The 72,089-nt window shown below is 44.3% G+C and overlaps 1 protein-coding gene and 1 non-coding gene across 9 annotated transcripts; one reads left to right on the top strand and one right to left on the bottom strand.

Annotated features, from left to right (window-relative positions):
* On the bottom strand, window positions 1,959–47,127 carry MORC2 (MORC family CW-type zinc finger 2). Of its 8 annotated transcripts, none has more exons than XM_005670851.3 (27): window positions 45,078–46,343; window positions 36,993–37,046; window positions 33,079–33,113; window positions 27,532–27,600; window positions 26,723–26,813; window positions 23,230–23,338; window positions 19,021–19,180; window positions 18,790–18,901; window positions 18,203–18,328; window positions 17,578–17,657; window positions 16,630–16,712; window positions 16,016–16,101; window positions 14,418–14,558; window positions 14,167–14,321; window positions 13,953–14,081; window positions 13,407–13,512; window positions 12,987–13,119; window positions 11,618–11,692; window positions 11,150–11,530; window positions 10,538–10,669; window positions 10,077–10,131; window positions 9,515–9,656; window positions 9,180–9,407; window positions 8,998–9,091; window positions 4,940–5,128; window positions 4,755–4,831; window positions 1,959–3,694 (listed from the first exon to the last, which is right to left on the bottom strand). In XM_005670851.3, exons 1-27 carry the CDS (start codon window positions 45,143–45,145, stop codon window positions 3,688–3,690), a joined length of 3,117 nt encoding a protein of 1,038 aa, XP_005670908.1. In that variant the 5' UTR covers window positions 45,146–46,343; the 3' UTR covers window positions 1,959–3,687. The 8 variants fall into 8 exon arrangements, with proteins under 8 accessions (XP_005670908.1, XP_013838521.1, XP_005670910.1 ...); XM_013983067.2 differs by having other exon boundaries at window positions 4,755–4,847; window positions 45,078–46,336; XM_005670852.3 differs by having other exon boundaries at window positions 3,444–3,694; window positions 4,949–5,128; window positions 45,078–46,320.
* Window positions 46,473–56,588, top strand: LOC100525309. The gene is made up of 2 exons (XR_002338547.1): window positions 46,473–49,017; window positions 50,591–56,588. It is a non-coding gene; the product is annotated as an uncharacterized LOC100525309 (transcript).

The following is a 72,089-nucleotide window of genomic DNA, read 5'->3' on the forward strand; positions in this document are numbered from 1 at the left end:
CTCTGTCCAGTCTATGCCTTGCCCACTATGGAGAGGGTGCCCCCAGCAGTGCTGAGGACAGATCCTCAAACATGGCAGCAGAGAATGCATGTTCTTCTGTAGCTCTGCCTTCTGTGGGCAAGCTGGTAGTCCACCTGCCCAGGGACCAAGAACAATGTGGCCATTCCAAAGGAAGCCAGAAGTTCCATTTCCAACAAGGGGCAGAATCCTCCAGTGGAATTTTGAGGATGTTTCAGGCATTTTGGCAACTGCCAGTGGATCCTTACAGCCTGGCCCAGCTACATTACAGCCTTACATCAGGAAAGAGTAGCCACTGCCCACTCAGGCCAAACTTTATGTTCTATGTAAATGGCAAAGAAGTTTGAGTTTCATCAGTCTCAACACTAACTGGTCTGTAGAGCTGTGAACTCTTGGTCAATGCTTAGTCATAGGACTGAAAGACAGTCACGTCTTTCAAGAGGAAGTGGACCCAATAAGAAGAGCCAAAGTGCAGTGTCACGGAGATGGATGCAGGAGGAATCAGAGAGGTTTCTCAGCCTGTTATTAACCTGTGCCTTCCTTTGGTAAACAAAAATATCAAACCCTTGTCCTGACCTGGTAATAGTATTGATGCTAAAGTGGGCTTTTTAACACTTAACTCCATGGACACTTAGGAGCCAAGGGGGTGGTACAAGGTGAACATTTCAAGGACTTCATCTGATTTGTTTTGCATCTGATTTACAAAGTCCTACCCCAAGACCCAGAATTACAGCCCTATCCCAGAGAAGAACACAACTGGCCCACAAAGATGCTCAATCATATTAATTCAAACCAACTCAAAAATCCATCACTCTTCACCTTTGAGATTAGTAAACATAAACTGGAAAAAACACAGGAAAATGTGTGGAGGAAATACACTGTTGGAAGGAGTTGAAATTGGAAGTCTTTTCTGGAATGTATCTTAGAATTTTTAATGGATCCACCATCTGACACAGCATTTTTTTTTTTTTTGGAATTTATCCTATATAAACACAGATCTGAGTTAATGATTAAGTACACATACACCAGCATTTTTCATAAACACTAAAAACCCCAACGTCTGGACCTCCCTTGTGGCACAGTGGGTTAAGCATCTGGCATGGTCACTTGGAGCAGCTTGGGATGCTACTGTGGCATGGGTTCAAATCCTGGCCCCAGAACTTCCATATGCAGTGGGCATACCAAAAACACACAAAAACAAAAAAAATCCAATGTCTATAAACGGGACTGTTAAATGACAGTAATCCAAGACAATGAAATGCCATGTTGTTCAGAAGAATAAAGTAGACCCATGTGAACTCTTCAGAAACAGGTCCCAAGACCTGTTCCTAAGTGGGGAACAGGCAGAAGCAGAACAAAGTGGACGTGTATTTGTGTACAGGATAGTTTCTCTTCAAGGGGGATGGGGATGGGGATGGGTTGGGGGGAGCCTTGCTTTTCATGGTCCAGTCTTTTGTACTGTTTAAATTTTTACCATGTGCCTGTGTCATTTGAAAAAACAAAAACTGAAATAAAGTGCCCATCTGCCCCCACTCCTTAAAAACAAGGGCTGGTGCACTCATTCACCTCTTCATAGCCTTGAACTCAGAAACTTCCAAGTCGTTAGTTCCAAGCAAGTCAGTCTTCCATGATGGGTAAGGGGAGGGGCCACTGCATCTTACCATCCCACCCAGCACACAGGAGCTCTGCCTGGGAAGTAAGCTGCATTCAACATAGCCATAGTTGGATTTAAACAGCAAAGTAGGTGCACCTAGGAGTTGAAGCTAAAAAGGTTTAAGAAATTCAGTATTTTACTTTCTGTGGGTGTCAAAGAGGATGAAGACATGAGACAATGAAGATGCTGCAGATAAAGAATTTGAAAACATTTTAAAGCCACAACGATGGAAAGAACAAACAGGAGGAAGGTGCTAGATTTTACTAAAAGAAGAAAACAGACTGAGTTCAGGATTCTCACCATTAAAAGTTTATAGTATTGCATTTTGATTACAGGTGTGTAAATAAAAAACTTGAATATTACCCTCTGGTAAAAATGCAGAACCAACTTCCATTTAGATTAAAAGTAGATTTGGAGACAAAAATGGACCATATGCTGCCTGTGATGGAGAGAGAGAGAGCTGTATAGGAGAGGAACCACCAGCTCAAGAAACCCCAAGACTGAGGATCTTGTAGAGGAAGCGATCAGGGTCTCTCTGGGTGGTATTTCCCACCCCCCACCCCACCCCCCGCCCTCTACCCAGGGATGTGGTTTGGGGAAGCCCCAAACCCACAAGTCACAGGCACTCAAGCCCCATGTACAAGTGGGTAAAGACTTCCAATTCCAGTGTGGCCTGCCTCCCTCCCCAGTGCTTCCCAGTCTTCTGAAGTCTTCACAGGGTGGCATGTGGCCACTGCTGATCAGAGGTAGGTAGACACTGGAAACACCGAGGTCTGAATCGAAGACCAGTGGTATAAGGCCATAGTTCTTGTGCCTTCAGCAAACCCAAAAGTCCCCAAACAAAGAGGGGGAAGAAGAGAGTTGGGGTAAATCAAACAAAATTTTTCCAATGGCCATCAAAGAGAAAACTCAGCAACTCTTGCTTTTGTCTTTGACCCTGAGAAGTTGTTTGAGGGACACAGCTGTAAGAAGCTGTGACCAGGAGGGAAGGAAGGCATGGTGTGCTTCCCGCAGAGCTGCCTCTGGAGTCCCTGCGGCCCACTTCCCACCCCGAGGGGCTCACTGACCCCCTTTTCTCCTGTTGGCCCCATAGCAGGGACCTTGACTGGCATGGTGGGCCAGACAGAGGGGAAGCACTAATGGGCAGTAGCAGGCTCTCTACATCACCGGCACCATGGTGGCAGGCGCACCAGGACCCGGCCTCATCCAGGTAAGGCCACCACCAGATTAACACAGAGGCTCCTTCACACGCCAGGTCCTTTCCTAAGGGGGATCCTTTGGAATTTAAACATTCAGTGTGCTACCCAGATCAGCAATCTGACCAGAGTAGGATCTGTCCTCTCCTCAACCCAAGTTTTTGAGGCAGGAAACCTCACTGTCCACAATTAGCTGAGGAAATCTCTAGCAAGGAGAACTTAGGTGGTGGATGGGGAAGCTGAACAGGAGGATCTTTCTTCCCCAAGCTGTTTCGACAGTGCCATAGCCAAGAAGACTGAGCACTCGGACCACCACTAACACCCTGACAGGAGCCACAAGCAGCAGAACCCCTCGGCGCTGAACCTCTTCCTGACCTGTGGCTCCTGGGGAGCACCAACCCTGGGAGGCCCAGTCCCTCCTCCCCCAGCCCTGGAGCCTCTCCCAACTTCCAAAGGGCACTGGATTGGCCATAGCCAACAGAAGCGGCTCAGCTCCAACTTGGCATTCTGGTTCTCCGTCCTTTGCCCAAAAGTCACCAAAAAAAGGTATGGTCTCATAGCAGGCACAGCATCTTGTTTCTTTTAAAAAATAAATATTTATAAACTTAGGGAGGAAGATTCAAAGAATCAGAGTCTCTTTCCCTCCAAAAGCACAAATGTCCCATGTGACTCAAACCAAGGTTAAGTCCTCAACCAATAAATGATACACCACCCCCAGGAGCTCGCCTAAGGGCAAGGGAGCTGATCTCTGGCCCCCTTAGTCCCCCTTGGTGATCAGGTCCTCGATGTAGGCATCCAGCTCGTCGTCTGTGTTAATGTCTATGTCCTGGAATAGAGCAGGGCAGGGTCAGCTGGGGGCCACGGTGGTGGGGGGCCCACCTCCCCACCCTTCTTGCAGCCCATGAGGCCTGAGCCCCAGTCCCCTCCTTTGCCCCCTCCACCCTGGCCGTCAGGCCTGGCAAATCTGGATGCTCTGCCCCCTCCCCATCTATACACAGATGACGCCCAGATTTTTTGTTCCTGCCCTGCCTTGACCCCAAGTTCCCACTTGCCTTAGCTGTGCTGCTAGCTTCTCAGACCAAATACATCCAGGAGCACAACAGCACCACCCACCCCAAGTGGCTCCCGTCTCAGTACAGATACCACCTTCCCTCCACCCAGGGGCTCGGACCAACCAAAACAATCACCCTTGTTTCTTCCCCTTCCCTCAGATACTACGAATCTGCCCACTTCTCTCCCTCCTCACTGTCACCATCCAAGGTTCAGGCCGCCAGAATCTCTCGCCCAGAGAACTGTGGGAACCTCCTCACTGGAGTCCCAGATTCTAACCTCTGCCCTCTCCAGGCCCTCCTATAATCAACCACAGTAAATGTCTTAGATTGAAATGTCTTAGTGCCACACCCCTCCAGGGACTTCCCACCTGTACAGGCCCTGCCTCTTCTACAGCCCACACCTCTCTGCCTCAGGCCCTGCTTGTCCGTCTACCCAAAGCTCTCATATCCCACTCCTGCATGATGGTTCTGCCCTCAGCTCAGATCCTCAGAGAGGCCACGCCCAAACACCCAAGTAAAGTGGACTCCCTGTTTTCTGTCTCTTGTATTTACTTCATGGCACTTCCCACCATCAAAAAGTGCCTGCTCCACTAGTCGGGCTGTGAGAGCAAGGGACCCTATCTGGCCTGTCTGGCTCACCCAGGGTGCAAAAGACCAGCACAGAGCAAACGCTCAGTGTTTACTGCCCAGATGAAGGGCTGAGATCTAGAGACCACTGCCTGCTTCTGCGCTACCCAATCCCATCTGGGCGTCATCTGGAAAAGCAAGAATGTCTTTCTATTTTATGACAAGGTTGTACATCAAAATGTCTAAACAAGGGCAAAAGTCTGATACCGTGGGTCTGGCTGGGATGAGGCCCTGGCAGCCGCACCACCTCCAGCCCTCCTGGTCAGGATGCTGTGCAGCCAGGGCTAGAACCACAGATTCCTGTGAGTAGGAGAAGGGAGCAGGAGGTGCCCAGGCCCCCCTCCCTGAGACATTAGGTGGTCCAGCTGCAATGAGAGGGCTGCCTGGCTCACCTCCTGCACCTTTTGCAGGAGCGCCACGATGTTGGTCCTCAGCTTCTGCAGCTTCTCCTCCGTCTCGCGGAGCTTTCTCTCAGAGGTGCGCAGGCTCTCCTCGGAGGCCTTGGCCCGAGAGTCAGCACGGCTCTGGTAGGAATGGCACAGATTCTGGAGCCCCACTTCATACTGCTTGAAGTACTCTTTCTGTGAGGAGGGGAGCCAGAGGGTGCATGAATGAGCACACAGGGGTCCCCAGGGCCCTCCAAGATGGGCATGTGCCCCCAACTGGCTCAGCACAAGGAAGCTTGGTCTGAAAGATGCCAGACCAACGAGCAAATGCTCTCAAGATCAGAGAAGATCTTGTTGACCACCTATATGGCTGCCACAAGGATGAAGATGGGGGTGGGGAATCATACATCTTAAGCACTTAGCAAAGTGCTCCAGCAGACAGCAAGCTGTGAGTAAATGGGAGGGATGAGTCTCACCATTCCAGATGGCGCAAAAAGAACAAGAGAGGCACTCTCCCAGTTTAGTCACACCACTGTAACTTCAGCCCTTTGAGGAATCCCCTTCCAAGTCATACCCAACAATGTCAGACCAAACATTCTCTTCCATAAGTACTGATCAAGCACCTATCCACAGCAGACACCTACAGGTTTGTGTAGCATGTTTATAAAGCGTCAGAGCTTTTCACCATCTTCCCTAAGAGCCTGAAACTTCCAGGACTGGGGTAGCAATGTTAACTAGCAGTTTCTCTAGACATGAGGCTTTTCAAACTCTTAGAAGGCAGCAAAACATTTATTTCAAATAAAAGGTAAATGAAATCTCAGTAGAAAAAACAACTTAGGTAATATCTCTTTATGTTTAATTCATAATTCATTATCAAAGTTCATTAATCACCAATAAAAATGATGAAGCCAGAGTTCCCATCATGGCACAGTGGTTAACAAATCTGACTAGGAACCATGAGGTTTCGGGTTCGATCCCTGGCCTTGCTCAGTGGGTTAGGGGTCCGGCATTGCCATGAGCTGTGGTGTAGGTCACAGATGCGGCTCAGATTCCACGTTGCTGTGGCTCTGGCGTAGGCTGGTGGCTACAGCTCTGATTAGACCCCTAGCCTGGGAACCTCCACATGCCGCGTGAGTGGCCCTAGAAAAAAAGAGGCAAAAAGGCAAAAAAAAAAAAAAAAAAGATGAAGCCATTTTGATGAACACACAATCAGCTGGTCCCGGCTAACTACTGCAGTCTCTCCAACTCTAGCATTTATTTCCTTCTGTGAAGATGTATGAGCTACTTAGTGTTGAATGGTTCCTGACTGCTGTTTTTTAAAAAAAGTTAGAACTATTTAACTATTTACAATTCAGAACACTATTCTAGTTAACCAAGACGGCAAGAGAAACTTCAAGTTCTGCACCAAAAATAATTACCATTTGGCAGCACAAAATAAATGTTCAAGCAGACTCTAAAAGTATGAAAATTAAATATACAATGTCTTGAGCCTAACTATGACTGGTATTCACTTAAAAATTTTTTTCATTGTTAGGCCATTATACATTCATGTGTATTGTGTTACTTCTTAAAATACACATATTTGAATCTAATATTTGTAGAACTCCTGAGTGCTTTATGGAACTCCTGGTCTAGCTTGATGGGGAAAAGGATGGTCATTTACAAGCTGACAAGGACACAATGAACATTAGATGCTGTTGTGTCCCTGATGTTAAGAAAATCAACGTCTGAGTTATATTTAGGCATAACACTTAGGAAGCTAAGAGGTAATGCATTAGTGGTACACCTCCTTTTACAAGCATAAGCTGACAGACTATTTTAGGCTCAGATGCTCCTGCTGACTATGCTTTTGGTCTGAGCAGTCAGGACCACTGCAGAGATTCCACGCACACAAGCTTTGCTGAATTTGGTGACAACTTTAAGCCAAAAGCAACAGACTGAACGAGAGGATGCCAGACCAACCTAGCTGGCCTATCAGCTATTTGTTCCTGGGATCTGCAGAGAACACCTGCAGCCTAAACAAGGGCAAGAGTTGAGGGGTGCAGCTTTGCTCAAAGCCATCCTAAGTTCCGCCAGCTTCTGGCTTCTTCAGGGTACAACACCCCCTTCTTGCAGGGGAGCAAGGCTCTTGTCCTGAGTTCTAAGATCTGCCATAACAGACTGTTCACCTCTCTGAGCCTGAGTTTCTACAACTCCTTGCCTCATTTCCTTTTCTTAAAAGTAGAATGGAGGTAAAACTCCATGTGCTTCTCTCTGGCAAACTTTATCAAGCACACAGCTTCCACACAAGGACCTGCTGCCTTGAACACACCTATCCTGCAGCTTCAATTCCAGCTGTCCTCCCTAGAAAACTTAAGCTATTCCCACCACAGCAACATCCTCTTGGTGTGTATGACTACTCCCAGACCCCCAGCTCCAGCCCTGGCCTTCCTGCACCTCCTAAGTGCCAGTGCCCAATCTCCAGTGTCCTGCCCACTGGACATCACCGCAAACATGGTGCCAGTACCTCCACCCCAAGTCAATTAAATCATAGACTGTCTTCCTTACCCTCACCTTCTGTTTTCTCTCCTAGTTTTGTCACCAACCTCCAACTCCCATACACCTGAGAGACAGGGAATCACGTGCTCTCCCAATCGCCTGCCTTCAGTCAACAAAGGACCTCTGACCTGGCCCCTTCCCCTGCCAGTCACCCTTCCCCTTACGCCTGGCTCCCATTCTCCCTCCCTCACCTCTGACCTATTACTGGTAGACAAGCCCCTTGTCCCAGCACCTCATCCACCCATCCTACCCAGAACCAGCATTAGCCTCTTAGGGGCAGGGGCAGCAGACAACTTACTGCTTGTGTGCCAAATCAGCCCACCACCCACTTTCGTAAACAAAGCTTTACTGAAGCACGGTCACATCCTTTCCTCTGCCTGCCGGCTATGGCAGCCTCCACAATATAACGGCAGAACTAAATGGCTAGCCACAGAGACCTTGCAGCCCATAAAGCTGAAAACATTTGCTAACTGGCCCTCTACAGGAAGTCTGCTGATGACTGCCCTGGACATGGTTCAGTAGGCAATTCCATCCGCTCACACCTTTAGCTGGCATTCACTTCATACCAAGTTTAAGCCACTACATCTCAGGCCAAGCCCTCCGGACATGTCATTATCTGACTCTGAGGCCCCTACCCCTGAGTGTTCACCACACCTGCTGCCTTAGCCCCCACATGCCCTTTCATCCCTGCACCTCTGCTCACAATAGTCCCTCTGCCTCAAACACTTCCATCACTCAAAACACTTATCCAAACCCACATTTTCTTCAGACTGGGTTGCTCTTTCCCCTCCCCTGGGGTTGCTCCAGCCCTCCTACCCACTTCCAGAGCATTTACTGCTCACAGCCTCAGGTCTAGATATCTGCTCACAATTCAGTATCTACTGACTCTTAAGCACTTAGAGGCAGGGCTCTCTTTAGCTGCTCCCACCCTGAGGCACCACATCTGTACTTAATGGGCTTATCCTCACACACTGGAGCTTCTCTATACCTCCCACTGAGAGTCAAGTTTTGGGCACTCAGCCTAAGCTCTTCACTGTTTCCTGCCTCAGCAGAGGAAAAGGGTCATATTCAACATAAAAGGTCACACCAGGAAACTCCCATCATAGCTCAGCGGTAACAAAGGTGACTAGTCCATGAAGATGTGGGTTCAATCCCTGGCCTCGATCAGGGGGTTAGGGATCTGGAGTTGCCATGAGCTGTGGTGTAGGTCACAGACACGGCTCGGATCTGGAGTTGCTGTGGCTGTGGCATAGGCTGGCTGCTACAGTTCTGACTTGACCCCTAGCCTGGGAAATTCCTTATGCCGAGGATGCGGCCCACTGGGCCTGCTGTCCCAGCACCTCACCAGCTACATACCAGTCACCCAGCTAAGCTCCACAATATCACGTCTCCCCTTTTCCTCCTCTCAGCAGATGAAAGGGAAGCTGGCTACGTGGGGCAGGGGCCACACGGCAGAGAGCTGGCAATCACAACAAGTACCAAGTGGGGCTTACAGAGTCAAAAACCAGAAGTCAGGCCAGACTCACCAGAGGAAATGATATTAGTTCCTCCGAATTCATAGCACTCAGCTCCTTTTTGGAGATGGGGAAACTTGGAGGCAGGAAGTACCGTAAACAATTCCTAAACAAGAGAGAAGGTACAACAGGGGTTAGATGGCACAGAGAGGGTGGAGAACCTCTGCTGGCCTCAGAAAAGGACAAGGACGCACCGAAGGATCTGGACGAGCAGGTCAATGGTCTCATGGCTGGTGCTAGGGGCAGTGGTGTCGGGCTCGATTCGAATGCAGTCTGAGGTGGAGGGCTCCACCATGGCCACAGCCTGCTGGGCCACTGCCGCCTCCTCTTCCTCCTCTCCACCCTCCTGCTGCGTGTCTGGGCTCTGGTACTCCGGGGAGGGGGGCTTCATCAACCGCACGTCCTCACTGCCCTTCTCCACCCTAGAGGGACAGTGTTTGTGTCACGTGTGTCCCAGGCTCCCAGGAGAGGCTGCCTGCCCCTGCCCTGGCCAACTCTTGTCAACTCAGCTTCCTGGAAGGGGTGTTACCAGCGGTCTCTCGGTGTTGTGTCCGTGGGCACATAGTCAAACTTCACCTTCCACCGCACCACGTTCTTGCCCACCTCCACGGCTGTGACACGGCCTGTGTACCACTCCCTGTTCACACGCACCTCCACATGCAGCCCTTTATCTGAGAGTGGGGATTGGGTTGGAGTCAGAAAATTAGACTAGAGCCCGCCCCCCCCCCCCCCCACCTCCCCAAGCCAAGACCATTTCAGGAAAGGTCGTCCCAGGTTCACAGGGACAAGACCCCTTGGAGCTTGACTCCACTATGCCAGGGACATTGGAGCCCAGCCACCTGGTCTCCTTTCCCATCTGTCATGAGGGTGCCAGAGAGCAGAAAGGTAACTGACTGCCAGGGGTGAACACCAAGGAACTGATGCTAAAAATAAACCTAAGTGTGTGCTAGCCTCAGAACTCTCAGAATGAGACCAGAAACCATTGTCGCATGAGAGTCCAGAGCCAGGAAAGTCTTCTTGAGCCTCCGGGATAAGGTGTTGCTGGCCAAGGGGCCACTTCCCCACAGGGGCCAGGCACTCCCTGAACTCACCTTTCTGAGCGCTCTTGACATCACCTGAGTCCTCTTCCCCAGCACTGTCTGAGAGCTGCAAGAACAGAGTCTGTCAGAGGCACTGCCAGTGTCCCTGAAGAGCAGGCAGTCTGCCCAGGGTCCTCAGCAGTCACCTCAAGTCTTCTCATGTAGCCGTTTAAATCACCAGGCCTCACTGGGAGCCGCTCTCTACACAACTACCTTAAGTGTCTACATGTCTGCCTCTATGTAAACCTCAATAAACAAGATAACGGCAAGGAGCAGAACATCACAGATCTGCATCGGTATGACCTCAGCCCTGTGATCCAGCCAGTCTCACTCACAATCCTACCTGGCACTGTTGTTTCTAGTCATCACTGTGACTGGGAGTCCTTCAGAGATGGGCTTCTGGATGGCTCATGTGGCTCACAACTGCAGGTGGTGAGCAGAGACCCAGGGGCGGGAAGAGGCTGAGAACCTACCTCATTCAAGTCCTTTTTTTCCTCCTTCACAGCAAACTTGCCCCGCTTGGACCGCTCCTTCCTCCTCTCAGCCTCTTCCTCCACTTCTTCCTCATCAGAGACCCCAAGACTGCGCTTCCGACTAGGAGTGGCCTACAGCAAGAGGAAAGGGAGCACAAGGGACCCTGTCAGCCCTGGAGGTGCTAGAAGATCCCTTCTGGCCTAACAGAGCCATTCAGGGAGGGGTCTGCATGTCTCAGTCCCCGCCAGGCTGGGCTCCTGACAGTACTGGGTATATAGCAACCCCCGACTCTGCATCTGCAAGGACTCTGCTCAAGGCTGTCTCAGGGATCCTCTGAGTTCATTCCCCACTGAGCCACACCAACCACTGCTGCAGTCCACCAAGGCTGCCACCAGGCTGCCAATCTCTGCACGGCATGAGAAGCCGGTGGTGACTCAAGGTTGCAGAGGACCAAGACTCACAGAGGGCCCCAAAGCGCTCCCTGGACAGGAAACCAACAAGCTGTGTGCCCTCAAGAGTCTGTTCTGCTATCAGACTTCTCCACAAGGGCAGCAGGGAAGCCTGATCTCTGCCCCTTGGCTGCCCATCCCAGCAAGTACTGCCCGACTCACCGGGGAGGGTTTACTGGGCGGCTCTGGCTTCTTGACCACTGGAGTCCTAATGGCTCTGGGAGCAGGGACTTCCCGAGGGCCCTTGGAGTTGGGCAGCAGAGATGGTGACGGTGGCTGCACTAGAGGGGCAGGCCGGGCCACAGTCTTGACTGCAGCATTAGCAGGCTTTCGGGGAGCCTCAGGTGGCTGGAGCAGCCTGGAAGTACTGGCCTCTTCCCGGGCTGCCAGGGCAGGAGGCTTTGAGGCGCTGCTGACAACAGGAGCCTTTCGGGGCTGGCTGGCCGGCCTGGGAGCTTGCAGGGAAGGGGGTCTGCTTGGGGCATTCTTGATCACAGCAGGTAAAGGTGGCGACCGAGGACGCTGAGGTCTACGTGCAGGTTCCTGAAAGAGGCCCAGAGAAAGTGAAGACACAGATCCCAGCATGAGACAGACACCTCAAGAAAAGCCCCTCACCTGCCCCGGCTTTACCTCAGTGGAAGGTCTCGTGGTCACTTCCAAGGGCAATTTCTTCAGGTCGGCTTGGGAGCGGATGGGTGTGGTTTTCTGCAGAGTAAACATGATGGTGAGGCTGTCTGCATATCTTGGTACATTCAAGCCAGCTTCCTGGATCCCCAGTCTGGGACAGTTGGCAAATAAGAAAAAAAATCTGGGCCACAGTCCTACTATACAAGCCTCCCATTCTCACTGGGGAAACAAAAATTCACAGACACTAAACCACTAACAAATTACAGCATTCTGTGATTAATCCAACAATTCAGAGACTGGGGAAAAATGGACCAAACTCTTACAAAACAAGCCAAAAAAGCCTGGAGATCCCTGATGCACAACGCCAGAAAAGACAGGTAGGATTCAGCAGACAGGGAAGCCTGCATACGATGGATGAGTTAGAGAACATCTGCCTGTGCAGAAGCCAAAAGGGAAAAGCTTTTGTAGTAAGTATGAAAGGGTTGATGCTATGCATATATCTAAAAAACAACCTGACAAATCAATTAAGGAAAAATTTAAAGCAACAAAAATATAAGAGAATAAGCAGTCCTAAAAAAAAGACATGTGGAAAAAAAATTAATTTTAGAAACATGAAATTCAAATTATAAGAAGCGTAACTTTGCTTATCAAATTTGCAAAAACATTTAAAAATAAATGTACTGCTGGTAAAAAACAATATAATACATTTTCTGGAAGATAATTTGGAAATAGTTTTTTAAAAAACCCCACAGAATTCTAGAATTCTCTTACTCTTTCAAATTCACTTCTGGAAAACCATCCCCCCAAAATAATCATGCACTAAAAAATAGTGTGTGTGTAAGATATGACACAAATGTCATGATCTCCGTATTTCTAATTAAAAATATATGCATTTATGTGCATGGAGCAGTCATAAAAAGTTGGAAGGATATGCAGTCAATGGTGATTACCTCTAAGGGCATTTATTTTCTAGAGTTTCAAAAACTCTAAATGAAGTGGACTTGTTTGTAATATATAAACAAAAAAATTTTTTGGAGGTTCCTAGGCTAAGGGTCCAATCAGAGCTACAGCTGCCGGCCTACACCACAGCCACAGCAACACCAGATCCTAACCCACTAAGCAAGTACAGGGATCGAACCCACAACCTCACGGTTCCTAGTTGGATCTGTTTCTGCTGCGCCACAACGGGAACTCCCCAAAAAAATTTTTTTAAAGAATGATCAAGGCATACTCAAGAACTAGTGTGCCTTCAAGCTGGGGTCTGAAAGCACTGGCAGCACTCATGGTAAGAGGAAGGTGAAACTGAGTCTGATGGAACGGGGAGCCACTGAGGGTTCCTGCCCCATCTGCCCACCGCTCATGACCTGCACACCTGCAGGGCCTCCAGCTTTTCCTGCTGCTGGCGAATTTTCTCTGTCAGTTGTTTCTGCTTCTCTTCCTGTGTTTTCAGGTCCTTTCTCAATGTCCCCAGGGGAACCTTCTGCTTCTGTTCAGAAGCCTCACACCTGTAGGGAGACAGTGCTAGGGAGGGCGTAGCAAGACAGCTCCAAGTAGGGCAGGTCCTTCCTCCTCTGCCAACCATGCTTTCTCACCACAGCAACCTCAGAGTTCTCAAATGTACAATTAATACTCACTTCAGGATGCGTTTCTTATTTCCAGGCACTTAACTATGTACAGCAAGACAGAGATATAAGGGTATGAGCACTGACCTCAAGAAGCACAGTGGAAGAGAGAAAAAAGTACAGGGAGGTGGGGAGATGCCCACAAACTCCTTATAAGAGAAAGTGCTCACCGGTCCTGCTCAGGATCAGGGTTCATGGAGCAAACCCAGGTGTCAGGGTACTCTTTTTCCACAGAACTCAGCTGGAAGGGGAGGGTCCGCCACTTCAGACACAAATCTGTGACACCAAAAACACCCCCACAAAATAATCATCAGCCATGCCCAACAATCAGGCTCCTTCCAGCCCAGCTCAAGGCAGAGAAGTAAAAATGCCTAGGCTGGCTCTAGCTCTGCCTTCCTCACAGAACAGTGACTCTTCTCAGGGACAGTGATTCAGTAAGGATAGAAACTTTCTATCTTAGACACTCAGCAGCCCCAACCCCTCTCTCCTCCAACACGATCCTGGCTCCGTCATGACTTACACTTCTATCAATGTGGTACCAAACTGAGTGAGACCTGGCAGGTTAGACCTCCTGACTCATTCAGGAGGAACAGGTGGGCACAGCTTGCAGGGCCATCACCAAACAGACTTGGATCCCCATTGGGACATAAGTCAGGAGGCCAGCATGGGGACTAGCATGGAAAAGAATCAGGAAGGGTTTCTGACCCCCAACTCACCACACTGGATGGTGGTTGGGATTTCCATAGCTCTCCGCCGTTTGTAGCGCAGCTCACTGGATGGGGGCTGGTTCCAGTTAGCAGAGAGGTAGCCAAACTCATCCCAAAACTTGATGATTCCCCGCTGGGCTGGAAGGCAAACACCCACACACACGTGAGGAAGCAGCCCTCTCAGGCAGTGAGATACTCAAGGCTCTAGGTGAAGGGCCATTACCAATGGCGATGTCCTTCCAGTACTGCGCCAGGTGCTCCCCCATCGCCCGCAGCAGGTGCCGGTACTCTTTGGCATCAGCAAAGTCCTGCTTGTTGTGTGTTGGCTCTAGGACCAGGTAGGGCACATCAACAACCCCAACGACCCCGCCACATGCCCTGCAGGAGAAGAAGACACCATGCTGTCACCCCCACTGGCCACAACCCTCCCACTGTCCACCCTGGGCTAGAAGCTCTCCTTGAGCAGGCACTCACATGCCCCCTTCCAGCTGTGGGCCCACTTTCTCATACATCTTGATCAGGCGGCTACAGTTGTAGATGAACATGCCGTCCAGGTCCCGGTGTTCTATGTTGACCCCAAAAACAAAGTTCAGTTCTTTGGGTTCTTTAAGTGCTCTGAGAAGACAAAAGATAAATTCAAGCAGATCAATCCATTAACACACAAACACCAAGGTGTCTAAGATGCTTTAAGCTTAAGCATAAACTTGAGACACTTAAGTTCTGCACTTGCATTCAAGAAGTAACCTTTTAGACTTAATAAGGATATGCACTGTAGAATCACAATGAGCTCCCTTGTTAAAAGTGTATGACTTTATTAGCTTTTGCCTTCAAAACAGAGATCGATTTAAGTATGAATAGAATCCTGTGAAGCTGCTGTGAATCTCTGCAAAGAAAATTATCCAGTGGAATAAAGGTAATTTGCATAATCATTCCACTAATGGGACAGTAATTAATTTTAAAAAGACAAAAATTCCTGGAGTTCCTGTCATGGCCTAGTGGTTAACGAATCCAACTAGGAACCATGAGGTTGTGGGTTCAATCCCTGGCCTTGCTCAGTGGGTTAAGGATCCGGTGTTGCCGTGAGCTGTGGTGTAGATCGCAGACATGGCTTGGATCCCATGTTGCAGTGGCTCTGGTGTAGGCCGGCAGCTACAGCTCCAATTGGACCCCTAGCCTGGGAACCTCCATATGCCGTGGGTGTGGCTCTAGAAAAGACCAAAAAAAAAAAAAAAAAAAAAAAAAGGCAAAAATTCCTAAGAACAATAAACATGTATGTGAGAGAAGAAACAATCATGGGATAAGTGTCAACAAAATTGTGGAAAATAAAAAGCACATAATCAGTGGATAGATTTACAGGGAAAAACCCCAAAACTTATGCCTGTGGCAAGGAGGTCAAGAAGCAACCAGGAATTCGGGCCCATAGCCTGGAGTCTCCCGACATGGAGGGAGACACAGGTCATGTAATGAGCCGGGAAAAATGCCCAGTCTAGATGCAAAGGAAGGAACTCAACCCACAGCATTACGCCACACTGTAACCAGGGATACAAAATCAAGAGTAGATATTACGGATGGGGAAACTACAATAGAGTTTACGACTATATTTCTTAAACGCTCTATATTTTACAAGTTGTATACAATGAACATTTTATATAAATATGCTTTAAATGAAAAGGGGGGAAAAAGGAAAGTTAGAGGGAAAGAATGGGGAAGGGGAGAGAGAGGGTGGGGAGAAAGAGAAGGGAAGGAAGGGGGAGAAGGAGGAAGGAGGGAGGGAGGGAGGGAGGGAGGAGGGGTGAGATGGCCACCAGTAAGGCTTGGAATTCAGCTCAAGGTGTGGGCTCTACCTGCCTTGTCCTGGCTCAAAAGGGAACTAAGTTGGAAGGAACCCCTCTTGTGGTGGGCATTTCACAAGCATTTGGGGTCACAACACTAATGTCTTTCTCAAAAGAACCTGTGTGCAACAGAATGGCAACCTCACAGGCTAGGGAGGAATTCCTCAAGCTCTTTAACTGTCAATAATCAGTACAAAAGCTCATAATTTTGTAAGACCCAAGGTCAGCCTAGGCACTCACCGCTGCTTGGCCTCCTTGATGCGCTTCTTGACGTCAGCTTCTCTACGCAGGGTAATGGCTGTGTTCTGGACCTGTCGCAACATCACCTGGAAACATAGACCAGTCCTTAGTAAGAAGGTACTCTGGGCCACAGCAAGTGGTATAACAACACAGGCAATACATTTAAAATATCTCACTTTAAGTCACATGGATGCAAAATCAGAGCTGGAAATTGACTTCCAGAGAAAAGGGCCCTCACTGGGGACAAACTCAAAAGCTGTGGTTTACTTGACCAGACTCACTGACATGAAGGAGAAAACACCCAAACTGAAACAACAGGTGCGTATCATACAGGAAGGGTTGGAAAACTGCCCTGACCCTTGCTACTTGTGTGTGTGACCTGTGGCTAGTGACACTCTTCAACTTCTTCCTATAAACTGAGGATACCAACAGTGTCCATCTCATATGGCTGCTGGGGTGCTGAAAGGGTTAGCTACAATTCTGCCACAAGGTGTGTTCAACAGTAATTATGGAAACATCATCACATCCTACTTTTCAGCTTCAAGGCCAGAGGTTCATGACTGGCTAAGACAGGCCAGCAGTGCTAGAGAAGAGCTGCAGGTCTGGGGCCTCACCCTAGAGTCCCGTGTGAGGTCTCCACCCAGGCGCACTTCCAACGTCCGAGCTTTGCTCTCCGCCTCCCTCGCCTTCTCTTCAGCTGAAACCCAGAAGAAACCATGATAAGAACTCAAAGGGGGGAGTTCCCATTGTGGTGCAGGGGAAACAAATCCAACTAGGAACCATGAGGTTATGGGTTCGATCCCTGGCCTCACTCAGTGGGTTAAGGATCCAGTGTTGCCCTGAGCTGCGGTGTAGGTCGCAGATGGGGCTCAAACCTGACATTGCTGAGGCTGTGGTGTAGGCTGGTAGCTATAGCTCCGACTGGAACCCTAGCCTAGGAAACTTCATATGCCACAGGTGTGGCCCTAAAAAGCAAAAAAAAAAAAAAAAAAACTCAAAGGAGCAAAACTCAGTCATCCCTCCTGGACCCCAGGGAACAGTCCCCAGTGAGCAAGACATGTATTCAGTAGGGGGGGGGGGGGGCACGCTGGAAGAGCAGCCACCCTGCTTGGAAAGCCCCAAGGAAAACAGACAGGCTGTTCAAACTTTACAAATGAATCAGAACAGATCAAAAACTGCCTAAGGCAACCAGAGATTCTCCTCAGGCAGCCAAGATTTGTCAGCATGAGAGACCTTGAGATTCTTGCCCTGGGGTCAAGAAAACCAATTTCACAAGTATTTGTGCCAGAGGACAGTGTGGGAGTCTTCAGAGAGACAGACTTTGCTTTAGATAAGAGCCTATAAATGGCTGGAGGAGTCTGGGGAGAAAAACTGCTGAGGGGACTGGAACTCAGAGGGAGGGGTGCAAGGGAATTGGATCAAACTTCCATATGAAGTTTCTATACCCCTGCATGCTGGATGGAGCTCTGGCCTGGATCCTGCTTTTGCCACAAGCGATGTTCCCCAGATGACCCCCCCCACCCCCACCCCCGCCAAGCCCTCCTGCCCAGGGGGATTATTACCAATCCGTGCCACGTGCTCAGCTTTCTTCACCTCCTGCTCTGCACGTGTCTTGAACCGGCTTGACGTGTACTTGTACATCCTGGGGGTTGGGGTGGGGGGAAGTAACCTGAGCAGCAGGGAGGCATGGTAGCAACTGTTCTGGCCCTTCTTGATGACTCAAAGACAAGCTTACTTTAGCAAAAAGACTCAAATCCCTAATCCACTTGCCCCTTGCCTCCTGCTCCACCTCTGAAAAGCAACTTCACTACTCACCCGGTGTGTTATTGATCCCACAGTAGAAACCAACCTCAGCAACCAGCCAGTGCCCCTGCTTTCCTGGGTGGTGTCTAAAGATCCCCTGGCCGTGCAGCTGAGAGACTCAGACAGCTCACTGTGCCAGGCTGGGACCCTCCATCTCACAGGAGGCAAACTGAACAAGCCTCAGCAGCCAACCTCCATAGCCATCAGCCACCTCCATCCCTCCCGCAGACCCACTAGTTTGTCCATAGTAAATCACAAACAACTTAAAGGTGCAAAAGCAGTCAACATTGTTGGAGACTCTTATCTGTCATCACTCCAACTCTGCCCCCGAGACAAGCAGCCAGGGCCTATCCTTGCTTGGCCCAAGGGAAACAGAAGGCCTACCTGGGCTTGTACAAGCAGCAGGAGAGCCTCTTGGTCTGGACCTTGTGCCCGTGGATGAAGATCCTCATCCGGGGATCAATGTAGAGCACGGCAGCATAGGCACGGAAGGAGCGGCGCTCTGGCTTCCTGGGGCGGCGGGGAGAGGTGCTGTGGCCCGCCCCACCACTGGCCCAACCAAGGGTCCAGTTGGACCGCCTCTCTGCAGGCCCTCCACCTTTCCATCTCCCACCTTGGCTTCCCTTGCTGCCCTGAGGGGTGCTTCCTCTGTGTGGGCACCATACCCTACCTCCTCATGTCCCCGGTAAAGACACCAGACCTGGTCCCACAGCTGCCCCACCAGACCTGAGAATCCCTCCTCTGGCTCCAGGCCTCACTCTCCTCCTCTGTTTACTTAAGGGGCTGAGGCAAGGGCTCATGAGTCTTTCCATCTGGATTAGCTGAGGACCTGCTATCCTTCCATTCATCCCTTCTGCTTTGTGGCACGAAGAGTGGGGTTCTCAGCTTCACCAACTGAGGAATTCAGGGAACCAGCTTGCCCCTCTGTCCCTCAAGTCACCTCCCTTTTCTCCGCTCCCAGCTACACTCACGTGCCCTCCGGGGAGGTCTCTGCCATCTGGATATCTCTTGGATTTGAGATTATGTCTAGCTCTGGCTCTCCGTTATCCATGAGTTTGAGGTTGAAGATGATGACCAGCGTTCCTAAAACATCAAACAAAAATCATGCTTTCGTTCTTCCAGGTACCCCCAGCCAATCCCCATACCATTCATGGCTCTGGAGTGCCCAGATTCTAGGTCTGCGGGATAAAAAGCCTCCTTACCGCTGTCCCCAGGAATCTTCATGAACTGAGCCATCACTTCCTCTTCATTGCGGAAGGGAGAGTACTTGTAGATGAGTTCTGTCTCAATGGCAAACTTCTCCACGTTGTCTGTGACAGGTTCCCGGGTCCGAGCATTCCAGGTAGGCAATGGGACTATCACCTTTGGAGGAAGCACAGGCAGATGCTTTGAAGGAGGCCCCAGAACAGCCTTCCCCAAAATGTGCATCCATCCTGTCCCTCCCCACAGTGGCTCCACACTGCCCCAGAGGCTCTATGGCTTCCACCCCTTCCCAAGAGTCAACCTCAGATGGCTAGGTCCTCTGAAGTATGCTAGGTTTTGGCCTGGAAATCTCTGCATGAGCAGTTTCCTGCTTGGGATGCCCCTGGTCATTTTCCCAATTTGGTAATAATTCTACTCTCCCACTAAGGAAAATATATTTGCAATTATCTAGTGAATCTGAAGACACACACGAACATAACTTATGACTCAGCTATTCCACTCCCAAGTATATATTCCAGGAGAAACTTGCACATACTTACCGACAAACATGTAAGAATACAAATACCCATGACAGAGTGGAAAAATTAAACTATTAGTGTAGGTATTACAATGCAACACTGTGCAGTGATGAAAATGAACAAAATAAGAGCCATTAGCATCCACACAAATGACTCTCACAATATTTCATGAAAGCAGCCAGATTTAAAAAAAAAAAATCCCTCAAGATTTCCTGTTGTGGCTCAGTGGAAATAAATGTGACTAGCATCAGTGAGGACATAGGTTTGATATCAGACTTTGCTCAGTGGGTAAGGATCTGGCATTGCCGTGAACTGTGATGTAGGTCGCTGATGGGCTCAGACCTGGTGTTGCTGTGACTGTGGCACAGGCTAGCAGCTCAGCTCTGATTCGACCCCTGGCCTGGGAACCTCCATACCTCGGGTGGGCGCCCACCCCCACCCCCGAGAAGAAAATAAATTAAAAAAAAAATTAAAAATTAAAAAATAAAATCCGGAGTTCCCGTCGTGGCGCAGTGGTTAACGAATCCAACTAGGAACCATGAGGTTGCAGGTTCGATCCCTGCCCTTGCTCAGTGGGTTAAGAATCCAGCGTTGCCGTGAGCTGTGGTGTAGGTTGCAGACGAGGCTCGGATCCCCCGTTACTGTGGCTCTGGCGTAGGCCGGTGGCTACAGTTCTGATTCAACCCCTAGCCTGGGAACCTCCATATGCCGTGGGAGCGGCTCAAGAAAAGGCAAAAAGACAAAAAAAAAAAAGCCCACACATGAGTCCATTTACATAAAATTCTTAAGTAGGCAAAACTAAACTACTCAAGAACGCATACACGAATCACACAAATATAAAGAAAAACAAGGAAACGGTCATCATCAAGGAGGTTCCCTCGGAGGTGCAGCGAGGAATACAACTAGTGGCTACATGGATGTTTGCTTTATATTCGCTCAACTGTACAGATTATAATATCCTCTCCCATATATATGAAATTTAATCTTATGTCTAAGTAAACTTTTAAAAAATCCTACCCATTCTTCAAAAACCCCACCTTAAAGGCCACTTCCTCAGAGGCCCCACTTGCACCCCTCCCCTCCCCCACTCGTGGCCTGGGAGTCCCTCTGCAGAGCAAACCAGCCCAGGCACCTCAGAGGTTTCACAACAGGCAGCCCACCCTAAGGAAAAGGAGACTCTATTTTAACAGGTGCTGGAGTGATAAACGCTCCAAGCATTCTGAGACACTTCCCTGGTTTCTAAGAAGCTTTGTGCCTATAGTATTTGGCCCTGGGGTTAGTTTGGATACATTCCTATCCAGCAGAAAATGATCTTATTTTGAAATCTTGGCTGGGTTCACACTAGAGTACAATCCAAAACAGTGACCTTCTAGCACCAAGTAAGGAAAAAATTTCAACCTAGCTTTTTCACCAGGGGAATTGAGTTCCATTTGTGTTCTATAAATGTGTGCCTCACGCTACACCTCCTGTTCTCCATAGCAGTTCCAGGTGACAATGGCACCACTTCAACCTGTGGGCATGCATTTCATCTGGCAGCACCCCGCCAGGGGGCACTTCTTTACTTTCATTGTTACTGCTCCCCTTGTTTACCTCCCACCCTTCTGGCCAGGCCACCTCCTTTGGTGCTTCCCCACCTCGCCAGCCTTTACATGTGGGCACCCAAAACCCTAGGACCCTTTCTCACCCCACATGCTCTTTTAGGAGAGTCCATTTGCTACAAAGAACCCCCAGGTCCCCAAGCCTTCCCCCAGCTCCAGACCCAGCCTTAACTTTATGTTTTCAGGGCCAAAGTTACATACTTCCCCTCCAAACTAGCCCCTTTTCCATTCTCCCCAGGTCCAGATGGGCTGCTTACCCCACCTGCCATCCCAAAACCTCAGTCATCTAAGACCCCTCCCTTCCCCTCTTCACTGACTAAACACCAAACCTGTGGTCCCAAGAGGTGAAGGCCACTCCTGTTCCTCTCACTCCCAGCTGCACATCAGGCCAGGCCACACACAGCATACATCCCCCACCCAACCTTTCCAATCCAACCACTGCACAAGAACCAAACTGATCTTTTTCAAAGAGAATCTGATAATGCCACACCCTTGTTTAATCTCTTTAGTAGCTGCTTTCAATAAAATCCCTCACCACCACCCCCCCACCCCCGCAGCCCTGAGCCCAAGCCTGACCTGACCTGCCTTTCCTGATCTACAGAGGACACCACCTCTCATCAGGTTGCCCCTGTGCCCAAGTCCTTCCCCACAGCCCCCACCAGCTCTCATGGCCATTTCTAATAATGTCCACCCCTCCTCTCACTACCCTAGGTCCATCAGGAAACATTTCTGAAAACCCAGGCAGGGACTAAATCTTCCTGCCCCCTTTCCCGGGAGACCGTCTGGCTGGAGCACTTCTCTCACTCTACCAAAAAGGCAAGCAAATCCACCTGCTTACCAAGTAAAGACGGCAGAAAGAAAGGTTTTCATTCCCAACATGAACTGATCTGCTAAGAATGCACATCTAAACAAGGCCAGCACCAGTTTACTTTTCTTTTCTTTCTTTTTTCTTTTTACAGTCACACCTGAGGCATATAGGAAGTTCCCAAGCTAGGGTGAATCAGAGCTTGCAGCTTCAGCCTACACTACAGTTATAGAAAAACTGGATCTGAGCTACATCTGCAACCTATGCCATAGCGTGCAGCAACACTGGATCCTCAACCCACTGAGCGAGGCCAGGGATTGAACCTGCAACCTCTGATACTAGTCATGTTTTTAACCTGCTGAACCACAATGAGAACTCCAGGCCAGTACCAATTTAATTGCAGCCAAACAACGCAGACGAATTAGATTGAAACTTTAACCCCACTTCACCCATTTAACAAGACAGCTGTGATTTCTTCCTGCAGATCCTCTCAACCTCTCTCGCAAGCTCTGGCCTCCATTTCACTCACATGAAAGGAGCTAAGAGTCCTCTCTGAGGCTGGGCAGACCAAGGCCTTCCCTGATCCCCCATGAGGAGGCACAGACCTCACCAGACCAGCTCTGTAGATATGAGCCACCAGGCCCAAAGAGAATCAATCAGTTGCGTATGTGTTTAGCTCACATAATTAATAAAGGTTTCAAAATCAAAATATTCTAGAGTCATTAGGCTGTCCTTCCAGAATAATAATGGTTAGTTGGGGCTGCCGCTTGGTGAAGAATTTACATGGGTTTTTCCACCTACTTTACTACCTGCCCAGGCCTTGTAGGTATCAGACTCCAACAGCAAAACATGCTCCCGGCATGTTCCACAAAATCACCATCATATGGGAAAGATAGTGCTGTTCCTATTATTATCACCAGATGCGTCTCCCCCCAAAGTCAGGGAAGCCCCCAATACTCCCCCTGATAGAATAGCCCTCCATCGACTCCCCGACTGAATTCAAGCTGCAGATCCAGGAGAGCTACAAATCCAACCTTGGCTCCTGCCACTTGATAGCCTCACTCTCACAACCAGGACAGCAATTCTCTGAAGCTGTGAGATTTTACCTCCTCTCACATTAAGATGCCTGCCTTAACCCCTCAACCAATTCCTCCAACCTACAGCTAATACTGCAACAGGTAGCATGGCTGCAGTCCTGCAACCCCATTATTGGATTTTCCAAGCATACAAATGACCTATGAAAAGGACCTGGCACAACCAGGAAGTGAGCACAAGGATAGGACCTACTTCATCAATGCCTTCCTCCTCATGAAAGGTTCGAGACAAGAAGAGGCAGGTCATAGTGTCTTCCTTCTTGGTGAAAAGGATAAAATCCTTCCCAATGCGCATTGAGCCCCTGAAAGGGAAGCAGAAATGGGTTATTCTCCCAGGGATTCAAAAACTCATCTGGAAAGGGAGCAAATCCACCCTCTGAACGTGGTAAAACTGACCTAAAGGCCTCCCAGGTCCCACAACCCTTGCTCCCTCTCCTCCCCTCCTCCTCCTGCTCTTCCATTGGCCTCAGTCTTTGCTTACCACATTCTTGACCACATGTACCCACCATTCAGGGCTCTCTCACCACCGAGCATCAGCCCCAGGTTAGTCTCACCCCAGCCTGCTGGTTCATCCCAGGACATGATGAATAACAATCTAGCAACACCTTCAACACGTCACCTTCCATCTTGAGCACACCCAGTCTCATCCTGTCCTTCCTTCACTGACACAAACTCCCCTTGCATCCACCCAGGAAACGGCAGCACCATCAAGGGTATGGCCCACTGCCTATGCTCACCAGTCCTCAAAGAAACAGGATGACCCTAAGCCTCAGCCAAACACTGGGCTAAGCAGACAAAATACCACTCCTGGTTACAGTTCCAAGAAACCTACGCCTGGTCATACACTGTAATCACAGCCATCGTGTGGCTCAGAGCTATTCTGCCATCTCAACTCAGCATGCCACAGGTCCCTGCTTTAAGATGCAACTGGTTTCTGAGAAATGTGTGTTGAAGTTGACTTCTACAAGGCAAAAGTCTGAATGGAATCACTGCTCCTTCCTCTGTTTGGCCACATTAACCCTTCCAAGAAGCAGGCAAGAACAGGCCCTTCCAGGATTGAGCAACAGCATGAAGCACCAATGGGAGGAGCAACCCTTGAACAAGGGGCTGTTAAGTTCCCATCTTCAGAGCAGCTTCTGGCTTTATGGCCATTACCTCATTAGTCCTCCTAACACCCCAGGAGGTGATGGCAGCAGGAAGCAGTATTACTGTCTTCTAGGTACAAATGCAAACCAGGCCAGCATGCGAAGCACACAAATGCATGCCATGGACCACTTCCCCAAATGCTCAGGAAAACTCCAGGACACTGTCCAGAGGTCCTGGAGGGTGCCAAGTTCCAATGCTCCTCCTCCAGTTCCTGAGGTGCTGGCCATGCCCCCCGACAACCCCAGAGTCCTCCTCCTGTCTCCCAGAAACTCTCTGATGGCAGAAGGAGGCACATTAGTTTGCCTTCTGTCAAAGTTTGCTCTTGCTCTAATTTGGCAAAACCTCTCATTTTGTGCCTCTTCTGTCTTAGATCCTGAGCTTGGGGGTAAATAACAACTCCAAAATGCCACCTCACTGGCTTCTCTGTGGCTCAGCCCTATTCTTACCACAAATCGCTTCCTCCTAAAACTTTCAATTTCTTAGTTTCCAAATGAATACACTCTGAACAATAGATGGCTCCATCTCAATGGGTCCTTCACAAAAGTGGTTCTATTAAAATACACTGATGACAACACTCTCAACTTCTATACGCTCTCCTTCCTAGACTCCTAAGCACTTTCAGAATCACATTCCACTCGCTCCTGAAACTTGCTCAGTAAGGAATTATTTCAGAGATTAGAAGCTCATTTTCTACAGTAGGAAAACAGATATTCAGAGAAGTGGAATGACTGGTCTGAGGCCACAAAGCTGATAAAACCAGGAAGGAGGAGGCTGGCCTACAATCCAGAAGGGAAGTCAGGGTTTCTTACATCACACTGACTCTAGGAGACCTCAGCTGTTGGAAACTTATATCTCCCACATCAGAATCACCTGCAGAATATAAAGGTGGAAAAAAAGATTCCTACACCCTATCCTAGACCCACCAAATCAGGCCTGGAATTTGCCATGGAAGGATCAAAGGAGAAATAAAATAAGAAGTCAGAAACCAGGCCAGGACTCACACCAATGATAGAATTCTTTTTTTTTTTTTTTTTTTTGGCCTTTTCTAGGACCACTCCTGTAGCATATGGAGGTTCCCAGGCTAGGGGTCTAATCGGAGCTGTAGCCACTGGCCTACACCAGAGTCACAGCAATGCGGGATCCAAGCCACGTCTGCGATCTACACCACAGCCCACGGCAACGCCAGATCCTTAACCCACTAAGCAAGGCCAGGGATCGAACCTGCAACCTCATGGTTCCTAGTCAGATTTGTTAACCACTGCGCCACTACGGGAACTCCAGCATTTAATTCTTAACCTACTCGCTATTTGTTATAATCCCAATTTACAAAGGAGGAAGTTGAGGCCCAGAAAAGTACTTAAAGTGGCTGATGTGAGATTTGAACTTTAGTTTGTCTGACAGAAATGAGACAGACAGCACTTCCGGCCTTGCAGTCAGAAAGACCAGGTTCATATCTCAGATCCACACTTGGGCACTTTCACACCTGTGGACAAGTCACTTCACCCCTGTAAACTTCAATTTGAAGATAAGAACCACAGCACCCACACCTCACACAACTACAGTGAGGCTTAAACTAAATCATCCAAGTAAGGTTTTTAGCACAGTACCTGTAACATGAGTAAGTGCCTGTTACAGAGAGAGAAGTTAGAGGTCCCGGACCAGGTCCCTGATGTCTTGGGACACGCTGGCGTTCCTCCCCACTTGCCCAAAGCCTGCTGCATGGAAGAAACAGCTGATGCTGCTGACAGACCAAATGCCATCCCTCTCAAACAAAACAACACATTTCCAGAGCAAGACTGGAAATGTGACTCAGAATTCCACTTGTACAACTCCAACCCCACTAAATCTTATTCCATCCAAAGGTATGTACAGCTGGAAGTGACCATGTCAGAAATAGAAACCTTTCTCTTGGGGCTTCACTCAAAACCAGAACAACACATTCCAAACACCAAACAAGTAGGAACCAAGGGCTGAGAAAGATGTCCCAAGGGATTTAAAGACTTTAGGTAGGTTCCTGCTATGGGACCTAGCAGGATATGTAAGTAGAGACCACCTCCTCCGATGGGGGGAGGTGGGCAGGGGGTGTCCAGGTCTCTCACTCAACCTGGATCCCCAGTGCCTGGCACAAAGCATGACATACATGCAGGCACTCAGGAACACTGCTGCTCCATGGAGCAACCCCCTCACCATCTCAGATGCATCCCAAGCCCACAAAACAACCACTTGCATCCTCAACCACAGGGTAAAAATAAGAATTTTCAACAGGAGTAGAGGTGCCGTTCCAGAGCACTGTGCCAAGAGAAACCTACAGCTTCTCCAACCTCAAAGAAGTTGTACATTCATACTCTTCAATCTGTGATGTAAACTAGGCTAGACATCGGTTGGTAAGTCCCCAGACCACCACTCCTGGCTGCCTTTCCTTCTGTGCCAGAATTACAATGACAGAGGAATGAGGAGGAGGAAAGTTGTCACTGGACAGAAGCAGGAGAGCACAGCATCACTTGATTTTGAGTCCTGCGGCAGGCTTCTAGTGCACTCACGATTTTAACCCATTCCCGTATTGCCCAATCTGGGTGGACTCAGGTGTTCGCTTGGCTGACTTCCCAAACTGGATCACGCTGGCAGCATCACCTGAAGTGACAGGCACAAGAGAAAGTGAAAAGTTTGCTTTTCTTTCCAGGTTCTCAAAACCAAAGGTCTGAGCCCCATTAAATCCACGCAGGGCTGTGTCTACTAAAAATCTGCGTCCAAGAAAATTCACAGCCATGAGAATCCTCTGACTGGCCTTCAGAACCGCCACCACTACGTTCTTATTCTGTTACCAGAACATGGTAATAAGGATGTGGAGGCCACTGCAGTTCCAGCTCCAGGACCTTATGCAAGCCGATAAATACAGTATCAAGAGACAGGTAAGGAGTTCCCGTGGTGGCTCATATCCGATGCAGGTTCAATCCCTGGCCTCGCTCAGCAGGTTGAGGATCTGGCATTGCCACAAGCTGTGGTGCAGCTCGCAGTTATGGCTTGGATCCTACGTTGCTGTGGCTGTGGTGTAGGCTGGCAGCTGTAGCTCCTTCAAGCCCTAGCCTGGGAACTTCCATATGCCGCAGGTGCGACCCTAAAAAGACCAAAAAAAAAAAAGAGAGAGAGAGAGACAGGTAATCTGACGGACTTTCAGATCCTATCTCCCATGTTAGGAGAAGACCTGGCAAATCCATTAGTGCAAGAGACTTCTCTCTCCCTTCTAGTCACAAGCGTGAGGCAACACAAAGAAAAACAAGTTAACACAACAAGCATTTTGTAAAAAACGGTTTACATCCTCCCCAAAAGAAGCAATCAGCCCATCACTTACTTGGATCCATTCCTGCTCCATCATCCAAAAAACAAAGCATAAATCCTCCTCGAAGGTCCTCTCGCCTTTCTGTAAAAGAGGAACTATCATTACTGGGCAGTTACCCACCAGAGGGCAGCAACTTGGGTATGATCGGAAGGTGAATCAATGTGAAGCTTGGTCCAGAAAGGCCTTCTCCGTCTATCAGTCCCAGCTAGTGTGAGTAAAACATCAGGGCCCTTGAGGGTGGTCATTTCCATCAAAGGTGTTCCAATGCATTCTAGTTCATGACAAAGCCTGAGACAATCTATAAGGAGGGCAGAGAAGCCTAGTCCAGCATCTAGCCATAGCCAGGACCACTGAATATGTGCATATTTCACAGACACCTCAAGCATCCTTCTGCCTCTTTGCACCTGGGTTACTTCCACCTCCCTTCTGCTGGGGACACTCAAGTACTTCAACTATTAGGTGCTGAACCTTATCAACACTGCTCAAATTCAACAGGGCACCTCGTTTGTGGGTTAAGTGTGAAGTGGCCTTCAGACAAAAGTAATCAAGCCAGACAAGCTTATGGACATGGGGTTGGGGGGCAGCTGCTACCTAGAAGGTGAATTACTAAGTCTGTATGTGACTATCCCCAGGCCCACTATAGCTTCCAGGCCATCAGCAGTCCTCTTCACACCCCCTCCTTACTATGGGTCCTTAGTACAGCTCCTTGTCCCAAGAGTGAGACGGCACAGAGTGCAGCACACAGTATAGCAAGAGCTGCCTGCTTTCCAACTGGACCTGCTTGAGTGGAAGGAGAAACAGTCCTTGGACACTAAGATCCAGAGCAGCTGTGGCAGGGGTTCCTGATCGACAAGAAGGAAACAACAGAGTAAGGCTGCCATTCCAGAGACTAAAGGAACCTCTTCTTCTTCAGCAGCTGTCTTCTATAGTAGCAAGTGGTTGCTCAGAGTAGTCTGGGTCCAAGCTTATCACAAACACCGGAGGAGAGATTTCCAAATAGGGAAGGGGGCCATATGAGCTTCCAAGGTGACTTTTGACCCCGATGACAAGGACTAAGTGGACAGAGGAGGAACAGCACAGGCCCTGGAATCAGGAGAGCAATTCTACAAGAGGCAGAAGGTCAGTTTAAGGTGCCAAAGGGACAAGTCCAAGGCTGCTGTGGAGTCTAGTTTCTAATTGAGGACTTTTTTGTTTCCCCCAAGCTACAGTTCACCACCTTTATATAACTACCTAAACTGAGGAATTTCAGTTTAAAATGCTCTCTGTCCTCCCCTCAGGCTACAGATTCAAGTAAGTTACAATGGCCTTCTGTTAAATGGACTAGTTAATGTAATTTAAAATGCTATTTCAGAAGTACTACAAGCCATAAAATTTTCAAGTATCACTTGTTCAAGAAGCTGAATTTTGCTGAAACATTAATAACAAGTGCTTCTTGAAAGTTTGAGGACAAGGACCTTCCTTTAAGTACTATTGGTAGATAAGAAAACTTTCCCTTGTGGCAGTGCCTTTTATCAGAATCTGGAAAATTCAAGTGAGATCTAGTAAGCAGAGGCAAGTGCAAAAAAGGTGCAAAAAGTTTTCGAAATTTCCTTCTGGAGGAAGCAACGTCATATGGAGTTTCAAATTGATTCAAGAACAGAGTTTGGTAAAGGAAGTCTTCTAAAATCTAGCAAAGAGCCATTTGCTGTACACTTTAGTCATAAAAATGTACATGAAGACTGTTTGGGGATCAAAAATTGCTTCAAGCCAAATGCATCAGAAAGGCCTCCTAAGGATTACTGGCATTTCTTAAACACTACCTTAGGAAGTTACTTTCAGGCCCTGGTGTTTGTTAGAACCAGATTCACAGGCTTTTTAACACACAATCATCACTTAATGGTGGGTCTGAGATCCCTTTCTTGCTCAAAGACTCCATTTCAAAGCTTTTTCACACAGTTTACACAGGTAAGAGATGCACCTATGGATCCTCCTGGCTACAGACATTACTGCCTATAAGCAGCTAGTAGTGTCTAGGTTCACGATCAATGTGCAGCACCACACCAAGGCCAAGACAGACTAGCAGACACAGCAGAAATTTTGTTAACTTTCTTCAGCTTTGTAAACAGGCAGAATGGCATCTTCACTGGGCTACAATGTTTATCCCAAGCACTCATTTATTCAATATGCCTGGATCTGTGATGAAGATAGGAGCCATGAACAATGCAGATGTGACCACTGCCTTCATGGAGCTTACAGTCTAGTTGATGCCACTCTCTGTAGCAGATCTGGTAAGCAGGAGGGTGTAAGCAGGAAGCTGAGAAGCGTGTCAGCTAGAGCAAAAGCAGTGTGCAGAAGAATCATCTTAGGAGCTTGTTAAAATACAGATTCTGGGCTCTACCCTGGAGAGCCTAACAGTCTGGGTCTGAGGTGGTACTTGAGAATTTGCATTCCTAGCAAGCTCCCAGGTGATGCCAACACGGTCCACCAGTGGACCACTCTTTGAGGAGAGCTAGAGCCAGTAAGAACCAGAAAGCTTCCCTGCTCAAAACTATCTCCGCAGACATTCCACCAGTTAGAGACAAATTCTAACACCTTCCATTCACTTTAATCAGTCAATTGAGTGATATGTGAAACATCCAATAAAGAATTTTTATGAAGATGGGGGTAGTTCTGGACAGAGGGGAATCTAAACAGCTGGAGTTTGTCTGCTACCCACCCTCCTCCAACATACATTAGAAGCAAGACAGGGAGGGCAAAGCCAAACTGCATTCTTTGCAGTTGTGCGGACCCTGGTTATATATACCATTATGGAACCAGTGTGGAAGGCTGCACATATAAGCTTCCCACAACATGACCGAGTCTGGCTTCTCCAAATTAGCCTGACATTCCTCCTCCACTCCCACTGGAGAAAAGGAAAAAAGAAGTTGGAGAAAAGATGTGAAATGGAACTATAAAAGTCAGAGGTGATAAAATGATGTCCTTAGCAGAGGCTGTATAGGATGACACCCAACTTCTTCATCATATTTTGCAATCTGTTTGAGCAGTATTCATCTCATTTACATTTGCTCCAACTAATTTTCCCTTTACTAACCACTGACCTGGCAACATAAAAGGGATCTTTTATGTTGAGGAATGGCAGTCTCTATCCAAGGAAGTCCAGAAAGTCAATAAAACACAGTCTACTTCAGACAGGCACATTACGGCTCTATCTAATAGGAATGCTTTGGGTAAGGGAGTCTGGTTCCTTTCTCACCCTTCTTTAAATTAAAATATGAGTTCAAACTACGCCTGATGTTTAGGGAGATTTCCTAGTTCATATCAATCTAGCTTCAGAATGAAAAACAGGAAAATACTCTCCCCTATATATTAACAACAAAAACTTTATAGTATACTACTAATTCTATTATTCTACTTGTATAATGAGATTACTTTCATTCCTACTGTTTAATGTGTTAACAAGGCACTGAGGTAGGAAAGTGTGAAGTTAGATACACCTCAGTCAGGATTTCCAATCTCAAGGTACTTGGAATAAATCAAGTCTTTCCCACCATGCCATAGTACTCAGCGCTTCCATTACACCATTTAATCCTTAACTACCTTGACAGTTCCCTCAAGATCCAGTTATTGTTCTCTAATCATCTGTAGAGTATTAACTGTTTCTCCAATTAGCAACTAGTCCTCTAATGAGAATTTAGCAAAGACTCCGTCACATCCTTTTTGGACTCCACCCAAAGCACAATAGCAGTAACAGTGAGCACAGAATAAACACACACTGGGCCTTTCTCTTTTAAACTAAAATCCAACTGTTTGTTCTGCTGCATTCTAAGTGTAAATCACTAAATTTCCTTGCTGAATTCGCCCACTAAGGGTGGTAAAAAAAAAAAAAAGCAGAGATGATCTCTTTTGAAAAGCTTCTTCCAAATAAACTTGGCTCTGCTGCTTTGCCCCTTCAACACCACTTGGAGCAGAGGCCCATTCTCTGCCATCTGTGCAATGATAAAACAGCCGCCTTTTCTTTCAGAGGTAGCTGTTACTACTACTCACTAAAGCACACTGGTATGTAAGACACATATCGTGGCTTGGGAATGATGCCTTCATCTGTCCTGAGGGTTTAGTAACCCTCTTCTAACATTCTTCTGCTATGCTCCCTTTTCCTGCTACTTTCTTCTAAAAATAGTCTCATTTTCACCACTTTGGCAGAGCCTTCTGAACAGAAGGCTTTCAGAATTTAAGCAGTATAGTTGACTTTTAGCTGTTGTATTTTCTTTGCTCCAAAGTCTATCAGCCTAAGAAACTCATATCTGGGGAGATTCTTTATAATTATATGACATTGGAGATTCTAAGAATTACTTATTATATGCATATTCCCATTCAACAAACTGGTCCGTGAAGAAGAGGGGTTATATGATAACTGTATACTCCCATAAAGACACTCAAGTTTTGGAGTTCCCATCGTGGCACAGTGGTTAACGAATCCAACTAGGAACCATGAGGTTGCGGGTTCGGTCCCTGCCCTTGCTCAGTGGGTTAACGATCCGGCGTTGTCGTGAGCTGTGGTGTAGGTTTCAGACGCGGCTCGGATCCCGCGTTGCTGTGGCTCTGGCGTAGGCTGGTGGCTACAGCTCTGATTAGACCCCTAGCCTGGGAACCTCCATGTGCCGCGAGAGTGGCCCAAGAAATGGCAAAAAAGACAAAAAAAAAAAAAAAAAAGACACTCTAGTTTTCACAAAAGCTAGACAATCCTAGCCAAACTGGGTTTAAAAGCTGTCTTCTTCTATTTCACTTTCAAGTTTTTAGCATTCAAATGACCAAAAATGTGCTGGTACAAACATCGAACAGTTAAAAAGCAAGCTATTTATAAAAAGGGAGGGGCAATGATAATGACCAAGATTTCTTCCACTGTTGTAGCCACTCCAGGGGAAAAAAAAAGAGGCTCTTACCGCCAAAGAGCAGAGCCAGTTTCACATAAGCAAAAGAGTAGATTCTGTCAGTATCTTTAAATTCTAATCAAAGCAGCCCTCCTTCCTACCTACCTGACTCCTAGGCCTGAGAACATCTCCTCTGCAAACCTCAGTGCCACCTGAGTTACCAAACAGTATTCTACAACTGATGCCAACAACTCTCTAAGTTGGGACTGGTCCCCACCAAGGTTGCAGAGGGAGAAGACGGCCTTCAGCAAGATCTCTCTTTGGCTGCATGGACCACAAACCTGGTCACGTGCTCTCCCAATATGGAAAAATCAGCAGTATTTGGTCATTTTACTCCCCATTACCCTACTCCATCATCCCCATGAATCTCTTAGTACCTTTATTTAAATAGATCTACAAATCTGGGCACCCTGTGTTAGTTTCTCTACACCAATATTCTTTTTTTTTTTTTGTCACAGGAAACTCCTACTCAATATTCCTGATCTCTATTACATGCTCACCAAGGCTGCCTTGTTTCTGCCTAAGACCTGGAGTATCAAGCTGTCTACCTAGGCTCTAGAAACAAGTCATTTCCCACTCATTTCTTTTTAGGCACAGCAATAAAAGCTTTCAAGAACTGGGCGTTAGAAGAAAGAACTGATGTCTATCTTACCTGCATAAATATCTATTCTGGTGGCATCAGCATCTCTGAAAAGTTGAAAGAGAAAAAAAAACAAAAAACAAGATTCAAATAAGAATATGAAATACAAACCATCAAGATGCACAGTATTTTGAGTGGGATACATACTATTTTGAATCTATTTTCAGGAAGTCATAAATTCTACATACATTAAAGACATACTTTTACACTTGGTAACACAATTTTCCTTATATGTCTGTGAAACACTTCTGAAGCTCCAAATTATTTAAAATAATCACATGACACATATGACTTGGACTTTTTATTTTTTAAAGTAAAAACTTCATAGTGAAAACATCAGAATAAATAAGAACATTTCTTTTACACAGTAAGAAATGACTCAAATCACTCATTTGGTTCCAATTATAAAAAAATGTTCTGGGAGTTCCCGTCGTGGCGCAGTGGTTAACGAATCCGACTAGGAACCATGAGGTTGCGGGTTCGGTTCCTGCCCTTGCTCAGTGGGTTAATGATCCGGCGTTGTCGTGAGCTGTGGTGTAGGTTCAGACGCGGCTCGGATCCCGCGTTGCTGTGGCTCTGGCGTAGGCTGGTGGCTACAGCTCCGATTGGACCCCTAGCCCGGGAACCTCCATATGCCGCGGGAGCGGCCCAAGAAATAGCAAAAAGACAAAAAAAAAAAAAAAAAAAAATGTTCTGGAGTTCCTGTTGTGGCTCAGCAGGTTAAGAACCCAACTAAAAACCCAACTAGTATCCATAAGGATGCAAGTTTAACCCCTGTCCTCGCTCAGTGGGTTAAGGATCTAATGTTGTCACAGCTGCCATGTAGGTCACAGATGCAGCTCGGACCTTACTGCTGTGGCTTTGGCTGTGGCCTACAGTTGTAGCTCCTTCAACCCCTAGCCTGGTGACTTCGATATGCTGCAGGTACAGCCCTAAAAAGACAAAAAAAAAAAAAAATTCTAATAACTTTTCCATTTTTCCTTCACACCAAGATTTGAGAAAAAAGGAAAACAATAATCTGCCACAAAGCCTAAGAAAAATCAGGTCTTGTGGTATACATATTACAGTCAGCAAGACTGATTCACAAGCCCATAATCTTATCCTTTCTAAATTTGACAAGAAGTTGGGGCACCCCATTAGGCTCCAATCATCAGCTAAAGTGAAAGTTTAGTTATCAACAAAGTCTTCCACAAAAAGGCTTGAAAGTAGTCTAGACCAATTATGCCAACTGTAGGCAAGGAAAATGAGGCACCATGTTTCATCAGTTTTAATACAAAAAAAGTCCACTCAAATCCAAACAGCTCTACAGGTACCTATTCCCAAAGACGTAAAAACATTTCCAAAAATGAGAGAGACTGGGAAAATGAATGCATGAGCAGGAACATACAATCCTAGGCAATCTCCAGTTCACCGTATGATATACAAAAAAAGCAGTCTGCCCAAACATACTACAGTCTCACTAAACTAACAGGTGGCAAATTCACAGTTCCATTAAGCTACATTTTCAAATTAAATATAAAAATTTATGAGTCAGAGTTCCTGTCGTGGCTCAGTGATTAATTAATCTGACTAGGAACCGTGATATTGCGGGTTCGATCCCTGGCCTTGCTCAGTGAGTTGGGGATCCGGGGTTGTCGTGAGCTGTGGTGTAGGTTGCAGACGCGGCTCAGATCCAGTGTTGCTGTGGCTCTGGCATAGGCTGGCAGCAGCAGCTCCAATTCGACCCCTAGCCTGGGAACCTCCATATGCTGCGGGAGCGGTCCTAGAAAAAGCAAAAAGACAAAAAATAAAATAAAAATAAAAATTTATGAGTCAAACAGGACTGAAACAACTGAAAATATTGAAAATGTGAGTTTTCTGGTTAAACAACTTGTTAACTAGCACACTTCCATGAGCAGTCCAGTGAATAACAATAAAAGTAGTTAACAATATAGGTTTATAGCACAGACATTGGCAGACATGAGTATCAGCAACCTTATTAACTGTCAATCTGTTTAGAAAGTACTTATGTCAACTCTTATCCTCTTCATTAGTCATCAACATTTATCAATAAACGCCATGTCTGAATTTTATGCTTGCATTCAGAAATAAAACTGGGGCAGTATTTTCTTGATATAATTACAAACAGAATCTTGATTTGAACTTTGCTTATTTATCTTTGAACCAAACCAAACTTCTTTCTAATCTTGCACAATAAAATTTATAGTCTTCTATCACTAAGAACCCACCTCTGTGTTGTACTGTACAGCCCAGGGAACTATATCCAATCTCTTGGAATAGAGATGATGGAAAATAATATAAGAAAAAGAATGTGTGGAGTTCCCGTCATGGTTGAGTGGTTAACAAACCTCACTAGTATCCATGAGGGCACAGGTTCAAGTCCTGGCCTCGCTCAGTGGGTTAAGGATCCGGCGCTGCTGTGAGGTGTGTTGTAGGTCACAGATGTGGCTCGGATCTGGCATTGCTGTGGCTGTGGTGTGGGTCAGCAGCTACGGCTCTGATTCAACCCCTAGCCTGGAAACCTCCATATGCCCTGGGTGCAGCCCTAAAAACACACACACAAAAAAAGGAAAGAAAAAGAGCGTGTGTGTACACACACACACACACACACACACATATATGACTGGGTCATATGCTGTACAACAGAAATTGACACAACACTGTGAATCAACTATACTCGAATAAAAATAAAAGTTTTTTTAAGTCTGAGGCAAATGTGTGGCGGGAAGGATAAACTGGGGATTGGGATTGACATATACACACATGTATATAAATAGGTAACAAGGACCTACTGTATAGCATAGGGTAGTCTACTCAACACTGTGTAGTAACCTATATGGGAAAAGAATCTGAAAAATAATATGTTTACGTATAACTGATTTACTTTGCTGTACACCTGAAACTAACACAACTTTCTAAGTTAAGCATACTCCAACAAAATTTATCTTTTAAGAAAAATGTAAAAAATGGAGTTCCCATCGTGGCACCGTGGAAACAAACCCGACTAGAAACCATGAGGTTTCAGGTCCAATTCCTGGCCTCGTTCAGTGGGTTAAGGATCTGGCATTGCTGTGAGCTGTGGTGTAGGTCACAGGCGCAGCTCAGATCCTTCATTGCCATAGCACAGGCTGGCAGTTGTACCCCTAACCTGGGAATCTCCATATGCCACAGGTGCGAACCCAAAAAACAAAAAAGAAAAAGAAAAAAAAACAAAAAACCTCATTGCTAAAGAATGATTTCTTCCAAGCATAGTTGCTAACTATAGATGCTTTGATCAACTAGAGTCATCGAACAATAAAACAGTATTACTCCTCAGTATCCATCTGCAGGGGACTGGTTCCAGGACTTCCTGGGGTATCAAAATCTGAAGATGCTCTTCTATATAAAATAGTATTTGCATATAACCTATGTTCATCCTCCCACTTACTTAAAATCATTTCTAAGCTACTTAAAACACCAAATACAGTGTGACTGCTATCTAGATAGTTGCCAGCATACAGCAAATTCAAGTTTTGCTTTTTGGAACTCTGAATATTTTTGATCCATGGTTTACCGAATCCACAGATGCAGAACTTGCAGATTCAGAAATGTGGCATAATCTTAAAGACATTAGATGGTATACTACCTGGGGAGCACAAATTAAAACAGAGCTTCTCTATCCCATTAATTAGATTCCTAATTTTTTATCTTAATTCCCTGTGTTTCACTACTATTATCTTGCTCTAATACACACAGGAAGGTTATAAGTTCACTGTTTTTAGACTGGGCCACAGCAATGAATGAATAAAGTGTCAACTAATGTGCTATTAATACTTTGAGAGTAAAAGGCCTCTTAAGAGTGAGTTGCATTTGCAACAGAAATGCCTTCCCCCCAAGTCCTCAGAAAGCAAAGGTCACAAAGACCCAAAAAGTTTTCAAGCACATACCTGGCATTATCAACCAGTTCAGCAAGAGCACCAAACAAGAATTCATGAGTGGTTCTGAAACGACAAATATTGAGAAATCAGCAAAAAAATTACGGGAGTCAAAGTTATAAAAATATTTTAAAGTTTTCAGGAAAAAACTAAAATTGCTATTTGCATCATTAATTAACACTACTGACGTTTAAACTCCACAATTCAAGTCTTTCCAGAGCTCACTAGTCTTCCTTGAGTGTTAATCTGTCAAGTCCCAATATCTACTCAGAAATGTTTAACTATTTTGAGTAGAAAAACCCATATGAAGCACTAAAAGTTTCCTATGTGTACTACTGAAAAAGAAATGTTTTCACTCTTCATACTCTAGATAAATGCCTATATTTATTTTTCACTGTTTTAACAAACTGTCAGTTTCTACATATCTCTAAGCATGCTCAATGGACAAACTGTTAGCATTTTGCTTTCCCAATACCTTTGTGTGACTTACTAATGAACATCAATTCAGTTTTGCACAATTTATAAGCAAATATACTCCATTTGAAAGTAGAGAGAAAGGAAGTAATAATCCATTTCTTGATGTTGCCTGATTTTGGCTAAAAACAGAACTTTCTCTACATTAAAGAAAGGAATCCAAAGGAATTCCTGCTGTGGCACAGAAGTTTAAGAATCCAGCTGCAGCAGCTCTCAGGTCACTGCCAAGTTGCAGGTTCGGTCCCTGACCTGGTGCAGTGAGTTAAGGATCCATAATGGCCCAGCTGTGGTGCAGGTCATAACTATGGCTCAGACTCCATCCCTGGCCCAGGAACTTCCATATGCCACAGGTACAGTCATTAGAAAAAAATTAAATTTAAATCAAAAAAGAAAAAGAAAAGAAAGCAATCCAAGACTCTCCCAAACAATTCCTCCTAAGAGGACAGGGCTTTGTATGGTCTCCTAGGGCCCTTGTTAAAGTTAGCCACCCTTCAAGGAGGGTAGCCAATTGTCTTCTCCTCCTCGAGGAGGCTGCTCAAAATTCAGGTGGGATTAAATTCACATTTATCATGTTATTCAGAACACAATAAAGATTTTATTTATGCATGTCTCCTTACAATTCTTCCTCTATTTACATCCTCTTTAATTTGTGTTATTTCCCATAATAATTCTTTTATTTATATATATATATATATATATATATATATTTTTTTTTTTTTTTTTTTTTTTTTTTTGTCTTTTTGCCTTTTCTAGGGCTGCACCCGTGGCATATGGAGGTTCCCAGGCAAGGGGTCCAATCAGAGCTGTAGCCGCCGGCCTACACCACAGCCATAGCAACGCGGGATCCGAGCCATGTCTGCAACTTACACCACAGCTCACAGCAACACCGGATCCTTAACCCACTGAGCAAGGCCAGGGATGGAACCTGCAACCTCATGGTTCCTAGTCAGATTCGTTAACCACTGAGCCACGACGGGAACTCCTCCCATAATAATTCTAATTCCTATCTAAATCCTATCTAATTCTAACCCCTATCTAATTCCTATCTAACTCCTACTATAATTCCTATTCTACCTCATTAGAAGAGTAGATGAGTCTACCTAGAACCACCTAGAAACTATGACTTTTGATCAAAGAAAATATAAAAGCATTAGCTCACATAACATATTATCATCATGAATTTTTAAAAAATAACCAAACTACTCCAACTGATTTTTTTGGTATACTAAGCTTCAGCCAACGCATAAAGTGAAAATTTCTAAAAATTTAGAATGAAATACACCAATATTAAATAACCAGTTTCTAGGATCTCTAAGCACTTACTATATTAAAACAAACTATAAAATGCCTGTTTATGAAATAAATACCCCACACTGAACTGTCCAAGAACCCTTGTTTTTCCTCAAGTAATCTTCAAATTTTTACAAACGCTAATTTTTAATTAAAATTACCAGTTCTTGGAATTTTAGGAAGAACTTTTCCCCATGAGATCAGTGACTATATCTGTTGCTGATCCAAAGGCAGCACCAATAAAGTAGAAATTTTTTTTGTTTTTTACAAAAAGTAGTGATTTTATCTCCAATTCTCCCAAAAAGTGAGTTCAAATTCTTCTAAAATTCAATTATTTTACATGAAAAAAAATTTTTTTTCAAGGAAAAAACCTGCATAAAACATCAGTATCTTCAATTTTTTTTTTTTTTTTTTTTTTTTTGTATTTTGTCTTTTTAGGGCTGCACCTGTGGCATAGGGAGATTCCCAGGCTAGGGGTCCAATTGGAGCTGAAGCCACCAGCCTACGCCACAGCCACAGCAATTTGAGATCTGAGCCACATCTGTGACCTACACCACAGCTCAGAGCAATGCCGGATCCTCAACACACTGAGCAAGGCCAGGGATCGAACCTGCATCCTCATAGATGCTAGTCGGGTTTACTAACCATTGAGTCACGACAGGCTCCTATATCTTCAATTATTAAAAACTCTGTCTCTGAGGAGTTCCCCTCATGACGCAGGGGAAACAAATCCAATTAGGAACCATGAGGTGACAGGTTTGATCCCTGGCCTTGCTCAGTGGGTTAAGGATCCGGCGTTGCCGTGAGCTGTGGTGTAGGTTGCAGATGCGGCTTGGATCTGGTGTTGCTGTGGCTCTGGAGTAGGCCAGCAGCTACAGCTCCGATTAGACTCCTAGCCTGGGAACCTCCATATACCGCCAGTGCGGCCCTATAAAGACAAAAAAAATTTTTTTAAATAAAAAATAAAAAATGTGTCTCTGAAATCATCTTAAATTCTTCAAATTATCAACTAAAGAAACAAAATATTCTGTATGTTACGCCACTAATTAAATAGGGAGAAAAAGGTGGAAAATTAAGGTGAGTTGCTGGAGTAACGTAAGTTAAATCTAACATTGCTCTCAAGTTTCAACCAGTCATTTTCCTGCCTAACTTGGCAATGACTTAGAAATTTTAAAAGTGAATTCTTTTTTTTTTTTTCTTTTTTCTTCAGGGCTGCACCTGCAGCATATGGAAGTTCCCAGGCTAGGGGTCAAAGTGGAGCTACAGCTGCAGGCCCACACCACAGCAGCGCAGGAGCCAAGCCACATCTGTGACCTACACCACAGTTCATAACAATGCCAGATCCCTGACCCACTGCTTGAACCCAGGGATCAAACACACATCCTCATGGATACTAGTTGGATTCGCTTCTGCTGCACCATAACAGGAACTCCAATGAATTATTTTCTATACTCCAAATATTTTTTAATTTTGAAGGTTATTGTATTAGAATATAAAACTATAATTTCTATTGCAACACTTATTTCAAAAAGAATTTGTCAAAGAAACTCAGTAATATAGCTCCTGGGGCAGGGAGGACAAGAACACAATCATAATAAGAATGAAACTACAACTTTTACATAGAAATCTGACCTTGGTAGAGACAATGGTGAATACGAATGCTCTGGAAAACTAATCCTGATATCTTAGCCATCAAGCCAAAAAAATCAAAACAGTAATAGCAGGAGTTCCATGGTGGCCTTAGGCATTTATGGATTCAGTGTTGCTGCTGCTGTGGCTTGGGTTTGATCCCTGGCCTGGGAACTTACATGTGTCAAGGCTGTGGCCAAAAAAAACAACAACTGCTTCTCACTAAAACACATTTGATTCCTTCACATAAAAAGTAGAGGCATTTAGGAGTTTCCATTGTGGTTCAGTAGTAATGAACCTAACTAGTATACATGAGGACTTGGTTCCATCCCAGGCCTCACTCCAGTAAGTTAAGGATCTGGCATTGCCCTGAACTGTGGTGTAGGTTACAAAGGTGGCTTGGATCCCGAGTTGTGTAGCTGTAGTGTAGGCCAGCAGCTACAGCTCCAATTCAAACCCTAGCCTGGGAACTTCCATATGCCATGGGTGCAGCCCTAAAAAGACCAAAAAAAAAAAAAAAAAAAAAAAAGGCATTTATAATTCAATAAGACCTCAAAAAGGCAAGCACAAAAGCACCTCTGCCTAAGTTACTGATTTCTATACGAAGTTTAGAAAAATGTCTTTGTACATTTAAAAATCTAAAGAAAACATTCCAAATGCCTTCGTTGTTCCACACAGTATCAATGCTGTTCCACAATACATATTTCAGATAAGTTAACAGCTAACTTTAAAATGTAACTAAAGGGTACCTTCTATGATGTGTACTGACACATCATAAAAGGGACCTTTTGTGACAACTGTTGGTAAGGTCAGAGACAACCCTCAGAATCTCCTCCAAACCTCCAACTGAATAACTGATGCTACTAACAAATGCTAAAACCAAAGTTTTAAATATCTCTTTAAAAGATTTTAAAAACTCTTCAAATCATAACCAAAAGCATACCAACTGCATTTAAGCTCTTATTTTTTTTCAAATGATATTCAAAGAGGTGCACTCATCGGTAGCTAGCATTTGATAGATATATTTGTATAAACATCAAAGGAAATTCTTTTCTCCACAAACCTAGATTCTTTGCATATGATCCAAGAAAGATCAACCACCTGGAGAAAAAGATTCTTAACAAACTCACTTTCAACTGACTGTGGCTTTTATACCATTTGCGCCATGATCAAAATAGCTATGCAGCCCAGCATTTCCACTGACAGATTCACGTGTAAATCTACTCATTATGTAAGGAAAATGGCCTATTTATATTCAGCCCAAATTTAAAGCAATTGATAATCCATAACCTCATCACACAGTGATAGTTTTTGTTAAATTACTGGATATGCTGTCAAGAGTTAACTGCCTAAACTGCTAGAAAATAAAGCTGAAAAATTCTAGAGCAACCACTTTACATTCAAATGGCTTTAATATATTTAGAGTGTGAATCCACATTTCAACGGGATTATAAATCATTACGAAATATCATCTTTAGAGTTAACAGGTTCCTCTACATTCACTTCACATACCCATAAAACAACACCAAGACATCCCATGGTCAGGTTAGTAAATAACTAAATACGTCAACAGGAATAGACATAGAAAGCAGGCATCTTATACTTAAGCAACCTGCTCTATCAGACCACTTAGCAATACTGCAAGACTGACCTAAGATACGCACCTTATGCCAAAGGAACATCACTACCACTGCTACATCTAGAATCTGGCACCTAAGCTGCACATGAATTTTTTACTAGCAGTCACAAAACCCATCACCAAAGAGCTGTAACGGCATAAGACTACTTTTATTTAAAAACCCTAATTTCGATTATGTCCTATGAGCAACATGCAGTATTAAAAGAAATTAACCTAAGACTTTCATGTTGGAATTCCTAGGCCTGCTTTAAACCTTAATGCTGATATAATCAAGAGAATCACCATCAGTAGTTACTGCAGATCTTACACCAAAAAAAATTCAAGATAGTTGTTTATTATCGCCAACAGATGCTCCAGAATTTACTAAGAATTTATCTGCCTAACAACTAGCACCAAACAGCAAGTTGCTACCACACTGACCAACTTTGGGTTTATATGAGCTATTATTACAAACACAAAAAATAACTATCACCAACTATTTACTGTGTACCATGCACAATCTAATTACCTTATAAATATTATTTTACATAACCCTCCTAAACAGATTAACCCCATTTTATAGATGAAGAAACTGAGGTTCAGATAAATCGACCTATCCGAGGACATGACCAGGAAGCAGTCAAACTTAAGCTTGGCTGGCTCCCAAGGCCATACTCTTTCCACTGCACCAAACTGATTTCCACCCTTCTTAAAAAACTCTTATAAAAACTGAACTCTGCTCGAAAACCTACCCTAAACAGGAGGTAAATAAAGGGTCATTTCTTTTATAATTCATAATATGGCAATATTGTAGATGTCAGAAACCATTTTAGAACGGTCTTGTGTTTTTTTTTTTTTTTTTAATTAGAACAGGAGAAAGGAGAAAACATTTTAAGACAAATCCTCCTTTCTCTGAAGGTAACACTGCACCACTTAACACAGAGGAGATGCAGTCACCATCATTACAATTAACAAGTCGCATTTTATGAAAACTTAAAAATGTTTCCTCTAGAAATGATCATCCAATCAGGTCACAATAAAAAAAAAAATCTTAAAGCTGGTTACAATCCAAAAATTTTTCTAGGTGCTGTGAGGTTCATATTGTCTTCAGGCAGAACTGAACACACTCAAAAACAACTTCTAAGGTGTGATCCAAATAAATTCCAGAGCTTCCAAAACGACACACTCAACTCTCAAAATGCTTATGCAAGCAAATGGTCCCAGTTCAATACAGTAAGTCAAATTCCCAGAAAATTCTCTGATTTCAAACAGGTGACTCAACTGAGGTTCAATTCTTTACCTCAGCTCTGCTCGTCTACTGTTAATAAGCTATAAAGTAGCAACAGAAATAAGCAGCAAGAAATATCCTAGAATCCTCAAATTAGAGGTTCATTTAAAACTAAAACTGAAGACGTTTAAAGTGGAAAGTAAAAGTGGAAAGTAAACCATTTTCTGTACAGACAAGGAAACAGCCCTTAAAGGTAAAATTGACTAAAGTCCCTATTTTGCTAATGGTTAAATGCACTAATCATGCCTTAAATCTGCCACTTAGCAGCTGTGTAACCTTTGGAATGTAACTTAATCTTTGAACTTCAGTCTCTTCAAAAGCAAGACAGGAATAATCCCTACTCCAGTGGGGATGCTATAAAGATTACTTTAGACCAGGACTAAAAGTGATTGGCATGAAGGAATTAACTGTTATTACTATCATTTTATTAGCACATAAAATCTTTGGTGAAGCTGGACCAAGAATCCAGTTTCTAAAGCCTTATTCAAGGTCTTCCAAAATTATCCCAGTCTATCATCCTGACTCTGGCCCTTCATTTCAAAATTCAGAACTGAATTTATCAAACACTATCATCTGTGAACATTTAAGTGTCCTTCAACTGCATGTTCTTAATGTAGCAGTTCAAATATACAAGACAATGAAAGTTCTACCCAAGGCTATGTTGTCAACTAGATGAGCATAACCTTTGATCAGAGACCTTCTCTAGCTGGATTTCAAATTCATCATCCGTAGCATGAGAATTCACCTCAGTGACCTCTACAATACCTACTCAAACATTCTAGCTCAGTAAGAATTTTCCTAAACAAAACAAAACCAGGCTCTCACTTGGCAATTCACTTCACTACTCAGTTTTTATTTCCTTCATAGGAAAAACAGCAAACAAAAAATTACAGGCATTATCACAAAAAATGTTATCCTTTCCCGTAAAAGACTAAAACTTAGTTACTATTACTGGATAATTGAAGTCTATATTCACAATCCTGAAGGTGGTTCTTCAGACCTCTGGGCCATTCATTTAGCTGTTCATCACCTCTCCAGGTAGTAAAATGAGAGAATACTTACCTTCATCGCAAAAGTGCCAAATGAATATACTAAGAGACTAAATAGTTATGATCCCACTGGATTACACCCAAGAGTGTGGGCATAAAGATTAAACCTGAAACATTCCAAACCAATGAGGAGTGATGATAATCTCTTCCCAAACTCAAGAACCATGAACACAGTATGTGTCCAGTGATTTGCATACATTTTAGGGAAAGGTTATTTAAATCATGGGTTTAATCAAGTTATTAGCACATACAAACTTATATTGGATGAGGAGGAATATCCCAGAAAAGGAAAGCCAACTGTTTTCTGAGGAAAAAAAATTTCTTCTCACAAGTTGTCACTTAAATGTCTTCCTTTTTTTCTTTTTTCCTTCTTAAAAAGAAAACACTTGTTACAACCTGTTTGGCTGTTGTCACCAAAGAAGAGAAGTTGATACTAGAATAGTCCAATTTTTGGCCATCCAAAGAATACGTGTTGGATTCCTAGCAAACGCTTGATTGAAATGACAACATATTGACTTCAAGTAATTAGTTTGCATTTGAACAAATAAATTTCGATCCAATAAAGAGCATATTCTTCTGGATTAGCAACAAACATTTCACTGATCTCAGTTCTTCCATACAGAGCTCAAGACTCATCCAGGGACACATCCCGAAAAGTAAAAATGCAAATTTTTCTGGGAAAAGGATTCCCATATTAATATCAAGCAATGAGTTATCACTGACCTCATTGGTACCTACAGGATACTTACGAATTTGTGTGTAGATATTCAAAGGTTAGCTGAGCTCGATTCAGACTGCTGTAATTTGTGAAAGCCATGAGTGCAGTGAGGTCTCCAGTTCTTTACCCACTAACTGGGAACTATAAGCTTATTAATGGAATAGATTTTTTTCAGGATTCTGAAATCTGTACTCCTCAAACAAGGTTACCTAGTGAATCTATCCACAGTATATTCAGAGATGTCTAAAACAATTGATTTTGCTTTTAAATTTTCTTAATCTTCTCAGTGACTATGATGTAATATTTTGGAAAGAACTACGTCATAAACCTGCAGTTTTAAGGAAGAGTTAGCGTTAATTTGTGATAGTTCAGATTTGAATTGAAATGTTGTTGGTCTGGAGTAGATGATACTGGAGTTGGCAATTACTGCTCCATCTTCACGTTCTTCGAGCGTTTTTTTCAGTTCCTCTAAATTTCCTGTGAGGAAATTTACCAGTCCAGAAATTCACCAATCCGTAAATTCAGCAACTTATGTCATAAAATTGGACAACCACCCATGTCTTCGCCATCAATGATCCCAGGATCCTTAAAGAAGCCCCAGACTGGCGACCATGTTGTTGATGGAGTGCATATGGCGTTAGTTCCGGCTTCACCACCTCCCAAATGAAAGATTTCCAAAGCGCTGAAGACCGATTTCTGTTTTTCAAAGCCTGGACCAAACCTAGCCTGAGGTCCGTCCCACTTTCCTCAGGGTAGTGGGTCAAATTACCTCACACAGACCCATTAAGTCGCCTCAGACCTGACCCGCCCAAATCAACTCAGGCGAGTTGCGCCCCTCCCCCACTTCCCTCAGACAGCGGCCTCAGCCTCTCAGGCGCTCGGTCCCGTGTTCTCCTCCTCACATAGAGAAGATAGTCCCAGCTTTCAAGGCCCGGATTGAGGGCAGTGACGAGTACACTACCCGAGCGGGCGTTGCCCTGCGCTCACAGCTGCAGCTGCCTTTGTCCCTCCCCACGGAATTGGAACCCAACAACCGCAGCGCGCTCTTGGAACCATGTGCTGCCTCCGCCTCCGCCGCTGCCGCCACCGCCGCCGCGAGACCACAGCCCGCACTGCGCTGGATGATATGGTGACCGGACTCAACACCACAAAATTCGGCGTCTAGGTCTCCTCCGCCGCTGCTATCGCTGGCGTCTCTGCCACCTCAGCCAGCGCTTTGTCTCCGCTAGTGCACACAGCCCGGGCCGCCTCGCGCACTCCCCGACGCCCCAAGCCCCCGAGGCCTCCGCGGCGTATTCGGCCAATCACAGAGCCGCAGATCCTCCCGCCCCCGCTCTGATGCGACGCCTTCTGATTGGTAGGTAGCGTGTCTCCACGTGACCGGATCTTGTTAGCTGGGCCCTCCCCTGTCACGTGAGTGAGCGCGCCTCTCTTCCTGCTTTCTTGACCCTCTCCGCCATTTAAAGAAACAGTACCGGGGGCGGGCCGAGCGACGCAGCCGGGACGGCAGCTGCGGCGCGGACCGGAGGAGCCATCTTGTCTCGTCGCCGGGGAGTCAGGCCCCTAACTCGAAGAAGCCCTGGCGCGCCCTCCCCCCCTCCCCGGTCTGGTAGGGCGAAGGAGCGGGCGCGCGGTCGATCGAGCGATCGGTTGGCGGCTCTTTCTCCTGCTCTGGCATCCAGCTCTTGGGGCGCAGGCCCGGCCGCCACGGCGCGCGCCCGGTGGCCGTTGGCGTTCGCGCCGCGTCTTTCTTCTCGTACGCAGAACTCGGGCGGCGGCCTATGCGTTTGCTATCCGACGAGGAGTCGTCCGGGTGGTCGGCGGCGGCGGGCAGTTGCTCCGCCCCGCTCCTGGGGAGGCGGCGGCGGCGGCGGCGGCGGCGGCGGGATTTGGCACGGCCGGGGAAGCTGGGGTGGCCGGGGCCGGCCTGGAGGCCTGGCACCACCCTTCGGGGCCTGCAAGGACCCAATTGGGGGGACAGGAGGGAGCCGGGGGATGGTTGGTGGTGGGCTTTCTACTTTGTCTTTTCCTCCTTATGCCGCCTTAGTGAGGGGCGGGAGCGCTGGAGGCCGCTCCGGGGTGGAGAGACAAGCTCCGGAGTCGGAAGAGCTGGGTTTGCTTCCGGGCCTAACCACCAGCTGGCCGAGTGACCTTAGGCAAGTCACTCTGTAATTTATCTGCGCCTCAGTTTCCTCCTTCTCCATCAATGTTTGTGGGATTGAAAGCGCTTTGTAAACTGTAAAGCGTCGCTGTATGTAAGGGATGATTATTGTTCGTAATGGCTTGGTTTTTTGTTTTTTGGTTTTTTTTTTTTGGAGTTGTAAGAAAACTTAGAAATTGCCCAATCCTTGGATTTTGAACCTGGAAACCTTGGATTGGAGGTGGAGATCCCCAAACTCCTTGAAATTGTATGCAGAAATTAGGGGGAATGTGCATTTTAGAGAATGAGAAGCCATCGCCAGCAAGTTTTCATTGGGGGCTGTGACCCAGAAGAATTAAGAACCACATTTCCTTTGTCACAAGGAGGAAACTGAGGCCAGATGTCATTTGGGACCCTTCACAACCAATTCGAAGCCCCTGTTTGAATCCCTGAGATATGTGAGCTGTTCTGTGCATAGTGGATATTCGTGGTAACAACACTCCACTTCTTGGCTTCTATTTTGAGTTCTTTCACCATGGGTTGCCTAAAGGGTGACTGATGCTTAAAGGTACAGTGGCACCCAGCATAAAGCAGCTAAAACTGGGCATGGATATGTTCTCTAGTATCAAGAAGCTTATTTAATCTTTGGCCCAACAACTTTTTTTTTTCTGGTGCCTGACTACCTTTCTGACTCTTCATTGACCATTTTCTATGACCATGGTTGCCATCCGTTACTTTCCCCTATTTTATATTCCTAGTCTGTGTGGTTGGTAGTGAGCAGGCTTATTTTTAAATGGTGCTGCCAAGTCCAACTAATTAATGGTGCAGGTGGATTTTTAGCAAGCTGGCTCACTAGAACAGACTGAACCAGGCATGGAATTCTTGAAAATGTTTGGGGGGTTGAGTCTTTATTAATTGAAGGTTAACGTTTTCTGAGAAGTTTTGTTAGAATTTTCTGCTGAACCTCAAAATCAGATTGAAAGTGTTTCAACCTTAAATTTTTTCTGGTCTGCTTTGTATTCTATTTGCTTGCAAGTGTGTTACTAAGATGGCCAAAATGCCAGTTTTTGCTTCTTTGTTAATTGTCAGCTGCTTTTATCAAATATCAGGCAGTTATCCAGCAAACACTATAGAAATGTTTGAACAGTTGGCTTTCAAACATTTTCATTTTGTGGAGTGGTGCTTACCATTGGTACAGCTCTAAGCAAGCAAACGCAAACACTTTTAAGTGTATTTTGTCTGTTAGGTGTTAGCCGGTTCTGCTATTTCATACAAATGTCTGGAAATCAATTGACTATTCCCTTTACCTAGAGGGCAGAGACAAATGATCTCAATTCCAGAGAAATGACTGTTTTGGAGAAAACTGTGTTGGTCTTTTAGCTCTTTTGTAATTAAATCTGGATGTACCTCAAAAGAATCTTAAGACTGGTGATAAAATGCTTTCCTCAGGAGAAAGGAGGAAAAAAACCAACTGGAACTCAAAGCTTGAAATTCTTTGACAAACATAAGATATCCAGGATGGGAAGTTGAAAGGGTTTCACTACATAGCGTTCTGCACTAGCTGGAGCAGATGTCTTTCAGTGTGGTTATGGCGTGGACTTCAGATTTTCAAGAACTGGATCTGGGACCTGGAAGAATTATCAAGATGTGACACGAAGTTGGGAGCTGGATTTTTTTATTTTTGAATTTATGGACTCTTGTCCTTGCTTTGAGAAAAGACAATGACTGAGCAAGCACTGCCACCAGCGCTGTTACTGGGAATTCGGAGACCTGAGTTTTTGCCAGATCCTCGGTGCAAACTCTGGCGACGCTCCATCCAAAGTGAAAAACGGTACTTGCCATTTTCCAAAATGCCTTATTCTGTACCGTCTCTGCACTTTCATTCACACCCTCCTCTCTACCCTGAAATGCCTTCCTTTGCTTCTTCAACTGTCAAAGCTCTGCCGTTTCTTCAGTATCCAACGCAGATGCTCTTTCCTCCATGAGACTCTTAAGCCAGAAATATCTTTGTTTTATAACTTGAGGGAGTTTCCTTTATGGCACAGCGGAAATGAATCTGACTAGCATCCATGAACACTCAGGTTCAATCCCTGGCCTTGCTCAGCAGGTTATGATCCAGCGTTGCCGTGAGCTGTGGTGTAGGTTGCAGATGTGGCTCAGATCTGGCATGGCTGTGGCTGTGGTGTAAGCTGGTGGCTACAGCTCCGATTAGACCCCTAGCCTGGGACCCTCCATATGCCACAGGTGTGGTCCTAAAAAGCAAAAAAAAATTAAATAAATAAGTAATAATAAAAATATATTTTGATAGATACCTTTTATCTATCTTTGTGTACAGTAGCTTGTAAAGTAGTTTTTATGTGCATTAGCTCTCTTTCTAGATAGAAAGCCCCTTCAAAGCAAGGGTCTCGTCTGGGGAATCTTCGCCCAGACATATTACCATATATGATGAAGCACTTGGTAGAAAGAAGGAATTTAGAAAACAGGCTATCTCAAAATAGGCACTCATAGGTTTGCTTAGTTGCTGTGTGATAACCTAGTTATGGGCCATGTTTCTTCCTCCATCCCATGATATATCTTTTTTTTATTTTTAGGAGCCATATCCACAGCATATGGAAATTCCCAGGTTAGGGGTCGATTCTGAGCTCTAGCTGCTGGCCTACACCACAGCAACGCCAGATCCAAGCCGCATCTGTCACCTGTACTACAGCTCACAGCAACGCCAGATCCTTAACCCACTGAGCAGGGCCAGGGATCAAACCTGCATCCTCATGGATATTAGTCGGGTTCATTACTGCTGAGCCACAGCGGGACTCCACTTTATTATTTTTTAATTTTAGCTTTAAAATGATTTAGGGAGTTCTCAAGCATAAAGAGAAATTTTTTGTTGTATAAGATATTACAGAGGGGTGCAAGGACTAGGGCCTTATTCCCTGCATACCTTATTCTCTTCCACTCAAGATGAATCTTGTTTAAAATGAAAGTTAAGTACTAGGTCATAAGAATTTGCAGAAGGCATTTAGAAGGGTGTTGGTATATAAACTTAAATTTACTTCTCATACCACTTCTTTGTCCCACCAACCACTGCCCAGCAACCTGAATAAAATCAAATTAGTCCCCCAAAGCATGAGACTTGGGACAATTTCTTTTTGCTGCATCCCTAAGACAGTTTGTCCTCAAGAGTCAGGAAACAGTCTTTGCCAGAAAACTCTGTTCTTATCATCACTGATTATTAATATTAAGACTCCCTCCTCCCTATTTATCATCTGTCAGCTTCTAAGCCAGGCTTGCCAAGAATTAGTACCATCAGGTGGCTGATGTACTGACAGCAGTCCCGCCCCCATTGTTAGAGTCTTGTGTTTGTAATTCCAAGCATTTGTTATCTGTTTTGTCCCTCTCCCCTCTAGTCTTGTGCCTCCTGGTTGCCGAGTATTCACCTGGACCTTCTAACCACCTTCCTTGAGCTATTCCATCAGCCTTCATATCTGTACCTGGAATTTTGCCCATGGTGATTCCTGCCACCTTACTACTGAAGAAGACAACCATGCCAGTGAACCACTGTGACTCGAGGCATCCAGCAAATTTGAATCATCATCATGTGGCCTTCACCTCCACTCCTGTCCTGTTCTACCCAGATTCAACACAGCCCTTTGTAGTGAAGTCAAACTCCTCAAGCCAAATAGCTGAAGCTGTTTTATCACAATTAAGGCTCAGTTTGTTCCATGAGTGTGCTTTCGTTTCTTCAGTTAAAGCCTTCAGAGACACATAATAAATTTGGACCAGGGGATTTTAGTTATCAACACTGTCTGAAGAATGGCACCATCTTTTTGAGAACCACATTGAACCCCGCCCCAAAATCTCAAATGATTGAAGTTCATGAAGTATCTAAGATCCCATCCAAGTCACTGAACTCTGTTTTTCCATTTCAAATCTGTAGTATCCTACTGAATAAGCAAGCAGATATTCTGACCGTTTGGGATTAAAACAAAGGCACAGTGAACTCAGAGCATCCTTGGGATTACTCAGGAACCAGAACTTTTCACACAAATGTAAGAAATTCTACCAAGATATCCCTTTACCTAACAGCATCTCACAAAGCTCCAATCAGATTCCAGAAAAGGCCTCTTGATACATCCAGGTAGAACCTATATGGTAATCCCTTATGTTTATATAGCACTTTACAGTTTCAAAAGCACTTTTACATGCATTAATCTCAATTATCAAATAACACAGTTATAATCCTGTTTTGCAAATGAGGAAATGGAAATTTAAAAGGTTGTCCAAGGTTAAACAGATACAAAATAGTAGAAGCCAGGCCTTCTGACTCCCAGTCCAGTTCTCTCCTTGGAATTAACTTAGCCTCTATTTTACCCACAGTGTTAAAATAAATGGAGATTGAGAACCTCAGAAAAGTTTCCAACTTCCTGATCTGGTACCCCCAGTCAGTCAGGATAATCTTGTGCTGGCTGTAGCTAGACCAGAATTCTATGGCAACATCTCTGAAGTTTAGCAATAGACTGTCTCCATGATGGTAGATTGTCCAGTCAGTAAGGCAAATGTTCATCTGACAATAAGATTACCCAGCATGAAATAAAGCAACTTTTAAATCTTTCTTCATCTTCATAGTCTTCCCAAAAATGGCCTAATTAATTGGGGATCCCTATTCATATCATGTCTTTTTTTTTTTTTTAAGTCTTATTAATATTCCTGACAGCAAGGTCTTACCTATGATCCGCTATCCCCAAACTATTATTTACATAATATGAGCCATCAATTTTTTTAGAACAGTACTGTTCATATATATATGTGTGTGTGTATTTATGTATATATTTGATATACACATATAATATATATCATAGAGCTTCTGTAGTCCAATAGGTGGTAAAATGTGTACCCTTCCCTGATACATAATGCAGTGTAGTGTATTAAAGGATTTCAGAAGGTTTGCAGTAAAGAGCCTCATTTAGCTGTTTAGTCCAGTTGTCCCAAGTTTAATGAAACACAGAATGTTACTTTTGCAGCATTGTTTTTAATGGAATGGGAAAACTGCTTTGGAGCAGTAAAACCAGTGCTTGCTGATTGGCAGCAAATTGCCCTGGAGACCCAGAAATAAACAGCATCTTTGAACCCACCCTTTTTCTTACCTTGTCAGTAACTTCTTGAATTAGTGTGTCTCCATCATCTGAGAGCCCCACATCTTGACAGTTGTGTTCATTTTCTATCAAAGGAACCTCTAGGAGGTTTGTGTCGATGCATGGGAAGGGAATGGGGGGAGTTAATTCTGCCACGAAATTATATGAATTCCATGGCTTTTAGCAGTATACATCTCTGTCTCCAGAATTGTGTTATAAACCTAGTTCAAGGGCATTGCATCTCAGGTGGGTGAGGAGACTGGGAAGGGAGGAGGAAAAGGATAGAGAAAAGGGGAAGAAGGGGTGAAAAGATATTGCTTAGGATTTGAGTTTTGGCCCACTGAGATCTTACTAGTCTTTGAAGAGAAGTCATCCAGCTCAGGACTTCTTGGAATAATATTTACAAAGAAATGAATGCATTTTGCAGCTATATGCTGACTGCAAAAACCCCAGTATTATTGTCACTTAAAACCAATAGCCTCACTTACAAGCCCAGTTTCAGGCAATCCGAATTTGTAGCAGACTTGAATGTTAACTTCATCATTCTATAATGTGGCGTACGTTAGGGGAAGAATAAATAGGAAAACACTTTCTAGGCTTACCACTTGGCTTTGCTTATACAGTTTCTGGTTTCTGTGACCTATTTTTTGTATTTCAGCATTTTGTGAACAGCTTATTCTTAGATCATTGGTTTTCCAAAGGCTTTGTGGCCATGAAGCCCTTTGAATGAATGCTATACGGAAGACCAGAGTTAAAGTGAAGCTGCTCTGGAAGAAGCAGAAGTGGGGGGCCTGAAACCTGCCACAAGCATCTTACTTTACCACCATGGTGACACCTCAGGAGACTTCTTTACAGCACCTAGAATTCTTCAGAACACAGTTTGAAAACCACTGCCCTAGACGACATTGTGTTCAACTTGAAAGGCATTCTGTTCTGTACCTCTACCCAACACCATCCATGTTCAGTTGATGTTCAACATCATTAAGAATACTTAACTGTGGGTAAACTCAGAAAAGTACAAGAAGATGGGCATATCTTTGCCCATCTGCCCTTTGCCCCTAGATGGACTTCCAGTGATTCCTAGAATTGGATATAGCTAGAGAGCAATTCATACATACTCTACACTGATAAACCCCTTTACCCAGTTTCTTTTTATAAACACCAGATACTCTAGTGGTACTTGAAATACATGACCTCGAAGTCTTAATCCTCCTTGGATACATGAATGACGTGGTATTGAAGTTGATGCCTCATTGAGGTCATATTCAACCAACTATACATTGGACCTCCTGTCATCAGCCATGGTACTCTACTTTGTGTGCAAGGGATAACCATTAACTGTGAAAGTAGAATTCAAATATTGGCAATGTTACCTAAAAGGGTACATGGTTTTATTCACCTTCTCAAACTATAAGTTACTGTCACTCAACCAGTGGCAGTTACACTGCTCCTTGGTTTTTAATTCAGTTTGATTGCTGTTTCCAGGATTTAATGAGCTAATAATCCTTAAGAAAAATTGCTAAAACAATTCCTCCATCACTGGCATATCTGCCTATTCTGCTCTAAAATTACAATACTCAGCTCAACTACATGTAACACCTGATCCACAGGAGACAATATCTGAACATACTTTCTTGTGATTTAAAATGTGGCCATTTGCAAAACTTTCTTCCAAACAACGGGAGATTTTAAGATGGGTCTTTTAATGTTTCTTCCAAACAACTGTAGATGTTAAGGATATTTGGAGGTAGGCCTTTTGACCAGGCCACAGTAGCTTACTCGGAGGGCATGTCAGATTGCATGTCATCTACCTTTTTGCTGGAAATGTAGACCAACTTGAAAGAAAATCTGCAAAGCCTGTGGCTACAGATTTTATGAGTAGACTCAAGAGCTTCCTGATGCTTCTTAATGTCACAAGACCACAGTCCCTTATCCTTATGGATATTTCCATGGAATTTCATCTGTCTCAATACTGTTTTACACTGAATCAGAGTGGCTGACTTCATTCCTCGTCTTGAGATACTCTTGGGCATTAAGACAACCCATATGTCTCTGCAGGAGGGATTCAATTAATGAACTCCCAGACCAGATCATGTAGAACAAGTAGACTTCACTTTGTGTCATGAGAAAAAAAAAAATCTCATTTCTTTACTTCAGAGTCAACTTAAGGGCCAGCTGTCCTCAACTACTTTAATGAATGCACTGGTTAAATGTTGGGAATGGTTTCTTTATATCTTTGTCTCATCCTCTGTACTAACTGACTCAGTCTTCAAATCATCAAACAGGGCCTAAGTCTGATTACTCTGTACTGCTCAACCCTCAACAAATTAAAATCTGATGACCAGCCTGCTTGTATATGCAACTATTATTTGTAAAGAAGAAGCTTATCTGCAGACTCATTGTTTTCTACCTTGAAAATGTCAGCTTGACTTTCCTTTTCTCCTGTACTTGACAGAAAAAGACATTGATCTACACTGCAAGTCATTCCTTTCAATCCTGTCAAAATGAGGGACCTAAAATGAAAATGATCATCTATTCAAGAGTCTGATGTACACTGTGTATAGGAATTGATGATTCAAAAAGCCTAAAACTCAAACCTTTTATCTTCATGCCTCAAATCTCATCTAAATCTTTTAGCAGTACCATTCAACCAGTCTGAGGCCTTGATGTCCTTGTAAGACGATTCTCAAGAGATGTGCTGAGTTCCAGAAGATGGAGACTTGATTACCAAAGAAAGTAGGGCCAACCTTGATGAACCTGGCTCTCCCAACCCTGTCACTCCCAGATGTAGCATAGACTCCTAAACAGAACCCTCAAGTCTGTATCGAGGATATAACCCTCTGAGCTGAAAGATCTTGGGCAGATGAGCAGGAAAATGAAAGTTGCTGTACCTGACTGGCCCAGTATGATCAGAAAATTGTATCCAGAGTAAACCCTATGGATTAATAACCCTGGAGTACTCAGGGTAAAAACTAATTTACAGAGCTTTGATATTAAACTGCCTGTTCTTCCAGATCATAGCCTGGCTATTGATATGGCTGGCCCTGCTTGCCTCTTTACCTAACTCAGCCCTTGCCTGCCTTTTTGACTGCAGTCCAACTGGCTGTGCTTGATAAAACTACAGCTGATCTCAACCTATCTTATACCCAGTTCCACCAAGGAGTTTTGAACAGAAGCACCCTGCACCCCACCATGACTTAGTGTTCACTGCAGGAAGGAGCATGCTTTTTTTTTTTTTTTTTTTAATTTTATCTTTTTTAATACTTGGGACCCTTTCTACTAGGCCTGGAGGAGTACAGCAGATTGAAAGCATTGCCCATTCTCTCTTCTACAGTAATACAGAGATGAAGCTGATTCACCAGGACTCACAGAAATGTACCGATTCAACTTGGCAAAAGACATGAACACAAGAAACTTTTCCACTAAACTTAAAATTCGCCACTGACTTGAATAGCCTCATAGAACTATTTGCCAGTAGAAGGCTGGTTGTCCTGCTTCATGTCAGCAAGACAGCTGGACTCTCACACATGACCACTGAGTTTGCTTACATCGAAACTGTTGTATCATTCAAAGTATCTACTGGACATGATTATTCCATTCAAATGGATTACAAGCTTCGAGTAGAAGACAGACTTACTCCTCATGATTTTTTCCAGAATGCTCCTATTGTCAAGGAAGTCTACACCAGCTGTTAACCATTCAACTCTATGAGCAGAGATTAAATTTTTTCAATATCTGTTCTTATCGTTGACATCAGTTGTTTTTGATTGACCAACACCTATTCCATCTCTTTATAAATAAAAACAACTCCCTGATGCTTCTTGGAACCACCTCTCTCTTTTTCAATTCATGTGGTTCAGTCTGACCTAACCTTAGGTTTCATGGGTGGACATGTAATTCAAACCTGATCAGTCAGCAAAATCCATCTCCTTGACCATAGTGATTGGTTCAGGAATGATCATGTGATTCAAGTTGGTCCAGTGATTACTTAATCCTGAGAGTTTTAGTGAACTGTGTAGGAGAAGCTCAGAGGCTGTTTACTGAGGTTGCTTAGCTCTGTAGGATGAAAAGCTCAAACCAACAGGGCCTACCATATCAAATAAGCCAGTCAGAGAATGAAGCCAGTGCAGAGGAAGGCGGAGCCAAATGATGGAGAGACTTAAGTTCTGATGATAATTTTTTGTGCCCCTGGATCCAACCGTGCCTGAAGCTAGAATATCCCCTGGACTTTTCAGTTATGTAAACCAATAAAGACCCTTTTTTGCTTAAGTTACTTTGAGTTTGGTTTCTATTACTTGAAATTGAGTCTGAATATGCTATCTACCAATATGGAAGTTTGACAGATCCAAGTATTAATTAAACTAGAGGTCAAGGCCACACTGAAATTATTTTTCAATCTAGAAGATAAAAAAAACAGGAACTGACAATGTTTTATGTTTACAGAGCATAAAAATTAATTACATGGTAGAAAAAATACAGAAGAAAACCTAAATGTTTATCAGTGAAGAATTGGTTATGTACCACATGGCTTAGCCATATAAGAAAATCGACGTGTCTGTTAAAATGAATAAAGTACATTTATTGTGTATGGGCATGGAAAAATGGCCATAATATATTAAGTGAAACAAACTTGCTAGAAAAATTTGTAGTATGAACTCATTTAAGAATTTGTGTGTTTATGTTCATAATGCATAGAAAAGTCTATAAATGGCCTTTTTGTGAACAGTGTAGATTACATGGAACTTTCAACTTTATACATTTCTGTATTTGAATATTTTACACTACTCACATTACTTTTAAACTTTATTTAAAAATAAAGAATTTTTAAAATTAAATTTAGTGCTTACTGTTCAACCTTGGCAAGTTACTTCTACTGAGCCTATTTTGTCAAATAATTTAAAAGATCTGCCTTTATATTAGTGAATATTTAGCTCAATATGTCCATCATCCATTACTCAAACTGATAATTGTTGCCCCTTCTAAAGTTCAGACATTATTCCTTAATTTTTAATGTCTGAGTATATTGGCCTATCAGAACCTCATAGTTCCAGTGTATATTAAAGATTATTCCATTTCTCAACCAACATTAATCTGTTGACCTTTGTTGTCAGTGTTCACGCTAGGCAGAGAGAAGGAAAATGTCTCATTTTCTTTGAAATCCTTGAGTATTCTGATCTCACTGCAATCAAGGCCAATAATGACCTTTTTATTGCTAAGACCATATATATAAACATCTGAACCTTCAACAGCACAATTTCCATCAACACTCTGACACACTCTTCCCTTAAGTGTCATTTTCTTTCTGCCTTCCTGGCTCTCACTCCATTATAGGTTCTTTTCTTCTCCCCGTCATTTATGTTGGTATAGTGGACATCCATTGATTTTCATCTCCCCTCAGATAATTTCCTTTTTATTTTATGATAGAACCCTACTTTTCCTTTGGAATGTTACCCCTTCCTGTTCTGTGGGAGTACTGTAAATGACATTATTCTTGCATCATCCCCCCTGGCTGAGATGTGATTGTGTGAGTCAAGCTTGTCGATCTAAATTCCCCTCCCACTAGAACCTTGAATCTTGAGAGGTGACACAAAATTATCGGAACTTGAGTCCTGATGGTAGTGTCCCAAGGAATCCATATGAATTTGTAGAGTTCCCTTGTGGCTCAGAGGGTTAAGGACCTGACATTGTCAGTGCTGTCTCTCTGGTTAGAGATGTGGTACAGGTTTGATCCCTGGCCTAGGAATTCCACGTACCATGGACATGCCTCCTGCCCAAAAAGTTCATGCAAAGATATCCCCAGAGGTGCCTTAGTTTTATAGCAAAGACCTGATTTTTCAGATTTTCCTTTGTTTCTCAGATTACCACATATCTTCATAGTGTTCTCTTTATTTGCCAGCCAAAGTGGATTTCTTAGGCTTGAAACCAAATGACTGAACAACATCAATAACAGTGTTAAATAGTAAACTTCAAACCCTCAGGTACATAGAGGGTCTGGAATTAATTATTGCACTAAGATAAAGGCAGTAGTAACACTTGCTCTGTGTATTGAGGTAAGGGTGGGAGGGATCCTGACAAGCAATTTACAGCTAAGAATGATACTTCCCCTTGTCATCTGGAATCATGTAACCTGTTAAGGGCAAAATTTAGATAACCAAGTAGCTATTGACAGTAGGACAATTTGAAGTAGATAGGGAAGGCCAAGATAGTTGAGTTAGGAGTGTTTAATTCTAAACTAGAACTTGGAGATTGGTTCCACAAATTACAAAATTGGGGTGCTGAATGAATTTATGGTGTTACTAAGATCTTTTGTGAAAATTCAGGCAATCAGAAACGAAATTGACGTGGAGTACTAGTATCTGGGAAGACTCAAAAGACTTGGAAAATCCCGACCCCCATATACCTCAGGAATAAAAGCTTGTCATACCATTAGGCAAAAACCCTTGGCTGAAGAGAAACATATAAAGTGTACAGTGAAGGAAGAAGAGATATGTACAGTTGACTCTCCATAACCACAGGTTGTGCATCTGTGGATTTAACCAACATGGATCAAAATGCATAGCTGAATATGGGGATCTAGAGCCCTGGGATAGAGAGAGACAACTTTAATATGTCATTTTACATAAGGAACCTAAGCATCCATGGATTTTGGTATCTACTGGGGTCCTGGAACCAATCCCCCCACATGTAATGAGAGATAGCTACCAGCTCCAGTCCTGTGAATTGTGGAAATAAGAACTATATAACCTCAACCCATATCTCCTAGGTTACCTAGTCTTTTCATCCCTCTTCCCTCTCTTCATCCCTCTCCCCTCTCTTCATTTCAGTACTTTGTCCCCACACTTCCTGGCTGAAGTTTAAGCATGATGCAAGTTATTAACCCAATCAGATTTCCCCTCCATTGGAACTGAGCGATTCTGCTGGCAGTGTCCTCAAACTAATATATATGGGTGTGTAGGTGATGGTTATATATACCTGTAAATCCATAAATTGTAAATATCAAAATGGGTTTAAGAACTAAAAGAGAATGACTATCATGTAGAAATCTAGACACTAGATGTGATAACTGGAAATTATTTTACGTAATCTCCTCTGGGAAGAAGAAGGATTCATTTTTTGCAGTATGTTGAATGGAGTCACTTATAAAATTGTTCCTAAAGAATTCATGTACTGGTGGAGTTCTCTTGTGACACAGTGCGTTAAGGATCTGGCATCTTCACTGCAGCAGCTTGGGTCACTACTGTGGTGCAAGTTCAGTCCCTGGCCTGGAAACTTCCACATGCCACAGTTGCAGCCAAAAAAAAAAAAATGCATGTACTTGGCAGCCAAGGGATCAAACAATAGACAAAAGCATTTGCCTACCCACTGCATTTTTCCCCCTCTGAAAACAGCACCTCACCTTTCCTTGAGGAAGATACCCCTCTCTAATGCTACCAGAAGATAATATGTAAGAGGCATATAAGTTCCTACTACTGAGATTTCCTTAGTTGCCTAGGTTCCTGATTTTCTTGAACGTTAAGCTTCTCTAATTTTTGTGAACTGCCTCATATTCTTTCAATAAATTACACTGCCTGGGCAAGCTGTTAGTTATGACTATACAGCTTACCCCCTGTACAGTCATATGCAGAGGCCCAGTAGCCAGAGGTGATTTGTGTTGCTTATAGTCAGAGAACCCCAAGTGAATCCGCATCCCTCCTATTCGTAGGCCTTTTTGTCCTACAGAGTCTGAAAAATCTCATCCACAACCACAGCTTTGTGGTTTCCAACTGTATGTTGATAACTTCCAGATTCCTATCTTAAACTCATGCATATTTCCTGAACTCCAGATCTGAATGACCATCTGCCATCTGGATATTCCCCCACGTAATTAATACACAGTTACCTCACACTGACCACATTTTCACCTCAAAACTGACTCTTCCGATGTTCCTTTGATAAATGGCACCATCCTCCACCCTGTTTCTCAGACAGGAACATGGGCATTATTATTTTATTTTTTTGCTTTTTAGCGTGATACCGTGGCACATGGAGAGTCCCAGGCTAGGGGTCAAATTGGAGCTGTAGCTGCTGGCCTACACCACAGCCACAGCAACACAGGATCCGAGTCATATCTGCAAACTACACCACAGCTCACAGCAATGCCAGATCCCCAACCCACTGAGCAATGCCAGGGATCACACCCAAGTCCTCATGGATATTAGATTCATTTCTGCTGCGCCACAAAGGGAACTCCCATGGGCATGATTCTTAACATTTCCCTCTCTTCTCTCTCACCCCAGATATCCCTATTAGTTGTTAAATTCTCTTAGTGTGTCATGTAAATATACTCCCAGACTGTCTTGGCTTCTATCACCTTTGTCCAAGGGAACAATATCTGTTCCTGGGACTTTTGCGATGCCCTTCTAGTGATGCTATTGCCTCCATTATTCTACTTCAGTCTGTTCTTAGCTAATTGTGTAACTCCTCCACCTAAAACCTTTTAATAGCCCACCCCCCATTTTTTCAGCATAAAATCTGAACTTTTCTTATAAAACTTCATCCTTGTATACAAGGCTCTTCATCACCTTACTCAACTTTGTTACTTTGTTACCTTTCACCGTTTCAAACAATAACAGCCAATTTTGTATGTTGGAGTCTCCTATAATATTGCATGTGGGAAAAGCATTCCATGTTTTTAAAAAGAGAGAAGGGAAAGAGCCCATTAAAAGAAAAAACTGAGGAGTTCCAGTAGCAGAAACAAATCCAACTAGTATCCATAAGATGCAGGTTTGATCCCTGGCCTAGCTCAGTGAGTTAAGGATCCGGCATTGCCATGAGCTATGGTGTAGATTGCAGACATGGCTCGGACGTGGTATTGCTGTGGCTGTGGCGTAGGCCAGCAGCTGTAGTTCCAATTCAACCCCTAGCCTGGGAAGTTCCCTACTACAGATATGGCCCTAGAAAGCAAAAAAAAAAAAAAAAAAAAAAAGAAAGAAAGAAAGAAAGAACAAAAGAAAAAAATCAAAATCCATTAATATTCAGAACTACCCAAATAATTACTATGGGAAATACTGTTTTCTTCCAAATTTCTCTTTTTTCATGAAGTTTCTAAATTAAATCTAATACATGTAACTATTATATAAACTGAGCTCCAGTAAGGTGCCTAGAGAACAACCAAATCCCTACCTCACATCATACACAAAAATACTAGAAGGACTACAACATTCAATGTTAAATGAAATGTTGGAAAAATTTTTAGGAGACTATTTTTATAATCTTATGATGGAGATCATAAGCAAATCAGAAAACCTAGAAACCCTAAAGGAAATTACAGACATATCTGACTATGTAAACAGAAGTTTGGGGAAAACAAACCTTGGTTCTGTAAAAGACATGATAGACTGGGGAAATACTTCCAACATAAGCAACAGATTGAGATTAATATGGCTAATATACAGAGTTACCACAAACTGATCACTACAAAACAAGCATAGCAGTAGAGAACACCCAATAGGTAACTCAAGATGTCTAAAAAGTCAACAGTAAAAGTTATTAACCATTTATTAATGCTTGATACACGTTCAGCAGAGTTTCAGGTACTTTACAAGTATTACCTCTTTTAATCCTGACCCTGTGAAATAGATAATATCTCTGTTTTTCAGCTAAGGAAACAGGCTCTGAGGAATGAAGTAACTTGCCCAAGTCATACAGTAGGTGGTCACATATCTTGAGCCAGGACAAAAACTCAGGTGGAATGACTTCAAAGTCTGTGCTTTGAACCACTGTGCTTCTCTGCATTTCAATAAGCATATTGTACACGTGGTCAGTAAGATATAAATTAAAGCAACAAGGTACCATTGATCAATGGTCAATCAGATGGCAATGAACTATCAATCAAAAGAGCAATGACCTTTGGTACTGGAAAGAATTAGGGTAAATGAAAACTTTGATACATTGCAGGCGGGAATATGGATTGCTCCAGTCTTTTTAGAAGGTCATGTGGCCATATTGATTAAGAATTTTAAATGCACCTTTTAACTCAGCAATCCCAATTCAAAGACCCCATCTCAAAGAACTAAAAGCCCTAAGACATAAAGACATCCATATGAAGTTTACTGCAACATGGCCTTTGGTTACAGAAAAATGGCAATGACTTGGGAATGGTCGAATCTTTTATAGAACAGCTATAGTCTGGAGTGTTATGCAGCTGTTAAAAATAATGAGTCAAATCGACTAATAGAAAAATAAACATCATTAAAATAAATAAATAATAAACAATATCTATTAACTAAAAAAAAAGAATGAGTCAGACCTCTAACTCTTAACTTGTAGCATGTCCATAATGTATTTCTTAAGCAAATAGAGAAATTTACAGAGTTCTGTATATCATGAGAATTCATTTTTGTGAAAACAAAACCTACAATTGTGTCTAAACATGAAAGAAAGGTGCAAAGATACAGATGCAGCAGGCTATTATATTTTAAAATGAGGGATTCGAAGAAAGTACTGGGTACATATTGACATTGTTTCACTACTTATAGGAAGCACGTTCTTTTTTCTTTAAGAGAAAGTATATTCATTTCTAAGAAAAATAATTTATAATTTTTAGAAGAAATTAAATTGCAACTGGACTTTCTCAAGTTGGAATATGCTCACAGAAGAGTGATGATCAGGAGTTCCCTTCATGGCTCAGCAGGTTACGAACCCAACTAGTATCCATGAGGGTGCAGGTTCAATCCTTGGCCTCACTCAGTGGGTTAAGGATCTAGCATTGTGTTGTCATGAACTATGGTGTAGGCTGGCAGCTACAGCTCCAATTCAACCCCTAGCCTGGGAACTCCTATATGCTGCAGGTGTGGCCCAAGTGACTGTTCTTCAACCATTGGTTAGGCCACTGTAACAGAGAAAGATTGTCCATTAGGGTGCCCTTCTGACAAAGACCATGGTCTCCCTGTATCCATTCTACCCAGAATAAGCACCATGTTTCCCAGCCTCCCTTGCAGGTAGGTATAAATCTTTGACTAAATTTTTGCCAGTGGGGCATGAGCAATTTCTGGGATTATCCTTGAAAGAATATGTGCCCATCTCCTCCTCTTTCCATTCTGCTGGCTAGAATCTGGCTGCACACTTCACTTAGACTGAAGGAGAAGGAACTGTGTGTGAATGGTGATGGAGTCACAAGTGAGAAAGAGCCTGGGTGTCAGATAAATGTGCAGCCACCATGCCAAGCCTAAACTGTTTACCTCTGGGCTTGCTTTATAGGATAAATAAACTGTCCTCCTTATATGGTTGATATTTAAGGTTTTCCCTCCCTCACAACTGAACTCATTTGCCCACAGATTGTTTGATGTAAATATTTCTTAGGAATGTCTAATTCCATTTGTTCTAATTTTATACTATTGAAGCAACCTGTCCCTACTGGACGCACTGACAAGAGGGCAGTGCCCTAGGTGGGTGTCGGGTTGGGTCATGAACCTGGCATATATCTCCCACCATAAATTAATAAGTTGGCCCCTTGCATTATTGGCTAGGTGCCCCCTTATGGTCCCAGAACATCCATTGCTTTGGACATCTGTTTTTTCTGTCTTCCCAATATCCATCCCCACGTCTTTTGATAACTGCACATCAGTTGCCCTCTGGGTTTTCAGCCATCCTCCGCTTCCTGTCCCTACACTAACTACACATGGCTGCAGGGTGAGCACATAACCCAGAGTGACACAGAGCCCTGTTGCTCCTTGGCCAGGGTTGTTGGAAAGGACTGAGTGTGTGATCCAAGCCAAACCAGTTCTAATTCTGGGAGGTTGGTTTATGAAGGGTGTTTAAACAACCGAGAAATGCATTTCCTTTTGTTTTCAATCCACTGAATTTAGAAGCATAAGGTTGCAAGCCTGGCACTGTTGGCAACCATTTTGCCACCATAAGATTGCCTATCTGAGAATGGATCCTATGCAGGGAACTAAGAAAGAATACTAGAGACATTTTGTGTCTGCTGGTTCCAGCCATGTCTGAAGCAAAACTAACCCTTAACTTTTTTTTTGTTGTTTTTTTGTTTTTTTGTCTTTTTGCCTTTTCTAGGGCTGCTCCCGTGGCATATGGAGATTCCCAGGCTAGGGGTCGAATCAGAGCTGTAGCTGCCAGCCTACGCCAGAGCCACAGCAACACAGGATCCAAGCCACGTCTGCCATCTACACCACAGCTCACGGCAACACCAGATCCTTAACCCACTGAGCAAGGCCAGGGATTGAACCCGCAACCTTATGGTTCCTAGTTGGATTTGTTAACCACTGCACCACGATGGGAACTCCAACCCTGAACATTTTTTGCAAGCCAATAAATCCACTTTCTGCCTATTCAATTCGAGTTGTCATCTCTTTTCATGAAGTAGACAGAGTCTTGACTAGGCCATTCCAGTTCAACTTATTGCCAGCACCTGACACATAATACGTGCTTAGGAAATATTAGATCATTTTGTAAGAAGTGGGTTAGAACTTGTTAACTCTGGTAGACTGAGCTACAGACTTTTCTGCACTGGCAAGCTACTCAACCTCTCTGTGCCTGCTTCTTTATTCATAAAAAGAGGAGTAGCAATAGTCCCTATCTCAAAGATTGTGAGGATTGGGAGAAATGATGCACACATAGTGCCTGGTACCTAGTAAGCTCTCAGTAAATGTTCCTAATAATGTTATTAAGGCAACAGTTCCCAGGAGGGTCCAAACTCGGTCAGCCAGCCATCCTCTTGCCATCATTTTAAGTTCAACTTGCCGGTGTCCATCTAACACACACACACACACACACACACACACACACACACACACACACACACACACACACACACACACTTTTCTTCAATCTCTTTTATAAGGAAAATCAATTCCCTATTTGCCCCATAACCCTTGGGAATGCTGGTAGCAGCAAAATATGCCACATTCCATTCTTCTCCTGGGCTGAGGTCCTTTGGATGCCACCTGTGCCAGTTGGCCTGTTAGCAAATGTGGTAGGAAGTCCAAATGTGGATTAAGGAAGTCCAATTCCCATTAATAGAAATAAGTCCTTCCTCATCTGTATCAGAGCAGACAGACAGCCTGGGTGCCTAGGCACTTTCCAAATGATTGATCAGACCAAGGCCCAGAACACCCCACTGCTACTTGTATTAAAATATATATGTATATACACAGGTTTAATACTCAGAGGTAAGAATCCTAATCCTTCATTCACATAAATAAAAATAAAAGATATTTTTCTGTTCTGATTCTGAATATCCCAAAAGACTTTATGGCTCTATCCCAGTTTGCCATCCTGAACTGCCTTCAAGTCTTAGAGAAAGTAGCTGAAATCAGACCAGTTGTTAAGTCTGGGAAATGGGTCGAGGCCAATTGCATCAACCACTGAAGACCTTGGGGAGACCTGGGCTCATCCTTGTCATTCGCTGAGGCAACAACAGCAGAACAGAAACATCCCAGTCACATTTGCCTGACTCAACGCCTGGCCTCTGGACAGGAGCTCTGACTTCTCAAGTTTGGAAGAAGCCTGAGATTGTTTGGAGTTGGGGAGAAGACAGTTTGCCCAGAGAAAGTATTCAAGTCCAGGAGCTGTTTTAGGTGGTCTAAGACTCAGGAGACATACACAGATCAGGGCTTCAAAGCCTTTGGAGCTGAGATGGGAGTAAAGAAGTGGGGACAGGAAGATCAGCAAGCCCAGACTTTGCTCCAGTCACAAAGATTTGCTGACACTCAAAAGACAGTGACAGTAGTCTTCAAAACGGCATTCAACTTACAACCCATCTTCAGAACACATCATTTGTACTACACTATAAGTGAACTTTTTTTTTTTTTTTTGCCTTTTTAGGGCCGTACCTGCAGCATATGGAGGTTCCCAGGCTAGGGGTTGAATTGAAGCCACCAGATGCCAGCCTACACCACAGCCACAGCAAGACCAGATCTGAGCCTTGACTGTAACCTATACCACAGCTCACAGCAACACCGAATCCTTAACCCACTGAGTGAGGCCAGGGATCAAACCTGCATCCTCATGGATACTAGGCAGATTCATTTCCATTGAGCCATCATGGGAACACCTAAATTATTTTAAAATAAATTCTCTGTTCCTCTTATGACCAGCACAATTACAATGCAGTATATTCTGTGTATTTTGCAATGCTCATTTTCCAGTGTGATTATCTAAGTTATGCCACAAATTTTGAAAAGTATATGACAAAGCAAGCATGAAATCAGAGTCCAGGGCCACACACACACACCACCGCTGAGCTGAGATAACCTAGGGAGCCAGCCCCAGAGATAGGGCCTCAGTGGGGCCTCCATGGAAGGCAGGAGAGGATCAGGCCTTCTCAAGGGTCCAAGAGAGGAACACAGCTTCTTCCCATCACTTCCTGGCCTAAAACAAGCCTTTCAACCACTTTAGGATGTTTCATTAGATCTAATGATGGGAAAACTTGCAATATTCAAAAGTGAATGTGGAAAAGTTTCAAGAAACCTCAAGTCTACAATAACAGGCATCCTTGGCTTCAGCCGAAAAGCAAATTGGTACCAAGTTGTTCTTAGCACTTTGCCAAATGGAATGCAGTTTCCTCGTGCCTGGGGCACCCTAAAAGGGAACAAGGGCGCAGGCTGTGTTTATGGCTCTTTGCCTGGATACCTCTCCCACTTCCCTTTTCTTTTAAGGCAAAGAGCCCTGCTCTAATAGCATTCTGTCCTCCAGAGCCTGGCCTCATCTTTGTGGCCTGTTTTATGATCACTCGATGCTCTTGGCTTCACTTTCTGTGCTTGTCCTTGAGTGTAACAGCTGAAGAAGGAGCAGAATCTGCTTGTTTCTCTCCTTCCCTGCTTCTCTTTTTCCTCGGTCTTTCTTCAACTTAGAAGACTTAAGTCAGGCTTCCATGTGCCTCACACATGGACTTCCTTTTATACATCTGTGGGAGCCAGGCCTATAACAGAGGAGATCCTCACACACTCTCCCCAACCCTGGCTCCTTCCCCTTTAATAATCCTAGAGCATCCACCTTCTCCTACCTCTGCCTCCTGAAATGTCATCTGGAGGAAGGCACTCAAGATATATCAACTCATACAAGATAAAGGGCTATATGTAACTTGGAAACTTCATGTGCAGGTGGCTAAGAGCCTGAGTCGACATGGATCAGTATGGGGCCAGCTACATAATTTGTGGGGCCCAGTGCAAAATGAAAGTGCCTTGTTCAGAAATCATGAAGAATTTCAAGATGGCAAGAGCAGAGCACTAAACAAAATGTGAGGCCCTCCTGAGCATGGGGCTCTTCAAAGCATGGGGCCCCGTATGCCTATATAGTTGGCATGCCCAGGAATCTGGCCCTGGTGGTGTATTTCATTCAAATATCCTTGGGCTCACAGACTAAAACACATCCATGCCACCGAGTCTGCCAGCATTTGGAATCATTATTACAAGGCATGGTTTACAAGAGATTATAACAAATGTTTACAAGACAAAGGAATGGAGCTAAACCCCCACCTTTATTAATTCATTAATCCTCAGAGCACTCCAGTCATCATAGAGAAGGAAAACCAGAGTTTCTCAGTTTGTAGAAACCAAAGCCTCTTCCTCGAAAGCTCATATCTTTTTTATCCTAGAAAACAATGGGACCCCTGACAGTGGATAAATAAAAACAGAAATACTATAGGCACACAAATTGGGAGATTTTGACATAATAGAAAAATAAATTTTGTTTATTAAACCCTTAGTTGGTGCCAGACACCATGCACTGCAATTTACATGCATGATCTCTCTTGACACATTTCTGCTGTGAATTTTATTCCACAGACCAAGTGCAAGACGTTTCCCATACTTTGTGAGTCATTTAATCCTGCCCCGAGTCAACTTGCCACACACAAGTCCACCCACGGCCACACACTCTTTGTGAGGCCAGAAAACTGAGGCCCCTCCATGGGGCCACCATGGAGGCTGCCCCACCTGCTGGTGGACAGCACGGCCAAGGGCTGCCTTTCCTCCTGGTGTGCAGGGACACTGGCAATCACCTCCATTGCCCAGCTGACCAAAAATCAACGCCTGGACCCTCACCTTCTCCAGCCCCCTGTGATACATTTCAGCATCCCTCCAGAAGGAGCCATAACAACAAGTAAGACCCAGATCACCTCCATGTTTGAACAGCCCCCAAACCCTGTCCTCCTGATGATTTTGAACTTTTCCGTGATCTAAGGGCATGGGGAGAGAGACATGAGACAACAATTCCAGCCTGTTTTTGCTGGTGCTGGGCTGGGAAGAGGAGCTGGTAACACCAGAGGATATTTTTTAATTTTCTTTTAATAATTTGCCATGTTATATTAGGTAAAGAAACATCAGGAATTCCCATTGTGGCTCAGAAGGTTAAGAATCCAACCAGTATCCATGAGGATGCAGGTTCAATCCCTGGCCTCGGTTAGTAAGTTAAAGGATCTGGCATTACCACAAGCTGTGGTGTAGGTCGTAGACACTGCTCAGATCCCACGCTGCTGTGGCTGTGGTGTAGGCCAGCACCTGCAGCTCTGATTCAACCCTTAGCCTGGGAAATTCCATATCCCATGGGTGTGGCCCTAAAAAGACAAAAAAGACACACACAAAAAAAAGAGAGAGAGAGAGAAAGACGTCAGCTTGAAGGAGGAGTCCCTGATCTAAGGTCCTATAGCTAGGAGTTGGCAGGGCTTGAATTTGAACTATTGGGCTCTAACCCTCAAACATGGACCACATTCTCCAGCACTGGAATCACCTTGGGAGAGCTCGTTGAAACTTCTCAGGTCCCACACTGGCCTACAGAATGACATCTCTGGGGAGAATCTGAATTTTTTTTTTTTTTTTAATGTTCCACTTGTGACCTAAAAGCTTCTGGAACTTCTATTTAGAATTCCAGCTAACGTCACAAGGTTGAGTGTGGCCGAAAGACTCTAAGATGCCCTCGCCATGATCAGTGTCCCCCAGCATTCACACTTGTCCAAGACAGCTCGGGCTGCCATATAGAACACCACAGACTGCACAGCTCAAAGGATACAAATGTATTCTCTCAAAGTTCTGGAGGCTGGAAGTCCCAGATCAGGGGGACTAGCCAATTTGGTTTTTAGAGAGGCTCTCTCCCTGGCTTGCAGATAAGCTATCTTTTCCCTCTGTCATGTGGCCTTTCCTCAGTGTGTGTGGGAGAAGAAAATCTCTAGTGTCTCTTTTTTTTGGTCATACTTGTGGCACGTGGAAGTTCCAGGGCAGGGATTAAAACCTGTGCCAGAGCAGCGACCGAGCCACTGCAGTGACAGTGCCAGATACTTAACCCTCACAAAGTAATTCCATCTAGTGTCTCTTCGCAAAAGGACACTAATTCTAATAGATTAGGACCCCAACTTTATAAACGTATTTCATCTTAATTACTTCCATAGTGGCCCTATCTCCAAAAATAGCCACACTGGGGGTTAGGTCTTCAACATGAATCCTGGGGGGATGCAAACACCCAGTCCCTAACGACACCTTTGTGTAATCCCTTCCCCTCAAATCAGCCACCACCACCCCTGGCATCCCCCCCCCCCCAAGGTGGGACTTGCGATTTGCTCCTATTTGCACCTGGCAAAGGTGATGGGATGTCACTCTGTGACTACGTTACATTACATAAGACTCCATCTTGCTCTAGAAACACTTCTTGCTGGTTTGTTGAAGTAAGTCCAATGTTAGGAAAGCCCACATGGCAAGAAACTACAGACAGCTTCTAGAAGCTGAGGCAGCCTTCACCCAAAGGAAGAGCAAGAAGCCGGGGCCCTCAGTCCACAGCCACAAGGAACTGAAGTCTACCAATAACTTGAGTGACCTTGAAAAGAGTTTCTCCCCATTCATGCCTCCAAAAGGAGAATGCAGCCTGGCCAACACCTTGATTATAGCCCTCTGTGCCCCTGAGAAGTCATTTAAGCCACACCTGGACTCCCGACCCACAGAAATTGTGAGATCACAAACATGAGCTGCTCTAAACGACTGACTCGGTGGTCATTTGTCACACAGCAATGGAAAATGAATACATTAGGAGTTCCTGTCGTGGCTCAGTGGTTAACAAATCCGACTAGGAACCATGAGGTTGCAGGTTCAATCCCTAGCCTCGCTCAGCAGATTAAGGATCCAGCGTTGCCAAGCTGTGGTGTAGGTCACTGATGTGGCTCAGATCTGGCGTTGCTGTGGCTCTGGCGTAGGCTGGTGGCTACAGCTCCATTAGACCCCTAGCCTGGGAACCTCCCTTTGCCACGGGTGCAGCCCTAGAAAAGACAAAAAAAAGAAAATGAATACATTAGACAATGCTGCCATCTCCAATAACGAGGCTGCATAGATGGTTCCTCTTCTTATTCTATCTAGAAGCAGGCTGTGGACTTACCAAGTACGACAAAGGGCTTGTATCAAACTCCCTGGTTTTAATTTTTTGATTTCTTGATGATGAAAAGTAATAGATATTCATTGTAGAAATTTTGGAGGCACACCAAAAAGAAAAAAAAAAATTACCAGAAAAAATTTCCTGCCATCCCCCTCAGATAACCACAGATAACACCTTGGCAAACAGCTTTCCCCAACTTGGTTCTATGAAGAGAATCTGAATAAAGTTATAAACAGAGAAAGCTCTGTATGTCACGTACCGACTGTTTTATAACTTGCCCTTTCCACAGTTTCAGCCCATATTTTCTAAAGAATTCGAAGCATCAGAAGGGTGAATTTGTTCCTGGCATTTTGGGATGTTCCCAGAGCCCAGTCTTAATGACCTCAGATTTTTCCTAGGCTTGACTTTGGCAAAGGAGACTCATAAAGGAAATTGAGGTCAGGGAGGGTAGGACACACCTGAGGCCAGGCAGCTTACTGTCACCCAGGAATTTCTGCCCCTCCAAACTCCTCTTAAGATTGTGGTTGAGCTGCTATATCCCCAAAGCGGTTACCCTTAGAATTATTGTCAGAGTTCAGTTCATGTAAGCCCCAGCCTCAAGCCTAATGACAGGGGCTTAGAATAGGAGGAACCCAGCACTCCTCTGCCTGACATCTGGTCAGCCCACCACCCAGGGAGCCTGATTCTCCCCCTGGCACCCAAAGCAGCTGAAACTCAATTCTAGCACCATTCTAAAACTTTCAAGTTTGACCTTTTAAATGTGAGTGGTGGGAAGGTAGTAAGTGAGAAGATGGGAAAAAGAAGGCAGGGAAGATAGATTCATTCATTCATTCAATAAACTTTATCAAGCCTCTAGAAGTAGGTTCTGGAGCTATGGAGACAATTACAACAAAGTCCCAACCCTAAATAATACTTCTGTATTTGAATATGATGCAATGAGCAGGTGTTACTTTTGCAATGAAAAAATAATGGTTACTAAGTTTGTTTGTTTGTTTGTTTGTCTTTTTTAGGGCTATACCCTTAGCATATAGGAGTTCCCAGGCTAGGGGTCCAACTGGAGCTATAGCTGCTGGCCTAAGCCAGTCACAGGAACTCAGGATCTGAGCCACATCTGCAACCTACTCAACAGCTCATGGCAACGCCAGATCCTTAACCCACTGAGTAAGGCCAGAGATCGAACCTGCATCCTCATGGATGCTAGTCAGATTCATTTCTGCTGAGCCATGATGGGAACTCCCCAAGATTTTTCTTTAAAGAATGCCTGAGATAGTTTAACATTTACAAATTGTGTGATTTTTCCAGTTGTTTATTGCTTCTTAACAAGCCACCTCAAAACTTTGTAGCATAACACAATAACCACATATATTCCTGGTTCTGTGGGTCAGAACTGCGCAGAGCACAGTATGCATAGCTCATCTCTGTG

This window comes from Sus scrofa, chromosome 14 (genome assembly GCF_000003025.6).
Source record: "Sus scrofa isolate TJ Tabasco breed Duroc chromosome 14, Sscrofa11.1, whole genome shotgun sequence".
NCBI lineage: Eukaryota > Metazoa > Chordata > Mammalia > Artiodactyla > Suidae > Sus > Sus scrofa.

Excerpts from the sequence above, each read along its gene's own strand:
- MORC2 (XM_013983067.2), bottom strand. The coding sequence starts at position 45,145 with ATGGCTTTCACAAATTACAGCAGTCTGAATCGAGCTCAGCTAACCTTT. Across the intron at positions 37,047-45,077 it reads GAATATCTACACACAAATTC|AACCACTCATGAATTCTTGT; the intron begins GTAAGTATCCTG and ends TTGTCGTTTCAG. Across the intron at positions 18,902-19,020 it reads GAAGATTCCTGGGGACAGCG|GAACGCTGGTCATCATCTTC; the intron begins GTAAGGAGGCTT and ends TTGATGTTTTAG.